The sequence below is a fragment of the Callorhinus ursinus genome, unplaced genomic scaffold, assembly GCF_003265705.2.
Source record: "Callorhinus ursinus isolate GAN/ISIS: 27379988/994484 unplaced genomic scaffold, GSC_fseal_2.0 scaffold55, whole genome shotgun sequence".
NCBI classification, from domain to species: domain Eukaryota; kingdom Metazoa; phylum Chordata; class Mammalia; order Carnivora; family Otariidae; genus Callorhinus; species Callorhinus ursinus.
Window position 1 is genome coordinate 3,223,523 of NW_027397117.1, and position 68,838 is coordinate 3,292,360.

Here is a 68,838-nt window from a genome sequence, read left to right on the forward strand (position 1 = left end):
CGGGCTCCCTGCTCAGCAGGGAGTCTGCTTCTCCCTCTGACCCTCCCCCCTCTCATGCTCTCTCTCTCTCTCTCTCTCAAATAAATGGATAAAATCTTTAAAAAAGAAAGAAAGAAAGAAAGCAAATCAAGCCAGAGGCGCCTGGTGGCTCCGTCGGTTAAGCATCCAGCTCTTGATCTCAGCTCAGGTCTTGATCTCAGGGTCGTGAGTTCAAGCCCTGTGTTGGGCTCCATGCTAAGTGGGGAGCCTACTTAAAAAAGGGGGGGAAAATCAAGTCAAAAAGCAAAGCCTCAGTGGGCACCTTCACCCTTCATCCCTGATTTAGATACACTGGACCCCAGGCATAGGTAGCACTGGACCCACCAGGTCTTCCCTCCACCCTGCCAGGCAGAACCTTCCCCCATAAAATTACTACAGAGCACAGTAGAAAAGACTAGTCCTGCGGGAGGAAAAACAAGGGAGAAGAGAGAGTACAGGAAAGTCTTCTAGCTGAAGTCCCTTCACATAGGAATATGAGCTGGAGGTGGTGGTGGAGACTCTCGCAGTGACTTCGCATGGGGTCGTAGTCAGCATGCCTGTGAGGCCCTCAGCCCAGTGCCCGACACACTGGTGCACAGTAAGTGCTGTTCTTATCACCAGTATGCATAGGATCCTGCTCTGTTTCATTCCTTCTCCTGTCTTGAATTTCTTAAAAAAAAAAAAAAAAAGTCCCCACGTATTTTTCCAGATGAAAATACGGTCCTTTGGTGATGTTCTAAGATAAAAGACTTTTCCTTAACACCTGGCCCACCCCCACCATTTCAATGACGTGCTGCATCAATGCGTCTATGATCCTGGGTAGGGGCGATTGGTTCAGGTAGAGGACTGAGGTGGGCAGTAGGGAGAGGAAGGGTGGGGGTAGTGGGGAGGTTAGTGGGTTTGGGGAACGTGAGGCCAGGTAGGGAGAGCCGGGTGGGCTACCAGGGCTGGTGATGTGAGCCCAGGAAGTGAAGGCCAAAGCCAAGGGACTTGTAACCTTCTGGGAGCCGAGAACATATCCCAAGGTCGAGGTCTTGGTCCTGGGTTCAGCTCTGCAACTGGCCACTGTGGGCCTCAGAGCTCCTTTATCAAATGAAGGCCCTCTCCATGCCATGGTGCTGCAAACGTATCTCCTGATTAAGGGGTGTCCCCCAGCCCCCCAACCTATTCTTTATCTCCCCAGACACCCAGGCCTGCTTCCCTTTCCCATTACCCCACTTGAGCCTTAATGTCTTCCTGGTCTCTGAGGGTCCTCTGGTCCTCTCTTTATCTCATTCATTCTAAAAATGGTTTGGAGGGACCACCCTGTGACTGGGCTCAGGAAAACCAGTGGGGGGCACCCAGACAGGGTCTCTGCTCCTGGGGGGGAGGCCTTCCAAATTTGAGGTCAGAGAGCCAGGAAATGAGAACTAACATGATCTGTGCTCCTCTGGTCCCCATGGCAGCCCAGCGGGGGGCCCCAGAGCAGCCCTGGGAAGGAGGGGAAGGCTTCCCGATGGAGGTGATGTTTGCACTGAGCTGATGGGACGAGGAGACATTAGCTGGTCATGCTGCCGGCTATAGGGAGACAAGGCAGAGAGGACTCCAGAGAGGGGGACACACAGTACCCCCGCGTCTATCCGGGATGACTGGTGCCGAGTTGGAACAAGAGAGCCCAAGGAGATCACTGCAGGGGAGTGGGTAGTTAGTGGTGGGGTGTAGGCAAGTGACACGGTAAGATTGGCATTTTTAACAGGTCAAGCTGTGTTGGAAGGGGCAGGAGTGGATGAAGGTAGAGTCGGAAAGCTATCCTTGGAGATGGGATAGAAATCAGATGGCAGCTTGGAGGGGGAAGAGAGGAGCGCAGGGGTAATGGGTGAGGGGTAGGGTGGTGGGGGGCGAGGAGGGTAGGGAGTGGGCGTGGGTGGGGGTAGCTGGGGTGCGGATAGGGTGGAAATCCAGACATGGGCGAGATGTCCTGGCGGGCAGGTGGGCGGGACCCGGGACGGCGGGGAAGAGAGACGTGTGGAAATGACTCGGTTTTGAGCAACAGGGATCGCTGAGCTGGAGCACTGCGGGGAGAGCAGTTTGTGGGGAAGAGGCGTCTGGGTTTGGACAGCAGAGACTGAGATGCTAAAGATGGACATCCAGGCAGAGATAACAGTGCCCATCCGGACCAAGGAGGGCAGAGTGGGGGTCCTAGGAGCCTGGAAGGACAGGGCTTTGCCGGTGGGGCTGGCTCCGTGGGGTCCCCGCTGACCTGGGTGGGGACCGCGTGGGCGCCCGGACGACGTGTGCCGGGGAGTGAGGGAGGTGAGGAGTGGGGACAACCGTGCAGACAGCTTTCTGGAGAGTGGCCGGGACAGGGAGGCGAGAGATGGGGCGGCCAGAGGCAGGAGTGGCGCTCTGGGAGGGTTCCCTTCTTCTTTTGACAGTGAGGTGTTTAAATGCCAATGATAGCCGGTGGTCGGGGGAGGAGAGGGGATGCCTGGCCAGAGGCCTGGAGATGCAAGGTTGATGACATCCCCTAGAATTAGTTCCAGGCTAGTTCTGAGGACGAGGGCTTAGAGTTTGGGGACAGAGAGGGAGGCATGGAGGGTTTCTGCAGGAAAGCTCAGTGACAGAAGAAAGCCCAGTTGGCCTGGGGCTCGGGTCAGAGGTCACTGGGCCAGGTCTGAGTCTGGAGTTAGGGTCAAGATTCAATTTGGGGTCAGAGGGTTCTGTCCAGAGTGGGAGAGTTGATGGTTAAAACAAGGTCGGAGCCTCACACCCCAAGCTCAGGGTGCCGCCTTAGAACCACTGAGGTCAAAGATGAGCTCTCCCAGGTGTTCAAATCCAGGTGTCTGACCTGGACCAGCTCCCATCCAAGAGCCCTCCACCCTGAACGACAATGCCAACTCGGACCCTACTCTTCCTTCGGGCCAGGAGGGCCCCCAGCTCAGCCCACCCTCCCCACAGCTGGGCACGAGCCGAGTGGTGCCCTGCCCAGTCCAGGGTGAGAATTCTGGCCACATGTCTCTGTGATGTGGTCACGTTGGAAAAATGTTAATCAAATATTCTCCTCCGTGTTTCCTTTTTTTCCCAGGCTGGATTCCTAGAAGACAGGAATTTATGGTGTGAGAGCTCCAGCCCCCACAAACCCACAGCCAAGGTCAACAGCACGAGGCGGGCAGCCCTGCCAAGCGAGGAGGGGAGCAGTGACTTTGGGAGCTGGTTGCACAGAAAACCAAAGTACATGCATTAACAACAACAAAAAAAGTCCCTTCTCTCCCTCATGTTCCCAAACCAGGGGCTTAAACAAAAGTCCCCCAGACTGGCCCAGACAAGACCCCTTGTCTGGGAAGAGCAAACCTACTTGGAGACAAACCTCTGAAGCTGAGGTTACATCCTCAGGGAGAGTTCCCAGAGGTCCGTGGAGGGCCTGAAAGGGGTCCCATTGCTGAGACGCAACGACACCAGCCCCCATCTGGCCTCAGGAGGGTGGGGAGTAGGCTACCCATGGTGCCCCCATCCTTCTAGCCGACCAAGGGCAGCTGAGATGGAAGGAAGAGCCCCGGGACCTTCACAAAGCACCCCCAACATGGGAGCTTGATTTGCCCAGTCTCCCCTCTGCCTTCTGGAGGCTTGGGTCTTGACGACCCACACACAGTGAATGCCCAGCACCCCAGAGGCCAGGGCTCCCTGTCACAAGCCCAGAACACTGAGTCTCTGGCAGTACAGAATAAGCTTACCCCAGCCTCCTGGGGAGGAGAGCAGGGGCCTGGAGACCACTTTGATTCAAACCCCAATGACTTGGTGCTGGGAAGACAGCCCCCACCCTGGCCATGAACACAGGCAGGTGAAACCAAACATCTACTGGTTATCCATGCATCTGACGTTTCTGAGCCCCATGGGGTGCCAGGCCCCTGGGAAAGTAAAACAAAGCAATCTCCTGCCCCGGAGAAATGCCTCCAAGTGGGGGTGGAGGGAGCACCGACGTGGGTTTCATCACGTGATCATCACGTGAGGGGCTGTGGGTCCCCCCAGGAGGGACTGAGCACCTTGGGGTGCAGGGAAGGACATGGGTCAGAGAAAGTTCCTGAAGGAGGTGCCCCCAGGGGTGGCTGAAGTTCACCAGGAGGACACCCAGTGGGAGGGGGCTTGAAGGGAACATTCCAGCTAAGTCCATAGCATGTGCAAAGGCCCAGAATGTTTATACCTTGGTAAGACTTTTCATATAAATAAATTCTCAAATCCAGAAAAACAAAGAGGCTTCTGGCAAACCTCATGTCTGGGTTTCTTGCTCAGAAAATGGAGCCTTGCTCTGCCTAGTCCAGGGATCAGCAGAGAGTGTCGGCCAAAACAGCCCTCAGGTTCCCACCCCTCGTACCCCAACAACACCACCCTGTGCACCTGCCAAGGGGTCCACCTCTCAGCCCCTGCCTGACAGTGCCTGCTTCCTCCCCACTATCCCCTTCCCAGGCCCAATTAATTACCACCTTCACCCTGGGCTCCTGCCGTGTGCCAGGAGTCGAGACGGGATGGGAGATGCTCCTTTGGGGTCCCAGGGTCTTTCCAGAGTCTCTGACCCCTGGGTGCCTGGAGGAGAGGAAATCCGACCTCCTGTGTATATGTTATTTTTAAATCTCTTTTTGGCCCTCAAAGCCCAGAGGATTGATTGATTGATGGATTGATTTAAATTTTTTTAAATTGAAGAATAATTGACATACGGTATTGTATTAGTTCAGGTGCACAATGATGGGTACGTGCATTACAGAATGAGCACCATGGTAAATTAGCACTCAACGTTGTTACTGTCCCATCAGCCATACTCCCTGTGCCCCGGGGGCTTCATGGACCTGTTCCTTTCAGCCCTGTTCCTGCCCCTTCCGGCAACGTTCTCATGCATGTGTTTTTATTCGTGTGTATTCTTGAAGATGAAACTGGCATGGGGTTTCCTCTTGGGGAATGGCACGTCTTGGACCTGGAAAGATCTGGTGGCTGCACCACATCGCAACCAGACCCAATGCCGCCAGGCTGAATGCTTTCCAACGGGGTCAATGTCATGCTGTGTGAATTTGACCTCATTTTTTTGTAAATGTGTATCGCCGTTTGGGAGGGGGCATTATTTATGTGAGTGGAATTGGGCTAGGGGCTTCATATTTCTTTCTTATTTTTTCCAGCCACGCTCTGTTTTTAGGATCCGACAACCTAGTCTTGTCTTCCACAAGGCTTGTGGCTTCGTGTGTGACTGCCACGTGGCGCCCTGGGGTGGGCGTGGCCAGGTTTTACACCCACACCCCAGTGATGGGCACCTGGGGAGGCGCTCCTGCCCACATCCTCCCAGTGCTGGCCAGTACCTACCTCTGTACTGCCTGGTGGCCTGATGGGTGATAAGCAGTATCTTATTATTGTTTTTTAATTTGCACTTCTCTGGTTTTAAGTGAGTTTGAGTCACTTCTGTACTCTGGTTGTTTCCATTTCCTCTTCTGCAAATTGCCAATTCATACCCTTAGCCCATTTTTTAATAGGGGCTGCTGTCTTTCTCTCCTTGCTCCATGGGCATCTCGTGTATATTCTAGAACTTCAGTCCCTTGTTGCTTAAAAGGCACAAATATCCTCCTCCTCCTGTCTGCCACATTGGAGTCCTGAATTCCAGCTGGATATTTTTGAGGAACTTGATAAGCTTACTCTAAAATATATAGAAGAATAAAGATTTGTAAATGGCTAGCCGACTTTGAAAAATAGAACCAAGAGGTGAGGCCTTGCCCGGCCTGCCGTGAGCACATGCCACGAAGCCGTGGGAAGGAAGGAAAGCAATAGGGTCTGGGTTCAGAAACAGCCAGGTGGGTGGCAGAGCAGATCACTAAGTTCGAAAAGAGTTGAACACACCACAGGTCCAAGGAGAAAGGATGGAGGGCTTAGTAGGGTTGAAGAAATGGGCTCACTCGATGGAGAAAAATTGCCACTGGATCTCTACTTACTATCTCCTAAAAAAATGTCTCCAAAGGGATTAAAGCCAGACCTAAATATGAAAAGCAAGACTCTGAATTTGCTAGAATAAACTGTTGGGAGAATATGTTTGTCACACAGGAGTGGCAGGACTTCTTGAAACAAAACCCCAAATGCACACACCATAAGGCAAAACCGGAGGGCCTGCAGCCTTATCCAGAGGAAGTGGCATTTCCTCCCGGATGCCGGCCTCAGCCCTGCCCACCTGGTGAGTCATGGGCGCTCTTGAGGCTGGCAGCCCGGCCCGCCCTTCCCGCCGGTCCTCAGGAGGGAGCAGCGTGCAACACCCGCCTTATCTCGCCCCCGCCCGCAGCCCTGCAGACGTGAGGTCAGGGCTGGGATGCAAAGTGGGTGGGAGGCAGGAGACAGTGGAGGGGTCGCGGAGGGGCAGGGAGAGGTCAGGGGTTGCTGGCAGAGTTGCCACCGCCCAAGCAGAGCAGGCCCCTGAAGGACCCCGGCCAGGTGCCAGGGCTGAGGGAGGTGAAAGGCTCAGGTCATCAGGAGGTGGCAGGGCACAGGGACACTTGCGCCACCCTAGTGGAACAGAGGGTCCTAACTTGAGACCTCCAGTGTGGGACTCTATCCGTACCCACCTAATAAGCTGCTCCTCCCAGAATCCTCTCTGGCTGTTCCAATAGTTCTTTGCAGCCAGACCTTCCAGCCAAGACACAGCCAGCCCGAGAAGCCACCGAGAACCAGACGGGATGCGTCTGCCCTCCCCAGGGTGTGTCTGTACTCCGCCCGGGGGTCTCCCTGGGATACACTGGGTATCTGCGCCTCAACCCTTTGGTCATCCAACAAAGGGCCCCCCAACACTGGCACCAGCCCTGTCCCCAAGGCTCCCCGAGTTAAGGTGGGATGAGTGCCCCTCAACAGCACGACAAGTGTGTGTCTGGATGTCTGGGGCCGAGCTGTGCACGTGTGTCCACGTGTATCTGTGTCCATGTGTGTGTGCAAATGTCCGACCATCTGTCCCCCTTTGCCTTGTCCCTGAGTCTACGCCAGCTGAACCAACTGCTCTTTTCCAGAAGGTCCCTGATAACTGGGACAACCGTCCTCCAGCCCGCCTCCAGGCAGCCCAACCAGCGCTGGGCAGCGCTCTGCAAGCCGGGCCACCGGCTTACTTAATTATCTGTTCGGGGGTGCACCGCTGGGCCCCGAGGGGCTTGCAGCCTGGTCTGCCTCCTTTGGCCAGCCGGCAACGATGAGAGGGGGCTACAGTCTGTGGGTCTCTGTCCAGGGTGAGCAGGGGCAGGGGCACCCACTGCGTAGTCCATACTTCCCTCCCTCCCCCCACCCAAGCACTGAACCCCACGGCACGGGAGAGAAGGCATTAGTCAGATTGTCCCGGATATACTGCTGTGACCAAAAGAGAAAGGTTTGTAGACACACACACACGTACATGCTCATACATGTGTATATCGTAAAACACTGCGACTCACTTTTGAACAAATGCGTTGTTTGTGAAGATTCACATTTGTGTTGAGAGCACGCAGTCGGCCCACAGAACTCGGCCAGGGCCCCCCCGCCGCCCGCCGAAAACTTCTTGAAACACCCTTTCCAGTCCCTGCTCTCCCAGCCACGAGAAGCCCTCTCTGGGGCTGATGCGGGCAACAGCCTGCCCCACCCTCCTTCTGCCCTGACCCCAGCTGCCGGTGCCACCGCTGGGAAGAAGAGCCTAGAAGGAGATTTTTCCAGAGAATAAATGCCTCAGGCCCACTGCAGCTGTGGTCCTCCCAGAGTCCGGGGTGGCCCTGGGGGCATTTGCTGAGCTCCAAGAGGGACACCTTCGACGCTGGGCAGCTTAAGAATCAGAGACCAGGGCCTTTTCCGCCCGCTCCGCCCTCCCCTCCCCCCCGAGTGCCGCTCCGGCTGCACCGCGCTCGCTCAGAGCTCCCGGCTTCTGCTAAGGTAGTGCCGCTGTCGTCTCTCTCCAGCCGTGGTCATGATCATCTACCGGGACCTCATCAGCCACGATGAGATGTTCTCCGACATCTACAAGATCCGGGAGATGGCCGACAGGCTGTGCCTGGAGGTGGAGGGGAAGGAAACCAGCTTCACAAAAGAAGCCTACAAGAAGTACATCAAAGATTACATGAAATCAATCAAAGGCAAACTTGAAGAACAGAGGCCAGAAAGAGTAAAGCCTTCTATGACAGGGGCTGCAGAACAAATCAAGCACATCCTTGCTAATTTCAAAAACTACCAGTTCTTTATTGGTGAAAACATGAATCCAGATGGCATGGTTGCTCTGCTGGACTACCGTGAGGATGGTGTGACCCCATATATGATTTTCTTTAAGGATGGTTTAGAAATGGAGAGATGTTAACGAATTGGGCCATGACTTTGGATGTGTCACCTGTTGCCGTAACGGGCTGCTCCTCTTCATCCACACGACACCAGGACTTAGACAGATGGGACTGATGGCATCTTGAGCTCTTCATTTGTTTTGACCCTGATTTATTTGGAGCGGAGGCATTGTTTTTAAGAAAAAAACATGTCATGTAGGTTGTCTAAAAATAAAATGCATTTAAACTCAAAAAAAAAAAAAAATCAGAGACCAGAGGGATGGGACCCAAGCCTTGCCCAGCCCTTTCTAGAAACGCCTGGTGGGAAAGCAAGGTAGGTGCAGGTGCTGGGGGCAAACAGTCGCCTTGGGGCCAGGAAGATGAGCCTCCTGAGCCGCGGCCCTGCAGGCCTTGGGCCAGCAGAGCCGGTGTGGATGGGGCATGGCCTAGGCACAGCGGGAGACCCAAACCGTCCATCTTTCCAAGAAGGGACACATCCCCCTCTGCCTGCTCCCTTCTCAAGCCCTGAGTCTGTGCCAGCCGTGGGGACACAGGTGTGGGCCGGATGCCACTGTGCAGAGTTCCTTCTCCTTGGAGGCCCAGATCGAGTGATGCCTCCTTGGCGAAACCACCTGGACCCCGAAGCCCCTTTCTCAGTACCACTGGTGTGACGTTCTGCACGGAGGAGACAAGGGCCCGAGGGTCAATCCAGGATGCAAATCTGATCATGCTGCCCCCGCTACGACCCTTGCATGGCTCCCAGTGACCTCCGTGAAGACGGTCAAACTCCTCAGTCTGGCATTCCATCCATGCCTGGCAGGATCCAGCACCCCCCCCCAGCTTGCAAGCTCCCCACCCCAAGCCTAGCCTGCTCCGTCTTGCTTCTGTGCTTTCTGAATGGTGGTCACCCCGATTGCAATGCCCCCTCTCTCCTTTTGAACTAGCAAACTTCTCTTTGTCCTTGAAGACGGGGCTAGAAGGTCTTCTCCTCCAGGAAGCCTTCTTGGATTGCCAAGTCAGGATCAGTGCCTCCTCCGGGCTCTCACTGCCCCATGCTCACCTCAGAGCACCCCATTCCTCCGCTGCAATAGTCTCCTTGCTGGACTAGGGCTGAGGCTCTGCTTGGTTTATCTCCATACCCAGGGCCTGGCACACAGTAAGTGTTTGTTGAATTAAGGAGTGAATGTACCCATTTTACAGACAGGGGACATGAGGCCCTAAAGAGCAGCGACGGGGGCTCTAATTCGTGTGGAGTATAGACAGTCCTAGGAGTTTCTAAGAAGGCTGGTTTCCAGCCTCCTGAGAGTGGCAAGTAGGATCTGCCTGCTCCTGACCCTACCCTGGGTCAGGCCCCCACAGGGAGTGACAGGCTTGACGACCACCACCCCCCAGGAGCCGGGAAGCAGGGCGGCCACGGGAACAGTCTTTGGAGATCTTTGGGAATGCTTCCTGAAAACCAGGTCACCCAGGACATCCTCCCTGCAAAGCAGGAGCTCCTGGGCAGGGCCGAGTCTTGCCTCTGGGCCCCTCTCTGCCTCCCCAGCTGGCTGGAACTCAGGGCGGCGCAGGCAGCACCAGGAGGGTGTGGTGGGAGCAGGGAGGTGTTGGAGAGAAACAGGCCTGATTTATGAGGCCGGCAGTGATGGGGCCACTTGGCAAGGTGGGCACGCACGACAGACCCTCGCAGATAAGAGCCCAGAAGTATGTGAGTGATGTAAACCATAGTGCGGGGGCACCCCAGTTTCCCTGTTCCAGCCAGAGACGCCCAGACTGGGGCAGGACGGGGCAGCCATCTTGGATGGGAGGAAACATCAGGACCTTCCAGGGCCTGGCCTTGCTTTCCCCACCAGACGGCCTGAACCCCTCGTCCTTCCCCATGCTGCCACCTCCACGCCACCACTCAGACCATCCCCATCCCTCCCACTTAGATTCTCCGGCATCATTGAACCCTGCCCAACTCTGCTTTCTCTCTCAAGGCAAACCTGCTCCAGAATTTTCCCTGACTCCAGGCTTTTCTTCATCACTGCCCCCAGACCACATTAGGCTCCCCTCCCTCGTGGCTCATCATGGCCCTTCTCAAGCTCAGCTTTCCCGACCTCCTGCATTTCTCAGGGTATGCCCACACTTCTTGACACCTTGGGGCCTTGGCACCCATGATGCCTTAGCTCTAAAATCCTCCACGCTAATCTGCTGGCAAACTCCTATTCAACCCTCAAAACCCATCTCATAAGGTCCGCTCTTTCCGAGTCATCACTGCAGCTCAAAGGTAGAGAAAGCACATCCCTCAGCTTCCCCAGCCCCCCAACGTCATCCCAGCCCTCTTGGTCAGAGTGTACCTCCTTTGACAGGGCTTCTCGACGGTAGATGCCTCCTGTGTGCCCTCTCTGGGTCCCCAACATCCACCTTGGGCTGTCCAGGACTCAGAATCTCTAAGGTCAAGGCCAGAGCCTCCCTCCTTTTGTGAAGAAGCCCCTGCCCTGGAACACAGAAAGGATGGGGTCTCCATCAAAACCCCCTCAACTGCCCACTCTCCATGGTCCCGCACAACCCAGTCCTGGCCCATTGCCCTCCATCCTGATCACAGTGGTCATGTGAAGGGAATGCCCAGGACTGCTGAGAGAGGGGGAGCCTGAGGCTAGAGGTGGGGGCAGGGGTACATAGCATCCAAGCCCAGCTCAAACAGTGGTCGAGCCCAAGCTGGTTGACTCCCTGGCCCTGTGTCCAGAACAGGTTGAGGACACACCCGGCCTCGGAATGGGCACAGGACCTACCAGCAGGGGCCCGGTCAGGACACAGGAACGAGGGAAAGTCAGTGTGGGCAAGGTCAAGGGCTGCACCTGCTACCTGCTCAGAGCCGAAGATACACATAGGCAGGGGCATACTAGTTGTCCACGTGGGGCAGGGCGATGTACAGCTGAGCGCCCCGGAGCAGAACCAGGCTGTCAGCCATACGCAGAAGGCCGGTGTCTGCTGACTGACAATGTAGACACCACAGGCTCATGCCGATGGCACGGCCGCCCGCCGCTGCGTCCAGCACAGATTCCCTTGGCCGTGGGCACAACAACCTGGGGACCCACGTCTGCAGACAGGACTGTGCGTGCTGAGGCAGGGCCCTCGCCCCTGCAGACAACCACGACCCCTCCTCACTGCCCTCCCACAGGAATGCATGACTTTGGATGGAGACTGTGTCATCCAAGAAACATTCCATGTTTTCCTTGGTGCGTGCTCTGGGAACGTGGCAGGAACACTGTCCACACTGCCGTCCACATACTTGGGCGGCTGCCGGGACGCTGAGCTGCCTGGGCCAGCCGTGTCCTCAGTCCAAAGGGCCCCCTCCGGGCCCTGGAAGGCCACCCATCTCCACCACCTGCCCGGATGGCTGGTGGGAATATCTCTGGGGTTGGGATCAGGTTTCCATAGGGGGCAGTTTGCTGAGAATGGAGGTCAACTGCCCCTACCCACACCCAGGCCCTGCTTGGCCAAGCACTGTCTTTGAGTCTGGGAGACAGAGACGTGGACGCTGGTTTCCCTACTAGCCACGCGCACTGACTTTGGGCAAGCCACGCAGCTCTGCAAGCCTCAGTCTTAGCTTCCATACAATGGGCTCCCTCAGGGCCTTCCAACTCCAAAGGGTCTAGAGTTAGAAACTTTGAGTCTTGGCCTAGACAGCTCATACCAACAGCACAGAAAGGGCCCCACCAGTATCCCCACGCCCACACCTCATGGCAGGGACACAGCCTGTGTTCCTGCTGGCCACTCGCCTGCAAGAGCTTCCTCCTTCCTCCTGCTTTGAGCCCAGAAGCCAGCTACAGGGCCTGGGATGCCCCCTCTGACCATTCCCCAGCTTCTTCTTCGCCTCCGGCCCTCTCTCATCTCACCTTGGTCCCTGGCCTTGTGCTGCAGGTGACCGATCAAGGTAAGGGGGGGGTGGGGAGCACTGCATTCTTCCCCTCTCCAGTGGGGAACCTGGGCCCAGCCCTCCGGTGGCTCTGGAACATTCCAGGGTGTGTGTGTGTGGGGGGGGTGCTTCCCTGGTTCCCCGGGGCGGCTGGAGCGTCAGTGACCCAGTAGCTCCGCAGTAGCCAACCCTCCCTCCAGAAGTCCTCCCGTCGAGGCAACAGGTCTTTGTGTCCCTGGGCCCAGGTGTGAGGTTGGCTGACACTGCGCACCCACCCGCCAACCGGTCCTGATCGTGCCAGCAATGGAGCCCCCAGAGCGGGCGGCCCCGAGGGCCACCTGGGCCCCCGGCCGCAGCCCTAGGCTGGTCACCTGCTCTGCGGGAGTTAACAGCCGAGTTCCAGGCTCTTCTGCTTTCAATTTGGACATGGTGGACAGAGCTCAAGGATTTTCATGTTTCCTTAGACATTTCCGGGCTAGGGCCCGGGGCAGGGGCTGAGGACGGATGACTTCAGGGAAAGAGGCACCAGCTGCGCCTGTCTGGAAGGCCACATCAGAACCGCAGACCTGGGGTTGTCCTGGCTCACCAATTAACCGGCTGCCAGGATCCAAAGGGTGGTGAAACCAACACCTCTTTCCACCGGCAAAAAAGCTGGGGCCTGCTGTGGGGAGGAGCTTGCCCAGGGCCCATGGGGCACCTGCCTCTTGGCTTTCATCTGAGCAGCTTCTCAGATCTGCTCAGATCCTCTAACCGGGGAGGGGCCCGGTCAGAGCCCCAGACTGGGATGGGCCACCGACCCCTACCATTGGCGCACAGGTGTATATCTATGTGAGGGGCGTCAAGGCCATGGCCTCTGAGGCCCGGCTGCTCTGACTCGCATCCTACTTTGGGGGATTCTGAGACCGTGACTCTACCAGACTACGACCTCTCAAGGACTGGCGCACCTGCCCCCCAGCCCAGGGCCTCGGCTGGAGCCCCTGGAGCTAAGAACAAGGTCTGAGGTGAGCAGGGCCTCATTGACCCTTTGGATCCCCTGACCTGCCAGGCCTGTCCTTCCTGCCTGACCCCTGCCCAGCCGGCATTTGCCTTGGCCTGACTCTCCCCCAGCGCTGTGGAGAACCGAGTGCCTGGAGTTGGTCACATCCGGCCCAGCCGTCTAAACAGGCCTGAGGCCCCAGAGCTTGCCGGGCCCAAGGGGAGCCCAAAATAACATCTGAGTCAGCGTCCCTGCAGACACCCCCACCCTCCTGAGCCCACAGGGAGGGGCCTAGAGGAGGCCCAGACAGAGGACCAGGCCAGGTCGGGCGGCCACCTGCTCTGGTGGGGCCCAGCCAGGGCCAGGCAGAGCCCAGAGGGCAATGAGAGCATTAAGGTCAAGAGAAGGAGGCTGGGGAGTGGAAGCAGGAGGGGTGGCCTCGAAGGGGCTCCTGTCTAAGGGAGACACAGATGTCTGCAGATGGTGGCCGTCCAGGTGATCGATGTCACTCCAGTAGGGCCATGGGGCACAGGAGGGAGACCTCAACCCAGCCCAAGGTCACAGAAGGCCCCCAGAGGCAAGCAAGTCCTGAAGGATGGGTTAGATCTGGACAGGACAGGAAATGGAGAAACGCACTCTAGATGGGAGTAAAGTTCACAGAAGCCCAGGCGAGGAGGAGAGCCTGAGCACTTGGACTCATGCCCAAGCAAGGTGGGTACCTCCCCAGCCCACGACAGGTGCTGGAGTCTCTGCCCCTTGCCCCACAGTCCGCAGCATGGCCAGCCCGTCGACCCCACACTACCCTGGCTCGGCCCAGAGGTGGCCCCAGCAGAAGGGACTGTCTGCTCAGGGCCATCCACTTCCTCCTCCCCATTCCTTTGGGTTGGCCCCCACCCCAGGAGACTCAGAGGAGCTGAGATCCCAAGTCTGGGGCAGGGCACAGCCTGGCCTCAGGGACAGGAGCTAGGCGGTTGTCACCCAGGGTCCAGTCTGGCCCTGGGCTGGTGGGGAGAGAGAGCGCTCCAGGCCCCGGGGGACCTAGGACTATTGGAGACAGGAGGCAGGAGGCACATGGCCTCGGCTTCTTCCTGAAGGTTGTCCTCGAGCAAGCTGGCCCAGGCAGTGCTGTGTCCCCACGTCCCCGGGTGGGTGGCTCGCGCCGGTCCCTTGACACCACAGCCCTGGGCTGGGGCAGGAGGGGGATACCTGATTCCCTGCTGGCCTGTGGCTTAATCCCCAGCTTTCCTGAGGACGGCTCTGCTGTTCTTGGCCAAGGGCCTCGCTGAGCCTGGCACGGCCCTGGCTTGGCCCTCACCAGCGAGTGAGGGCTTGGCCAGGGCCCAGCCAGGGCGGCGGACATGATGGAAGCACAGAACATGGGGCCCAGGAGGGCAACGGAGACCCGGCTGGGCTCTGGTCAGCGGCCATACAGCAGGTTGGGGCTCGCTTCCCGGGGCCCCTCGCATCCAGCGGAGGCCCCAGCGGCCTTCTCCCAGCTTAGCTGGTCCAGAAACAGACGGAATTTATGCCCCTTTATGCCTCTGAAACAGATTAAGGCTTTCCCAGAAGGAAAACCACCAGAAGATTGAGAGCAAAGTCCTGGCCCTCCCTCCTGTGACAGGCCTTGACTGAGTCTCCACCACATCCCTGGCTCAGTGCCGAGCTCTGGGCAGGGGGCACAGAGATGAATGTCCTGCGGAGCCCCAGGGGCCCCCGTTTCTTGCACTAGCCCTGAGCCAGTGACCTAAGCGGGGCCGCGGGCGGGGGGCAGGGGGGAGCTGCAGCGAGCGTGCTCCTTGGCTCCTCACCAACCCCCTCTGATCGGTGGGGAAGCTGAGGCTCGGGGTGGGCAGCTCACCCAGGGGCAAACAGCTCAAAGTGGGACAGTGGGGACTTGAACCTGAAATCCGTAAGCCCAGGCTTTTGACTACCCCATGGGTGGGGAAGAGAGAGAGAGAGAGAGACTGTGCCTGTCTGTGTTCACATCCCCGTGTGTGCGTGCGTGCGTGCGTGCGTGTGTGTGTGTGTCTACACGTGTATGTCACAGCTGGAGAAGGGTGGAAAACCCTGAGGCGGTGCAGCAGAGCAGGACCAGGGGGCTCGCCTTGGAACAGTGCCCAAGCAGTCCCCGAGGACTATTTTAGACACCCCAGAGCCCCCCTGGTCTGTTTAAAGGGTTTTCACACCCTTTGGCTCACAGGCCTTGCTTGTGGATCTCCTTCCTGAAAGTCACCTGCAGAGACATAGTTCAAGCGGGGGCGGGGGGGCAGTTAGCCACCAAGTTCCATTCTTGAGACATGCTGTGATCCCACCGCAAGGACCGGGGTTGGAGGGAGGAGGCGGTGAGCACACGGCCGTCACGTGAAGCCCCCGACGGGCTCGTTTTCTGTATCGAATATTGGCATCGAGAAAAGCACGTGGAACTAGGTCCACGCCAGAGTAGGTCTTACCCACCATTATGCTCTCCATGCCCAGCACAGGGGGTCTGGAATATAGCACGTGTTCTATCAGTATTTGCTGACGGAAGAGTAGGCACCCCTCTGCTGAGCGGATCATGCCAGCGCTTCCAAACCCGACCTCCTAATTAATCTCTGAGTGCCCTCGAGTGAGTCCTTGAAACTCTCCTTTGGATTAATCCTAATGGGGCCTCAGACTAGATCAGAGATATTAAAGGCACAACCCCCAGTGCCTGCCCCGAGGCAGACGTTACCAAGCCACTATATGGTTCTCACTAGCTAAATCGGGATCCTACTTAACACCCTTCCAGGCCACCGCCACCAGGCAGTCGTCATGGTTGGTGATGGAACCTATTTGCCATCCTGAGGGGGGACAAGCTCCTCTAGCTTTGAATCTATGATGAACCAGTGAAGTTTCCAGATGGTGGGGTGGGTTTAGGGAGGAGTGAGGAAATCTCAGGTAAGAAGCCTCCCTGGAGACTCAGTCTGGGGACCCTCGGAGCTGTGTGAATGGGTGAGCTTGTCCCACACCCGATGGGAAAAGCAGTGCATATGGAGAGGGGATGGGGGACCCCACTCGCTGCCTGAATCCTGACGGAGGTTGGAACAAGCGCTGATTCCAAGAACCACAGGCAGCTCAGAGCTTTTATTGATTCCAGGGCCTGGAGGAAGAGCTGGGGCCAGGGAAAGAGGCAGGGCAGCTGGTGACCCAGGAGGGAGGGAGTTTTCCCAGACGCTGGGGCCACCAGGCTTGGAGAGGGGGGCGTGCGGGCAGGCTGAAGCCTGGTCCTCTGAGATTTAAAATGCTCTTGGGTCAACGTTAAAAGTTACAAGTAAAACTATAAAGCTTCTAAAAAAAAAACCAAAACCCTAGGAGAATAACTTCATGTCCTTCGGGTAGGCAAAGATTTCCCCAACAGGACAGAAAAAGCACTAACCACTAGAGAAAAGACTGATAAATTTGACTTCATCAAAAGTCAAGAACGTCCGTTCACCAAAAGACCACATTAAAAGAAAGGCAAGCCACAGAGTGGGAGAAGGTCTTTCTGATACATATAACCAATGACGGAATCGTATCAGCATATATAAAGAATGTCTACAACTCAATGGGAAAATAATAAACAACCCGATTTTCAAAAATGGACAAGATTGAACAGGCACTTCACAAACAAGGATGTTCAAATGCCCAAGGGGCAAATGAAAAGTGTTCACGATCATTACTCATCAGGGAAATGAAAGCTAAAAAATCACAATGAGATACCCTTATACACCCAACAAGATGGCTAAAATTTAACGACTTGACAATTCTAAGTGTTGACAGGATAAAGACCAACTGGAGGTCTTTACGTGAGGCTCGAACTCACAGCCCTGAGATCAAGAGTCACACGCTCCTCCAACTGAGGCAGCCAGGCTCCCCCGTACAACCACTGTTTAGCTGTCTGGAAGTTCCTCAAAAAATTATCCATATAATTACCATAAAACTCAGCACTTACACTCCTACATCTATACCCATGAGAAATGAAGACATACATCCACAAAAGGCAGGAATGTCTCTGGCAACATTATTCATAATAGCAAAAAAGAAGAAAAGAAAGGAAACGACCCAACTGTACATGAACATGAGAATGGGTAAATAAATCGCGGTATATTCATAAGATGGAACACTACCAGCCAGCAATGAAAAAGAGTGCACTGTTGTTACACACAGGAACATGGATAAATCTCACAAGACATGATGTGAGAAAAGGAAATCAGACACCAAAGCACAGGCTGTGGAGTTCCATTCATACAAAGTTTGTATGAGTTTCCTGGGGCTGCTGTAACAAATCACCACAAATGGGGTGTCTTAGAACAACAGAAATGTATTCTCTCACAGTGCTGGGGCCAGAAGTCCAAAATCAAGGTGGTAGAAGGCTTACAACTCTCCTGAAGGCTCCAAGGAAGAACACTTCCTCGCCGCTTCCTAGCTTCTGGCGGTCAATGGCCATCGTTGGCATTCCTTGGCTCATAAGTGATTCACTCTAATCTCTGCCTCTGTCTTTACATGTCTGTCTTCCTCCCTGTGTCTCTATGTCCCTATGTCTTCAGAGGGCCTCCTAAAAGCACCAGTCACTGTATTTAGGACCCACACTAATCCAGTATGATCTCATCCTAATTTGATTATATCTGCAAAGACTGTATTTCCAAATAAGGTCACATTCGCAGGCACCAGGGATTAGGATGTGAACATATCTTTTGGGGGACACCACTCGACCCACTGCAAAGTCCAAGAACAGGCGAAGTTAATCTGTGGTGGTAGACATTAGCTGAGCGGTGATCTCCAGCGGGTACCACCTGGAAAGGGCACAGAGTCCCTGCTGGGCTGGAAATGTTCTAGATGTAGATGTGGGGGGTGGTGATACGGTATATAGACAGGTAAAAATCCTCAAGCTGCCCACCTAAGCTTTGTGCACTTCGCATGTGCTGTTCTCACTTGGAAATGCTCTTGTGGGGGGACGCCTGGGTGGCTCATTCGGTTGAGGGTCTGCCATCGGCTCGGGTCATGATCCTGGGGTCCTGGGGACGAGCCCCGCGTCGGGCTCTCTGCATAGGCTAAACTACTTAATGCAAACCTGGGGACTTAAAAGTCTCAGGCCCCACAGAAGTGAAGCCCCCGGAGGCAGAGAAAGACACAGGCAGGAACACTCAGAGACTGGAAGGAGAAACAGATAAGCACACGGAGAGACACAAAACGAGAGAGAGAGAGAGAAAGGGACAGAGTGCAGGAGACATCTATGCATTTATTTGCCCTCATCCAGGTATGTATTCTGGGTCTGGTCAAGATGGGTGCTGGGGACGCGGTGGGGTCCGGACATGGCCCCATCCCCCAAGGAGTTCCTGGCTGTGAAAGAAATTCTAGACATCCAGAGGGAGTGGGGCCGGGCTTTAAGGCAGGTCAGCCCCCTCTTCCCCAGGAGCTGGTGTTTCACCCTCCCCCCACCTCCCTCAAGAATCCAGAGATGAAACGCGATGGGCCAACCTGGAGAAAGCACGGACTGGGCAGGGGGTGGGGGAGCCCCCAGTGCAAAGGGCCAACTCCAGGACAGGTGCGCTGGGCCCCTCTCAAACACCACTCTCCCTCCCCGCTCCCTCCCGGGCTTCGCTCTATCTGAGGACAGGGACTGCAGAGAGATGCTGGGCTTGGGACGAGGTTCAAATCCCGTCTGCCACGACTAGCTGTAGGACCTGGGGCGAGTCACTTAACCTCTCTGGGCCTCAGTCTGCTCTTTCGAAAATGCGAGGAGGATGGTCCGAAATATAGGTCAGGTATGGTGAGTCCCACAGATCAGGAGACGACCCCATTGAAAAGATCGTTCTCCCAGATCCCAGGAGAAAGGGGCACGCCGTGCAGGGCCACACACGGGGAAGCATCAGGGCTAGTCAGGAGGCTGTGGGGAAGGAACGGGGGCCAGGAGGCTTTGCTGTGGTTGCCGTGGGAAGGAGCGGGTGAGGCTGGATGTGCAGGTGAGGCTGGATGAGCAGGCTCAGGATTGGCTACTTTGAATAACTCAAGTGGGCCTTTGGGTGTAGAAACCACCCCTAATTGTCTGATGCCTGGCCATGTGGTGATTAGGGCAGGTGGATAACGGCCTGGAGCAGGAGAGCCCCGTCAAGCTGGTGGTTGAGGTGCGGGCTCTGGATTGGTTAGTTTGTTCATGAAAAGCATGCCCCAGAGAAGTTGTTTGCTATCCGTAGGAATTAGCTAGCCCTGGGAGGGGTGGTCTCTCCAGGGTCAACAAGACGCCAAGATAGCAAGGCGTCAAAAATACAGAATTTAAAAAATACGGTTAATACTAGGGAATAACAGCACGTCTGCCATCTGTCTGGAGATTAAACCAGTTAGGGTCTGGTGGCAAGAGCTCAGTATAGAATCCGAAGCCATATGTCACCTCCTCTGGGAAGCCTTCCTGGGCTGGCCCCACCTGGCACCTCTTCTGCCTGACCCCTCCTGCCGGGCCTCCCGTGAACACTCTCAGATGCCTTTTTTCTATATCATGAGCTCTCACACAGTTCTGGGGGGCCAGAGGTCTCACTAGTCTGGGCTGATGGGAGAAGAGTGGGCAGCTCAGCCTGAATCAAAGAATTTTTTTTAAAAGATTTTATTTATTTATTTGAAAGAGAGAGAGAGAGAGCATGAGCGCTGGGGGGTGGGGGCAGGGGGGACGTCGTGAAGCAGAGGCAGAGGGAGAAGCCGACTCCCCACTGAGCAGGGGGCCCGATGCGTGGGCTCGATCCCAGGACCCTGGGATCATGACCTGAGCCGAAAGGCAGACGCTTAACAGACTGAACCGCCCAGACGCCCCCAAAGAAGATTTTTAAAGAAGTGAACAAAAACAATCATATACCCCTCCTGGATACTCAGCCCATCTGGTGGCACAATGTGACTGGGAAAGGTCCTTCAGAGAAGTCAGAGCAGGTGAGGGGTATTCTGTCTCTTATAGGGCATCTCGAATACTGTTTCAAGAAGGGCACACACCTCCTCAAACCCACCCCTCCAGCCCAGGCAAGAATCAGAACCAGAGGGTCTGCTTTCAGGAGAGGGTGCAATGAGCATCCTGGCCGTCAGAGCGTCCAGAGGGCTTAGTTCCAGAATATCCCCTCGCTGCACTTGGGGCCTGGAAAGAAGGAGACTAGGGTCTTTACAGAGGCAATTAGGTCAAAACGAAGTCATTAAGGTGAACCGGTGCCCTTATCAGAAGTGGCGATTAGGATGCAGACATACACAGAAGGGTGACCACGAGAGGACGCAGGGAGAAGGCGGCCGTCCCGTCTGCCAGCCAAGGAGAGGGGGCCTCGGGAGAAACCAACCATTTAAGACACAAGGCTGATCGGATCGCAAGGATGACACCGAAGGCATTCACCTCAGACTGCCAGCCTCCAGAACAACAAGACAATAACTTCCTATTATCTGAGCACCCCCGGTCTGGGGTCCTTTGCTGTGGCCGCCTGAGCTGACTAGTACATCCTCTGGAAACCTTTCCAGAAGCAGAAGCTGTGGTTGGAAGACACAGGTGACCTTCACACAGAGGGGCCTGATGGTCAAGGTCAGGTCAGTGGTTCTTAAGCTTGGCAGGCTCATTATAACACCAATCGCAGGTCCCAACCCCAGTGTCAGAGTCAGCCGATTTGGGGCGGGGCCTGGAAATCTGCATTGCTAACAGGTCTGTTCTCCTCTGGGGCTGATGCTGCTGGTCCAGGGACCACACTTTGAGAACCAATGTTTTCCATGCTCATTAAACTCTGAGAACCTTTGGCCCGACAGCTGGAGCCCCCGGTGGGAGAGTCACTAGCAAAGATGGCCCGTCTGGTTCAGGGTTTCTCAAGCTCTGCTGGCATCAGAAGCTCCTGGGAAGACCCCCACCCCTGGGCCCTACACCGGGGCCTCTGGTCTGGGATATGGCCCGGGCAGTGAGATTTTGAAACGCCCATGGGTTCTACGGCGCAGCTAGGGTTGACAAGAACTCATCACACTCCAGTGCGCGAGTATGACATTTGCAACCATTCTATTCCACGCTCTTCCCTCCATTTTCAAATGCTGTTCCTGACCCCACGAAATCAATTTCACACCCACCGATGGGTCACAGCCTGCAATTGGAAAAGTGCTGGGAGAGCGTGAAGGCTGAGTAGGAAGGGCCAGCATCCTCCCAGGGTCAGTTACTGGCGGGCTTCACACAGGGCGGGACAGCTGGGGTTGTGTTTCCGGAAGCTCCCCGGCAGGCCGGCGGGCAAGCAGGCAGTCTGTGGGTGGCCGAAGGGCAAAGGCCAGGGCCTTCAGTCTTCCTGCTTTTGCATCCACCGCCCGGAACGCATCTCCCTTTGAGAGAAGGGAACGGGTTCAAGTCTGGCCTCATCTCCTCCAGGAAGCCCTCCTGATTACATCCCCTTTCCCAGGATCGCAGGTGCTGGTGTCCTGTCGGTCCGCACTCCCAAGGCCAATGCCGAGCCAAAGCCGGCAGCTCAGGAATGTGGAGACCAGAAGGAACGAGGCTAGTAGATAACCCAGGCCCAGCGGGAGCCCCTGGCCTGGCCTCGCTCGCCTCCCACCCTGCATCCTGTCAGCTGCCCTGCCCGCCCCGTGGGACCTGCCTGGCGCCACAGGGGTCAGGCCCGCTGAGGGTTCCGGGCATGGGTGGAGGAGGTCTGCCCAAGGCAGGGAGTGGCCAAACGTGGTGTAGGGATGGAGACCGGCAAAACCCAGGAGGAAGAGAGCTCCCCGCCCAGCGGTGTTCCCAGCTCAGGCTCTTGGAAGGGCTCCTGGGCACGATGGGCTGGGGCAGGTGAGCCGATAAGGGTGTGCAGGAGGGAGCACTGTCGAGAGCCAGGCAGAGGGAGTACGGACTGGGCAAGAGGAGTGTGGGTAGCTCTGCCCACCAGCTCCCGGAGCCAGCATGGCGAACTACTGGGGTGCCCAGCCCCGGGAAGAGAGGCCCTTGCTTTGGGGAGTGTACCCCACAGCTAGGGCCATCACCCTATCAGAGAGTCAGGTGGCTGGGAGGGTGAAACGCCCCAGAGGCCTCCGCTCTGGGCCGAAATGCTGGTGGGTGAGCTTGCGCACCCCCAAAAGACTCAGTTTGCTCACCTGGGTAGCAGGATGGTTTAGGGAGCCATGAATACCTATGCGAGTCCATCCCGTATCCTGCCCCTCACAGCTCACCAGGCTGCAAGCCAAAGTAAGTTTGAGTGAGTATACTAGAGGGGCAGGAGGTCTGGAGGGAAGATTTCCCTGCCCCGGGGATGGGAGAGTTCCCCGTGGGTCCAGGAGCAGATTACCGCTGGGCAAGCATCCCCAGAGATGGCCCCGGCCCCGGGCTCCCCAGCCCCATCACAGTCCCGGGGTACACAAAGGCACAGAGGCTCCAATAAGGGCCGGCAAGGCCAGGGGCCACCTGGGTTTTGGTTAGGGACGGAGGGTGGGGACAGAGAGAGCCAGTGACTGGGTTGGAATTTACTGCCGCCCGCCCACATGACAGGGGCTCCAAGTTACAAGTACATAGATCCACAGGAGATCCAAAGAGTGCTCTTTCTGGCAGTCCGAGTTTGTAGACAGGGCTCCTGACCCCTGTGTTTATCCTTGGGATAATAATATCCCCAATCGCAAATGGAGATGTGCTTTGTAAACTGTCAAGTGTCAAACAAATGAAAGGCGTGTTCTGGATTCATCCGTCCTGGGTCCCTGGGGAGAGGGGGGCGTGCAGAGTCTGCCTGGCTAGCAATGTTCCCCCCCCCCCCCAGACGGCAGCAGACAGCTCAGGAGGCGATGTGGGAACAGCATGGAGCAGAACAGCACGGCCTGTCCGGGACACCCACCCCCTGGCTCGCACCGGCCAAGGACCCAGACTGACAAATGACTCAGACACACAAACACCCAGGCCTGGGCAGAGGCGAGGCGTTGCGCAGAGGTTGCTGGATCGGAGATGAGGAGCTCGAGAACTGCGGCCTGGAGGACGGGGTGGTGCTTGTGAGAAGGGGGCTTCCCCTGGGCCTCCCCCTTCTCTCCCTCCAGCCTCAGTCATCTGCTTTGGTCGCCTAAACAGTGTCACGGACCCCATCCTGCATTGGAGAATGGGCTGTCTACCTGATGCTTACAGATGCGGGTTTGCAATCTTAAAGGCTCATGGAGATCCCGTCTCCATTTTTCTGGGGGTTAATTACCGTTGATGTCACCATTATTGGGTATTACTAGGTGATCCGCCCAAGCTCATGATGACAGCCGGCCCCCTCTGTACCCCCAGCCTCCTCCTAGCACCCCAGCCTGGGAGATGCAGAAACACCCTGCGCTGGAATCCAGCCACCTTCCCAGCTCCCCAAAACCGCCTCTGAGTACCGCCTGTTCCTCCCTCAGGCCCAGACCCGCAGCTTCCCATCAATCGGCTTTTAACTACAGACCCTTTACCTCCAGCGAAGTCTGACATCTGTCCCCTTGGCAGCCTCCTTTCCTCTCCTGGCCCATGCTCAGAGAGGTCCCCAGCTGCCTCTGGGCAGGGACGAGCCACAGAAGGCCTTTCTCATTTTCCAGCCAAAGTGTTGGCTCTGGGTGCTGCCCAATATGCCCCCACCCTTCCCCCCCCCCCCCCCAAGCTCCCCCTGCGTGGGCAGTCACCTGCTCTGGTTGGGTCACCAGCATGAGGCAGGGCCTCTCCCTTGGGGCTGCCTGTCCTGGTTGTGCCCCAGGCCTTCCCCCGCCGACCCTCAAGGACGTCCCTTCTTCCCTGCCCCTCTCCCTCACCCTCATGCCCTGTCCTTCCTATAATCTTAATAGTGGGAGCCACCCTCAGGCTCATCCTCACCAGTCCCCTCATGATCTTCACCTGCGCTGTCCACCCCACGTGGCTACTGAGCTCTCGAAATGCAACCAGTCTAAATTGAGATGTGCTTTAAATGTAACTTCCGCCAGTTTTGTTTGTTCGTTCGTTCGTTTGTTTTAGTGTAATTGACATATAACATTGTTTTAGTTTCAGGGGCACAAGATGATAACTTGATATTTGTACATATTGTCGTCACCACAGTAAGTGGGATTAACGATCCATCACCGGCTACAGTGACAACCTTTTCTGTGGTGATGAGAACTTTTAAGATCTGCTCTCTTAGCAACTTCTAAATAGACCATATGGCATTGTTAACTGGGGTGACCGAGCCATACGTGACGTCACCGGGGCTCATTTATCTTAGAACTGGAAGTTTGTACCTTTTGACCCCCTTCCCCCATTTCACCCCACCTCTGTCCCCTGTATCTGTGAGCTTGGGTTTATTTATTTATTTAGATTTCACATGTAAGTGAGGTCATACAGTATTTGTCTTTCTCTGTCTGACTTATCTCACTAAGCATAACGGCCTCAAGGTCCATCCGTGTCATTGCAAATAGCAGGAATTCCTTTCTTTTTTATGGCTGAATAACATTCCATTGTGTGTGTGTGTGTGTGTGTTTATATATATATATAACATTTTCTTTGTCTGTTCCTCCTTGATGGCTACATAGGTTGCTTCTCTGTCATAGCAATTGTAAATAATGCTGCAAAGAACACGGGGTGCACTTTATTTGACAGAGACACAGCGAGAGAGGGAACTCAAGCAGGCGGAGTGGGAGAGGGAGAAGCAGGCTTCCCGCTGAGCGGGGAGCCCGATGTGGGGCTCGATCCCAGGACCCTGGGATCATGACCTGAGCCGAAGGCAGACACTTAATGACTGAGCCACCCAGGCGCCCCCAGATGTCTTTTCAAAGTAGCATTCTTGTTTCCTTCAGATCAATATCCAGAGGTGGTATTGCTGGGTCATATGATATTTGTTGCCCATGCCAATTTTAAGACTCGGTACAATAAAAGAAATGTAGAACATCTCCATAACTTTTATATCAATTACATGTTCAGATGATATTTTAGGTATAGTCAGTTAAATAGAGCATATGATCAGAATTAATTTTACTTACATTTTCTTTATTTTGTGAGGCTATTGGAAAATTTAAAATCAGAAGAGGGCAGGTTCTGGCCTTCATGTCTGCAGCTGGGTCTCTCCGATGAGCGAGGGTGGGTCGGGTCAGGGGAAGGGGTCCTTCACTTGGCCCTGCTGCTGATACCCTCCAGAAGTGTCTACACTTGGACCCACGCTCCCGACCGGCATTCCGTTCCTTCCCAAACCTCAGCTGGGTCCATCTGAAAAATTCATGCTCTCCCTAACAGTGTAACCTTGACTTTATTTCCTACGGGACTGGCTGAAAGGACCCTTACTCACACGGAGGTGGAGATGGCTGAAAGCAGACGGCCCCATGCGCTGGGAGGGAGCACAGCATGGGTCCCAGGTCCGATGGACACCAAGCTCTTCCCAGGCTAGCCCTAAGGCAAATGCTTGTCTCTCTCTTTCTCTCTCTCTGGTTCCAGGTCCCACGCAGACAGCCACATCCAGTACCGGACAGACAAAAGGACCATGTGTAGACAGGGGGGAAACAGAAACCACCCCCAGACTTCCGGGGATCGGTTCACATCAGCAGCTTCTGCCCCCCAGCTCCCGGAGGGCACAACTGTGCTATTATCCAACACTCTTGGACGACACGGGAGACAGAAATGGGTCCATCTTCAAAGTACCCTCAGTGACGGCCCGGCCAGAGGGGCCTAAGATGAAGCGCCAAGCCCAGCCACAAAGGCTCTCACCAACGCCCCTCAGAGGGGCTGGAGGCAGGGATGCCGAGGGCACAGACCTGCAGGGACAGAAGCTAAGACTAGGGAGCCTTGCCAATGTCCAGCCCTCCAGGACAAGTCTGGGAGCTAGGGAGCAGCTCCACCAGCCAGAAGGGAGGCCAGCCAAAAGGAAGGAGAGTGTCAGAGCCGTTGAACTGGGTCATAGAGGGCCTTGAAGGCCATACTCAGAAGTCCGGACTTTATCTGGAAGACAATTGAGGGTTTCCAGGCAAAGCAGTAAGATGCTCAGAGTCCTGCGGGGCTGACGGCTCTGTCCTTTCTAAACAGGTGCACCTAGAGGAGTTGGAAGACGGAGATGGCCTGTCAGTGACTCACCTGGATGCCTGGCAGCGAGTGGGCGGGGGAGGCTTGTCGCTGATAATTGGGAAGCCAGGTTCACCCAGCCCACGATGCATCACGCAGCCCTCCGTGGGCGGTTCTACCTTCACAACCTGATTTAACCTACACAGCTATGCAGGGAGATGGGCATAGAGCAGTTGAGGACTGCTGGGTTTCTGGAATGTCTGAGGGAATGAATGAACGAATGTTGGCTAAAAACTGTAACCCCCGGTCCTTAACATTACGTATTGAATGCACTGGGCTAAATTGCACTTGAAGACTCAGTTCAGTGGGTGGGTTCAGGACCGAAGTCTCTTTTGCGGTGTACAGAGTCTTGGATGCAAGTTATTGGAGCTGCTGCATCAAGCACAGGGTGCTAAGAAGAATGGGGGTCCCAGGTGGGGGTGGAGCACAGGGCCCTGGCCGTGCAGGGAGAGGTCTCGCCCAGCAGCCCCGAGTCTCTCTCTGCAAGCCCCCCTCTGCACCTCTCCTGGATCCCTGGGCAGCAAGAACTCTCCTTCTGGCTCTAGCCTCCTTCCCGGTCCTGGAATTAATAAAGACTCTGAGCAGACTGCGGTTTGCAAGTCTGAAAGCCAGTTCCTGCCTACGTCACTGCCCCAAGAGGAGTGGGGCCCAGCTCCTCCCCAGCACCCCCTCCATTCCCCCTTCCCAGGAGGGGGCAGGCACAGAGATGCACCCCCCCCAGCCTCCCCTCCCCACAGGCAGGCTCACCCTAAGCACTGAACCTCCAGACCCCAACCCTGAGCAGCCCCTACCCCCACCAACAAAGACCAGTTTGGGCGCATAACTTCTATCAGCTACCCCAAAGTCCCCCCAGATAACACACCCTGGAAGCAAGAGCTTACGTTTACTGGGCAATCAGCCTCCAGCCTGTTCTCTTTGTGTGCCCACCCCTCTTCCAAATTCCTGGAGTGGCCACTGCCCGAGACCAGAGGGAGAGGCAGGGATGACCCGGGGTCCCAAGGTGGCCCTGCAGAGGGTCAAACTTAGACTTACACTAAATACAGGAGTGGTCCTTGCAGGATGAGTGGTAGAAATAGTAGCGTGAATACTAGTACTAACACCAAATGAGAATGGAGCATTTTGGATCAGGCAGGCATGGTACAGAAATATATGGCCACATTTTATTTATCTCTGCAATCACCCTCCTAGGCAGGGATATTTATCGCCACCGGACGTGAGATGAAACTGAAGCTCTATAAAGAGCTTACCCCAGTAGAAAGCACTAGAGTTAGAATTTAATGCTAGGCTCACCTGAGTCCAGTGCATGGCCTGGCTGTTGAACTCGAGACAGCCGCGGGGCTCCTGGCTGGAGGGAGGGGTCCCTTAGCTCCCTTGCTCAGAACTGTGGTTGTGGCTCCCCCTCATTCTCCATCTGGGGGCAGGGAAAAGCTCAGAGAACTTGTGGCCTCGACTTTTTCCCCCTCAGAGACTCTGATGAAGGCAAGTATCCATTTCCCTCCCCGATCCTCTGGCTCCTGAATTTTTTCCCCCACTTTCAGGGGCTGGGGAGGCATGACCCTCTCTTACCCTACCCGACCCCAGAAAAATCCCCGGGGGTCCTCATCCTGTTTCAGGCAGTCTGGGACCACCGGAGTCCTGGAAATGCTGGTCCCAGCTGTTTCAGCACAGGGCCGCCCCCTCCTGGCCACCAGAGGAATGTCAGCGCCTTGGGTGTTCTAGGGCTGGGAGAGAATTAGCAGTCTGGGGACTCCCCCGAGTCTGGTCTGGGTGCTAGCAGTGCTCAGCATTGAGACAGATGGGGGCTGGGTGATAAAGGGGTGCTGGGCCACCTCTCAGTCCAGGTGAGGTCCCCAACCCCTCGGTCCCCCATAGAGTACCTGGGGATCCTGCCTGAACTTCACCAGACACTGTGGTCTTCACAGGCCTGTGTGTGGGACTGTGACCTTGATCCATGACAAATGGAATCCCTGCGGTGTGTCAGGGTCTCCCACATGTCCCCCAGATGCCCCAGGGGACAACACCAACACGGTCTTAATTCCCAGGTGATTCCCCTGGTGCAGCCCCTTGGCCTTTGCAGATACGGATCGCAGACCTGCCCAACACTTCCCCCCCCCAGCATCAGGCAGGAGACTACGACCTTAGCCCATAAAGAATGGAGCCCTCCAGTGTGTCAGGGTCCCCCTTCTTTTCCCCAGATGCCCCACGGGGCAGCGCCAACATGATCTCACCTTCCAGGCCACTCTGCTCACAGCTCCTCAACCTCTGCAGACGTTGGCCCCAGGCCCTGGACCCCAGACCTGCCCAGCACCCCACCTCCCCAGCTTCGGGCAGGGACCTTCTCTGGCCAGACCTGGGGGTGTTGGGGGGGTCTGGAGGGCCGGGGTGGGGGCAGAGGCGCGGGACAGCTGGCTGGTGTCCCCACGCTGGGCCCGGGGCCCAGCCAGAGGGGCGGGGGCCTGGCCACTCGGGCCTTGGCTGGGGCCAGATTTTTGGCCGGGCTGCAGGGCCCTCCCTCCTGCTTCCTCTCCCGAGGGCTGTCCTGGCAGAGGCCCCCCTCGCACTTTCTGGCGGGAACAGGGCCAGCAGTGAGAGAACAGCTACAGAGGGAAAGCGGGAGAGAGATGGGGGGGACTGTGTGTGTGTATGTGTGTGTGTGTGTGTGTGTGTGTGTGTGTGTGTGCGCGCGCGCGCGCGCGAGCACATGTGAGTGTGTTTTAAGGAAAAAAACCCACAGTCCCGTCCAGTCAGACCCAGCCTGGGAGGCTTGTGAGCCGGGCCTTTCGTAATTGCCCCCCTCCCCGCGGCCCCCTCCCCCCGGCCTCCCCCCTCTCCCGCCCTCCCGCCCGCCCTCTCTCCCTCCCTCCTTCCCTCTCCGCGCGCCGAGGCAGCAATTACGCTTTGGGGATAAAACGAGGCGCAGAGAGCCGGCTGGGGCATTTCTCCCCGAGATGGCGGGTCTGGGATCTGCAGCCCGGCGGCCCGGAGTCCTTCTGCTCCTGCTGTGTATCGCCCACCCCTCGCAGCCTGGAGGTAGGCCTCACCCTGTTCCCGGGGATGCCCGCAGCCTGAGGGCCTCCCAGCCAGGTGGCTGGACTGACAGGCCAGAGGGCGCCCTTCACCCGGCCGTGCTCCGGGGGGTCCCAGGCGGGAGCCCCTCAGCCACTGGATCCTTGGAACTGCCCCTCCCGGGAGCCAGGCCGTGCTGAGGAGGAACCTGTCACACAGCCCCCCCGAGACTCAAGATGGTCCCGACCCGGTCCAGGTTCTGCCACCCCCGACAGGGCTGAGGACCCCTGCTCTGTCCCGGGTGCTGTCCCAGTGGGGGGCTCCCGAGCACGCTGGGGACGGGCTGGTGGGGTCCCACTGAGTCGTTGGGCACTAGCAGTTTGCACACCTGTGGACCCAACGGGTGTGCACACGTGCCCTGGGGGCAGGGGACCTGGGCTGGAGGCCAGCTCCGCCGCGGTGAGCTGTGTGACCTCAACAGGTTCCTTGGCCCCCAGGGAAGTCAGGACACCCCTCTGAGGAAGGTCAGGGTTAAGTGGCTTACGGGGTTGTGGGTTGGAAAGCCGCTGCTGTGGTCTGTCCGTGGTGAGGAGGACTGGGGTATCCAAGCATGTGTGTGAGTGTGTGTGTGTGTGTGTGTGTGTGTGTGTGTGTGTGCGCGCGCACGTGCGCACCTGAACGAGTGTGTTGCATGCTATTGCACAGGTGGGCATGTGTGTATGCCCAAATGTGTCGTCAAACAGTAGAGGGGGAATGTCTGTTCACAGGCTCATCCCTGAGCAGGTGTGTGTGTGTGTGTGTGTGTGTGTGTTGGGGTGGGGAGTTTTAAGGTAGGTGAAAATGCTGTGAGCATGTGCAAAAGTCTGCCACCTGACAGGCATGTACACGTGGGAAATATGCGCTCCAAGTGTGGATTGTCACTGTGTGTGCGCACGCGTGTGTGCGTGTGTGTGCCGTATGGAACACAAATGAGGATCAGGGAACCTGGGGAAGGTAAAATCTCCTGGCAGAGAGATGGTGGCCAGGGCCAGAGGCTAAAGTGGACCTCGGGGCAGTCCTGGACCATTGGGCATGTCCTCTGCCACAGGCCATAAGGGTGACCCCCGTGGGGCTGCTACGTACCTCAAAGGCCCCTGGGAGTGGCCTCCCCGGGGCCCCCGAAAGGTGCCCCTGGCTATGGGAAGAGAGGAGTGCAGATACTTGAGCCATCTGGTGGGGTAGCCTGGGTGGGGGTCAGCTTTCTGGGGGCGTCCCCCTTGCCGTAAGAACCAGACCTTCAGTGGGGGGCCAGTGTGTGGGGGGGGACCGGGTGGGAGCAGGGCCAGGCCGGAGGGCTGGAGTACGGGGCTGGGCAGCAGTAACGGTTTCCATGTGACTGACTAGCTGGGCAGGGCTGCTGGGAGCTGAGGGTTCCTGAACGGAGGTCAGCTCCTGGACCTGGAGGAGGGGCAGGGGGACTGGTGCACCATCAGGTGGGGCCCAGCAGGGGGAGCGAGACAAATCCCCCAGGACGGGCCACCCCAGCACACACCCACCCCCAGAGCAGCAGCTCTGGGCCCTCCTGAACCTCCTCCCCGCTCCCCCAGGAGCGGCCCCTGAGCACCTGCCTCCCCAGACAGCGCTTCTACCCGGAGCATGGCAATTAACCCCCTCAAAAACCCTAAGAGTTGAGAACATTATCCTCTTTTGCAAATAGGGAAATGGAGGCTGAGACAGGCTAAGGCAGCCTCAGGGTGGGTGAGCACCAGCCAGCCAGTTCTCTGCCAAAGGATGAGGGGTGGGGGGCTGGGTACCAGGCTACCTCTGGGGAGGAGCACACCCGGGGATGAGTCCTCCAGAGTGGGCACACCCTCGAGCAGAAGATACCCTCTCCTTGTGCTCTCGGTGACACTGCGAGCCCTCAACTGCCCTTGTTCTTCTTTTGCAAACATAAATCTCAGCTGGGTCCCAGGTGGTAGAGCAACCGGGTCCTAGTAAGGGCTGTGTGAATCCATGACATCTGTTCGGGTTTTTGCCCAGAGCCTCCGAGAGAGGTCGGGGGGGGGGGGGGGGGGGGGGGGGGGGGTCGTATGCCTACACACACAGAGCCACCCCCCCCAGCTCTCCTGGGGAGCCCAGCTTCTGCCCCCCCACCCCGCCCTCCACCAAGAGGACATCACCCCCATGGGTTCCCCAGCTCCAAAGAACTATATTGCCAGTGGAGGGGGCTTCCTAGGAAGACTGTGATGGAAAGGGTTGTCTAAACCCATTTAGGATGGGTCCAAAGTAGCTTTGAGGACCAGCCGCCCCAAACCCCCACGCCATTTAAAAAGAGAGACAAAAAACAATTAAATCGGGTAGAATTCCGTCCCCCGTGCCCCAGAAATATTATCAGCCTGTTCTTTTCCTGATTCCGGAACTAAGGATGATTTGGAACAGGGATTGTCAACCCTGGCTGCATATTGGAGTTAACCCGGGAACTTGAAACAGCTCTGATACCAGGGTCCCACCCAAGAATTCCTGCTTTCTTTGGTCTGAGGAGGGAACTGGATTGTGGAGGTTTTGTAAATGCCGCCTGGGTCACTCCGATGAGCCTCCAGGGCGGAGGACCTGTGGTTGAAGGGCTAATCCCGCTCTCTGCTTTTGCTGAGGCCGAGGCAGGAGGGCAGACGTGCCCAGGGGAGGGAGGGGACAGAGTCACCCACTAGAGGACAGATTGTTTTTGAAAAGCCCTTGGCAGCCTTTCTCCAGGCAAACAATAAACAGCTTCGTGAGGTCTTATCTGCTCCCCTGCCAACCCCCTGGACTGGGGCTTGGCAAAGCCCCTTGCCAAGGCCTGCTGGCCCAATGCTCGTTCCCCAACAGCCTTCTCCATGTCTTTGAACCTGAAGCCCAGGGCCCAGGCAGAAGGCCCTGCGTGTGACTGGGGTCAGCTGTGGGTCCTGGGCCAGGCGCCCCGTCTCACTGGCCATCAAATGAGGAGAAACATCTCTGCCCTACTTATCTCCTAGGCCCAGGGGGAGGCTCCCGCCGTGTAACATCTGCCAAAGTCACATCAAATAAGGGGACTGTGGGAATGTGAATTCCTGAAACGATTCATCTTCTTATTCAGAATGTGTTTACTTGGACCGATTGACTCTTATAATTAGTGCACATTTTTAAGGTTTAACTTTCCGTCTTGCTACTCACGCCATGTTTTGTCTGCTGGGTGGAGCACGCAGGAGTGACGGAGGAAGCAGATTGGACTGGGGGCCCCGGCTGGGGCGGGGGGGAGGGCCCGGAAGGGTCCCGGGAAATCCAGGAAGGCTTCATAGCAGAAGCGACATTTGAGTTAGACCTTGAAAGAAAGGGCAATGCCTGAGAGGTCGTCTGTGGATGAGAGATGAGCCTGGGGCTCTGGGGCTCTGTGAGGCGGAACTGGGGAGATGGGAGGGCAGATTCTATCCCAGCAGAAAGAGGTAGAGCTGACAGCATCGGGAGGGGGTGACTTTCCCGTCACCGGAGGCATGCAAGCCAGAGCACAGGGGGATGTTTGCGGAAGGAGTTTCTGCCCACGCCAGAAGACTGTTATGATCTCTGAGAGTCTGGGATCAGGATTCTAAGAGGCAAGAGACAAGTTCCACCCTGGGCTAGCCCGCAAAACAAGCCAAACCCACATAAAACAAGACAAGCATGCTCCCAGCCAACTCCTTTGGACCAGCTGAGCAGTGAGAACCACAGGCTCAGAGAAGGCAGGAGAGGGAGAATTTGAGCTCAGTCTTGGAGGAAGGGCAGGGCTTGGGTAGCAGAGAGGCGCTCCTGGCAGGAGGCACGGCTCCGGCCAAGGAGGTGAGGAGGAAGACGACCCACTGGAGCGTGAAATCTGCCTTTCTGAAGGCCCTTGACCGACTACTGTCTTAATCTGTTCTCACCTCTCCTGCACTTGGCGAGAGGAGGCAGGGCCGGGATCCTTCGCACCCCCGATCCTTCTCCCTTCGCTCAGTGCAAAACGGGGATCAAAATCTCTAGCTCCCCAGGCCATCATGGCTCAGGCACGGAGTTTGGCAATCGCTGTTGGGATCTGAATCATGGGGTGGGTGTGAGGACAGCCGGGGCAGGCCAGGAGGGCTGCAGAGAGATGGGCAGGTGCTGGGGAGGGAGCAGGCAGAACCCCAGATGAGGTGCAGGGGAGCAGAACCTCGACAGGAAGTAGGGGTTCAGCTGTGCCCGAGGTGGGGAGCCCCTCAGGCTTGTTGGGGATGGAACAGTTTGGACCCAGACTCACAGGCAACATCCTTGTCTCCTTTCAACCTCATTCCCCTGTGGTTTATTGACTGTCCACTGGGTACCTGGCCCCAGGCCACGCACTGCGCAGCAAAGTGTAGATGGAGTCACCTTTTTTTTTTTTTTTTTGAGCAATCACTGGATGCTAGAGTCAGGGCAGGACCTTTTGACAGTTTGCAACAGCCTTGCAAGGCAGAGGTTATCAGTCCCACATTGCTTACAAGGAAACTGGGGCTCAGAGGGGCTAAGTGACTTGCCCAAGGTCATGCAGATGCTAAGAAGTGGCACGGCCAGGATTAGAGGCCAGACGGGTCTGTCCTGAGCAGCCTGCCCCGAAGCCAGAGAGCAGAGAGGTGGGGAGAGGGTACTGTCGGGAGGGAAAGAAAGGGGAGGAGCATAAGAGCCGAAGCAGAGAAAAACCCAGACTACAACGGGGAAAGGCACAGAAGAGACAGTGCTCAGAGCTGGAGGCCGGGGCCAAGGGAGGCATCAAAAACCCAAGGCAGGCTGTGTGCGTGCTTGGCAGCCGATGACAGGGCCCAAGCCCCAACCTCCTGGGGCCACCACTCTGCGTCCCCGAGGTTCTGACCTGATTGCTTGCAAACTCCAGGTCTGGATGACAGGCCCTGGGTGGGGGGGCTGCAGGCCCTGGGGAGCTGTGGCGCCGGGGCTTTGGCACGGGGTGGCTGTGACAGCTTGGCATTCCCCACCCCGCTGGGCTGTTGCTGAGGCTGACGGGGCCACAGTGGCCAGACATCTGCCGTGAGGCCTCCAGACACACCGCAGAGCTGCCTGACCCTGTCCCCCAACCCCACCCGCGCCCCTGTCAGTGGGGTGGTCCCGGGGCCCTGGCCAGAGCCCTGGCAAGTCCACTCATCAAGGCTGGGGCTGCTCCGTGGAGGCGGAGTCAGGGCCTGGGTCGCCCCGGGATCGTCTGTTGCCATGACCACGCGCAGGCCTGGTGTGGGGCCCGGCAGCACGGCGTTTCCCAGGGAGAGCTTCGCGGGTCCATGGGGAATGAACTTGTGATCTTGGCCGGGCAGACAGCCCCTGGCCTGGCCAGTGAATTAGCTTTTCCTTAGGAAACTATTCACTTTGCTCATTCATGGTGTCCCCCTCTGGGCCCCGGCACCTCCTAAGACAGCCCTGTGTCAGACGGCCAGAACCCCACCCAACCGTGGCTGCCCGGCGGCTGAGGACGCTGACCTCACGCCATCATATCAGTGTGGGGATGGCTGGCTTAGTGCTGGCAACGGTCACACTCCCTTACTGCTCGCAGTCACAGCCCAGCCTGCCGGCCCGCCCACAACTCCAGCCCCTGCTCATGCTGCCCAGGGCTGGGTAGCATCGGCTGCCCAGTGGAAGGGACCCGGCCGCAGCCCCACGCCGGGCCCTCTCCATGGGGAGAGGAGCAGGGAACACCGTGCCAACCATCCTGCTCAGAGGGGTGGCCTGGGTTTGAATCCAGACTCCATCTCTTTCCAGCTGTGTGTCCCTGGGCACCCGTCTTAACCTCTCTGAGCCCGATTTCACGTCTGTTAAAACGAAGATAGTCATCTCTGCCCTTCCAACCTCATAGCGCCATTATTATGGTCACCACCCTTTTATTAGTTCTGGCTGATGGAGGACTCTACTTACTTACTTCCAGGGGTCCCGGGGGCTGTTCCTGGTGGAGTTCCCGGAGGCGTCTATTACCCAGGTAACGTACACGAAACTTCCACACACCCAGGTAAGGCAGAGCGTGATCAGTTCGTAAGAGATGCACCCCGTGACAACGCAGACTGGAAGAACATTGGCGCGCCTCCCACAGCCGACCCGCGAGCCACTCCTACTTGAAGGCAGTTTGCGTGACACTTTTACAAGTACCCAGAGCGTGCATTTTCTGAAAGATGAAAGACAACGTTTGTTTGCTAGGCTGTACAGAAGTGGGTGCCATCAGGCCCCCCTGCCTCTCAAACCATGAACCCCACTCTTGGGAATCCATTCAAAGAAAATAATTGAAACGTAGAGAAAAAGAGAGATCCTGAACAAAGTTTATTGGGGGGTTATTTGCAAAGACATAAAACAAAAAGCCTACCTGACTGGAGGGTGTGATTGAGTCGACTCTGACATAATACACAGCTACTGAAAAAGAGGAGTGCGCTACCTGCCCAACCGGACAGCAGAGTGCTTTTCCGGGTGCTAACAATGTAAAAGCAACGACCACGTGCAGCTAGAGACTGGGAACACCCCCGAAAGATAAAGGGCAGAATGTTGCAGCTCTGGCATGGGGGGAGGGCACGTTTTCTTTTAATATGAAAAAAAAAAGCATCATGCTTTAAAGCAGATTGAAAAATCAAACGTAGCACTTTCAATACTTAGAAAGTATTGGAAAGGCGTTTCCAGAGAGGTGGACACCTGAATGTGCAGGAAGAGGCGCCCGGAGAGGGCGTGGAAGCCCTTGCCCCTTTTCCCAAACCTTGCCCCCACCCCCACCCCCATGCCTCTTCCCTCTGGCCATTCCTGAGTTATATCCTTTTATAATAACCCGATGATCTAGTAAGAAAAAAGAAAGAAAAAAGCATTTGAGGGTTCAGGCCCGATATGAAATGAAGGGCAGCTGCCGACACACTCCCAGACGCAAAGTGGCACTGGCCTGTTGGCCCAATGGGGAAAATGAGGCTCACAGAGTTTAAGGTTCACCGAAGGTCATGCAGCTAGGCAGTGAGGGACTTGACCGTGGGTCCATGGGCAGCTTTCTGGCAGAGACATTGATGGTTCTGTCTCTCTCTCTCTCTCTCTCTCTCAACACAGGTGCTGGTCTCGGAGGTCTGGGAGGAGGAGGTGAGCTCAGAAACCAAACTTGGTCCCTCACAGATGGGGTCTGGCTGTCACTCTGGTCCACCCAGGTCCCCAGGCCTCAGAACCCCCAGAAGGCCTAGGCATCCCTCAGTTTACAGACAGGGCGTCCAGTTGGGAGAGACTTGTTGGAACCCGCTGGCCTCCCAAGTCCCTCCCCTGCCTCCTTTCCCGTGGCTTTTTTTTTTTAATTTTATTTTTTTATTTGAGAGAGTGAGAGAGAGAGAGCACATGAGAGGGGGGAGGGTCAGAGGGAGAAGCAGACTCCCTGCCGAGCAGGGAGCCCGATGCGGGACTCGATTCGGGGACTCCGGGCTCATGACCTGAGCCAAAGGCAGTCGCTTAACCAACTGAGCCACCCAGGCGCCCTCCCGTGGCTTTTGATCCTCCACAACACCCCTGCAAGGCATGCTGAGTGGGTATCGTTTTCCCTTCTGGGGCTGAGAAACTGAAGCTGGGAGAGTAGAAACCATAAATCAGGGCTGGAGCTAGGCTTCCCACCCACACATCCAGACACTGGGCTCCCAGTGGCTCCCTGTCCAAAGGGGAGGACCATCCCCATCAGCCCTTCTAGGACCTGGGGAGTGAGACACGCCCCCTCCCACTGCCCCAGGGAGATAAATAGTAGAAAAATCGTGGCCTGGGGCTCCTCATTCACTCCCACCTCTTCCCTCTGCAGCTCTGGGACCTGGAGGCAAACCGCCCAAGCCAGGTAAGACCTGAGGCCCCAGGGGCAGGGGAGGGCAGGGCCCACAGAGTTATGAACCCAGGGAGGGAGGCAACAGGCCGGAGGAGGGAGGGAGGTGGTGAGCAACAGCTATAAGCAGGCTGGGGCCAAGCCCCAGGACTCCAAGAACCGTAGGCTGGAGTCAGCTTGATGTCTTCCCTGGGTGAGGAAGGTCTGGTGTCTACCCTGCAAATACCCGTGTGCCCAGCTGCCTGGAGCGGCCCCTTGACACAGGGTCTCAGAAACAGCCCCGATGCTGGGGGCGGTGGTGGTGGAAGGCAGGGACCGATGTTCTGGTGGCCACCAAGCCTATGAATGTCACTCTGGTGCTCAGACTCAGATGGTGGGCTCCAGACTCCACCTGGATGGTCCCCTGATCCCAAACCAAGTTTCTCCAGCCTCTAGGCCAAGACCCTAGACATCTCTGACCTCAATGACAATTGGAGCCTTTATCCTGACCCCGGGCTGAACCCTGACCCAAGACCGAGGCCTGGACTTAACCCCAGCCCGAACCCTGACCCTGGGCCCAGATGAGCTCCCCTCCTGACCAGGCCCCTTCCAGCTGTGTCTAGACCTTGGAGGTTTCCAGTAAGAAGATCTGGCTAGATCTGTCCAGGCTTCTGCCCATGGGGCCCAGATCTGCCACTGAGGTCCACTGTCAGCTCCAAAAACCACACCCCCAGGAAAGGGGGAGGGCGGGTCCCTCCGGGAAACACTGGTGGATAAGGAGCAGGTGAAGGAAATGGTCCAGATTTATGGCCCCATCGGCGTGAGATGCTCCACATGTGACCTTGGCACCCCCCCCACCCCACCCCCTGCTCCGCGTCTCCCCGGCTCTGAAACCAGAGGCTCCAGGACAGTTTGGATGTCCAATGGCTCTTACGAAATCCCAGCGTTCGATGATCCAAGTGCAAATGAATCTACAAGACCAAGATCCCCGCTTTCCTGCAAGCCCGTCTGGGTTGTGAAACTCCTGGGCCGGGCCGGGCGAGAAGGAGAGAGGCGAGAGAGCAGGAGCCCCGGGCAAGCGCTTTCCTGGGGTCTGTGGGGGGTCTGCGAGGCTGGGAGCCTTTGGGCTTCGCTGCTGATCCTGCCAAAAGCTGCATCCTAGTCTTCCCGGAGGGGCGAGCTGTCCTCACAGGGTCCCCGAGGGCAGGGAGGAGTCGAAGGCGCGGAAGTCGGACTCTGCTTAGCCGGGAAAGCCCACTGAGGACTTTGTTTCGTGGGGGTCATGACCGCAAAGCTAGGGGGGATGAGTGGACCCCACCGGCAGTAGGGGACCCGGGGCAATGGTGATAAAGCACCAGCGGGGAGACCAAGATGGCTGCCCACAGAGGTCCACAGGGGATGGGAGCTAAGCGAGGCGTTAATGAGTGCAAGACTTAGTGCAGACATCTGAAAGAACTTCGGGCTTGGGGTGAAGGAGTAGACCAAAAAGGGAAGTCAGGACATCCCCTTCTGACGGCAAGGGCCTGAGGTCACCCCCTTTCAGCCTCAGCACCCTGGGCCACAAAGGGTCACAGTACCCCCCCACTCCCACCCCGGAGCAGATCTACACAGCCTGGCCGCGGGGACGTCCGGGCCTGCCCAGGCAGGACGGAACGGGGCACAGGCGGCGCGTGTCAGGCTTGGGAACAATTAATCCCTTGACAAAGTAGAGGGTGGGTGGCCTGGCAGCCACTCCATGGGGGCCTCGGCGGGCTGGGCCTGCCCGAACTCTCAGTGGGGGCCCAGGCAGCGGGGAGCCAGCACCACCCACACCCCCCAGCACCAGCTGGAGGCCAGCCGCCGGCCAGGGAGAACAGGAAGGAGCTGGGGGGACACCCACTGGGTGCCCTGGCAGGTGGCACATACTAGTGCTTTCTACTCACCAGCCCACTGGTCCCGGGAAGGTCGGGGACGTGCTGGCCATTCTGTAGGTGGGGATACTGAGTCTCTGAGTGGTGAAGTGACTTGCTCCCCTCATACACAGAGTAGCTAGGGGCAGCAGGGTTTGGATCCAGGGCTCTGTGACTCTGGGAAGACAGAAGGTTAAGCTGGCCGGGCCCCTGGGCTTCCAGCTATGGGCAGCTCCTCACCTCTCTCCTCCTTTCCAGGGGCTGGACTCCTGGGGGCGTTCGGGGCAGGTGAGTCCCCAGGGAGGAGGGCGAGCAGGGGTGGGACTGGTCATGCTGGAGGTGGCCCTAGGATCAGACAGCTGGTGGGGGAGCATGGGAAAAGGGCAGAGCAGAAGGGTGGCCTGCCCACCCACCAGCCCCAGCTTTCTCTTCCCAGCCCTTCCGTGGTCAGGAAAGGCCTGAGCTTGTTCCCTGCCCTCTTGGAGCTCAGGAAATGGGCTTGGCTTGAGAGAAGCCCCTGACAGAACTGGGGAGGGGCAGGGCCTGAGGTGCTAAGGAAATGCACCCAGCACACCCCCAGGCCTGGCTGGACGCATACTGCACCTGCCTAGAAGGAAGAGGGGCCGGAGTTAGAGACCCACCTTGCAGAGGGGCCCACTGAGTTTCAGACGTGGTCAGCTCAGACAAGGAGGAGATGGGGTAGGAAGGGGGACCACACCCAGGGAAAGCCGGGTAGACCCTCTGGGGCTCAGCAGTCCCCTGCATCTGGGGTCTGTCTCCAGAGAGGCCTGCCCCTGGGCTCGGGACCCCGGCAGCCACGACTGGAGCTTGCAGGAAAGATTCTCACAGAATTGGAAACAAACCTGGCTCGGTTGTGAACTCCAACCTGATTGCCCATCGGTCCTGGCCAAAGCCGTGGAATGTCTCCTGGAGGGGGAGAAGGAGCAATTGGGCCCAGATGTGGGAAGGAGAGAGCCAAAGGGACCCATTTGGCTTCTCATAAACATTTTAGCATCTGTCTGCAAGGCAGGATGCCTGGACTGCAGGGCAGGCTGCATGGACAGACAGACAAATGGTGGGCGATGGAAGGGGCTCCAGATATAGGGGAGGAGGAGAGGGCTGAGCCAGGGGACCCCAGCAAGGAAGCAACACAGGCCTGGGGTGGATGCTGATGGAAAGAACAGAGCAGGGCCTGGCACAGAAAGCCCTGCTGGGCCCCCCTTTAGCTGACAGGCCTAGCAGAAGCAAGGCCTGGCCTAGGGGTGTTATGGGGGAGGTCAGTGCTATAATGCCTACATGGCACCTAGTTGCTGGTCACAGTCTTATCAGGATCGGCCCCTAAGTACCAACTGCTGGAGTTCAGCTTAGGGGCCTGAGTCCTGCACACGGCCCTACCCGGTTCCTGATCACCCTCCACGAGACCCTTCCCACCCTGGGCCCAGGAATGACACCCGCACACCAGCTTCTCTCCTCACCTGGCTCTGTCCCCTTCTCCCTGCAGGTGCTGGTGGGCTCGCAGGCGGTGGCCCTGGGGCAGGTTAGTGTTCACATCCAGGCAACCTGCCCATCGGGGGACCAGAACCAAGCCCAGGGTGTCTGTTCGGTGGGGAGGGCAGCTGGGGTACAGGGATGGCAGGCCAGGCATGTCCTGGGTGCTTGCATGGGGGTGATGTTGTAGCAGTTGCCCAGGGCCCGGGCAGGTAACGGCTGGATCCAGCGTGAGAGCTGGAGAGAAGCCCCAGGGGCCAATTTATTGCTCTCCAGTGCCAAACCTGGTACTGGGAGCAGGGCTCACTGCTTGGCATGGAAGCCACCTCAAATGCGCCTCCCAGGAGGGACAGGGCCCCATGGGCTGGGGCTCAGAGCCTCACTGGGTCCTCCCCTGGGCAGGGCTCGGGGCCTTTCCAGCAGGCACCTACCCAGGGGCTCTGGTGCCCGGTGGAGCGGCGGGTGCTGCCGCGGCCTATAAAGCTGCCAAGGCTGGTGAGTGTTACCCTTGGGGACATGCCGTAAGCCCTCTGGCCTCTGTGAGCTCACGACTTTGCAAAGACCCTTTCCCGGGAGGTGGGCGGGCGGGCAGAATTCTCATCCCCAATCCACCGGGACTCGGGGAGGCTGCCAGCCGTGCCCAAGTCTCAAAGCGAGGTGGCAGCGGGGCCAGACCTTAACGCGGGGCCTTCAACCCTGACCGCCCAGGGCCCTCCTGCCTCCCACCGTTCCTTGTGTGACCCCTGGCCTCTCCCACTCCCGGCTCTGTAGGGGCTGGGCTTGGCGGTGTCGGCGGCCTTGGTGGCGTCGGCGGCCTTGGTGGTGTCGGCGGCTTGGGAGTGTCTACAGGTACGGTGGGTAGAGCTGGGCTGCCCAGGGGAAGGCCGCAGGCCCGGGCAGAACCCACTCTGATGCGGGCCCCATCCCACACCAGGCGCGGTGGTGCCTCAGGCCGGAGCCGGAGTCGGAGTCGGAGCCGGAGCGAAGCCCGGGAAGGTGCCCGGTCAGTGTGCAGTCCCCGGGGGGGGGGGGGGGGGGGGGGGGACGGGGTGGGGAGAGGCCCCCCAGCCCCCCACACCAGAGGCCTGGCCCCACTCATGTAACATGGCAGAGATGCCGGAGAGGGGCCCCGGCCTACCTTCTGGGCCCTTCTTCCAGATCTGGGAGCAGAAAGGGACCTCAGAGACCGGCTCTCTGGCAAGCACTCAAGGGGCAGATGGGGCACAGGGGGCTCGGGAGGGACAGGCAGTCATGGCAGAGCTGGCCTGAGCCCCGGGGCGCACTGACTCCCCATCTGGTGCTTTGCACTCTGCACCCAAGCCCTTGAGGAAGTGACTTCAGGTTGAACAAAAGGCTGCCTGAGTCCGCACAGCAGGGAGGGAACATCTGGAAGCTGTTAGCCCAGAGGTGGGCTGAGCCAGCCATGTAAACAGGCTCCGGGAGACAAGACAAATCCACACACAGAAGGGTTGGCAGATGACTTCCGAAACTCGTGGGAGAGCTGTGGCCACCGCGCTTGGGTCTCTGGCGACATCCTCCGGGCCCCGGGTGGCTGGTCCGGGAGCCCAGGGCCGCTCCAGAGAGAAGGGCCCCGGGAGGGTCTCCTAAAGGCTGGGCTACGGCTCATGGCTCAAAGCTCTTCTCTCCGCCACAGGTGTGGGGCTGCCCGGTGTATACCCAGGTGGAGTGCTCCCAGGCACAGGTGAGGGCCAGGAGAAGGAGGGAACCCTAGGCAAGGAGAGCAGCCCCCGGCAGCCTCCCTGGTGGCCCGTGACGTCCCCAGCTGGGCCCTGTCCAGCCCTGGCCCCCTGAGCATCAAAGCTCAGGCCAACAGACAGAAGGCCCCGGTCATTTTCCCCGCAAGAGCCTAGTCAGCTTCACGGCGTGCCCCAAGCGCTGACCCTAGGCCCAAACCCAGACCATCGTCACAGCCCAAGGAGGCCCCCCCAGGGACACAGCAAGTGCCAGTGTGGCCAGCTCTTTCCCCAAAGCTCTGAGTCACCAGGGGGCCCGCCCGGCACCTCCGCCCTGCAGGAGACCCCCCTCCGAGCTGCCCTCTTGCCCTCCTTTTCCTGCCAGGGCCTGGCCTGGCCACCCCGCCCAGCATGTGACCTCCTGAATTCCCCCAAAAGCCCAGATTCAGCCCGCTCTGAGGGATTTGCTGACAGAGTGTCCCTCCCCACTCTCCCTCTGGCTGAGGTAGCCCAGCCCCAGTGGAGACAGGAGTGGGGCAAGTACCAGATGCTCTGCCTTGTCTGGGGACAGCAGTCAGGGTGGCTGCAAATTAACTCCAGTTTAGAGAGGAGGCCGACTGAGCCACAGGCTCGAGTGGCTAGGAAATGGAATTAACACTCAGGTCTTCTGACCTTGGGTCAGGCGGGGAAAGAGAATCATGGCCACACAGGCCCCCCCTGCCGGCCCGGGAGCCGTGCCTGGGGCCGATAGTCAGTACAGAAGGTCAACGCTGGGACCCCCGGAGGGGTGTGGGTGGTCTGCCTTCCCACACCTCACGGCCAGCTCCCCCTCGGCCCGCCAGGAGCTCGGTTCCCGGGTGTAGGGGTGCTCCCTGGGGTTCCCACCGGAACCGGAGTCAAGGCCAAGACCCCAGGTATGCGGCCAGTGGGCTGGGAGCCCAAAGAGGGAAGGAATCGCCACCCTCATCCAGGCCCCTGTGGCCCCCGGGAGGGTGGAGTGGGGATGGGGGCTCTGGGCTCAGGACCCTCCGGGTGGGTGGCCGAGATGGGCAGCACCCCTCTCAGAAACCCCTAAGTGTGAGCTGGGAGGTCCGGGTGGCCCGCCAGGGGTCCGTGGTGGCAGGGCTGCCATGATGGCTCCTGTCCTTGCAGGTGGAGGTGGAGCTTTTGCCGGAATCCCAGGTGAGGCACAGCTGGGTATCCCCCCCCCCCGTGCCCCCGGCCGGCTCTTGCCCTGGGAGGGGCTGGGCACCCCGAATCCCAGCAAGGTCTGTCCGGTTTCCCTCATGCCTATTGCTGCAGGCCTTGGACCAGCTTCCACACAATGTGGCCTCGATCACAGGCCGCTTCCCCAGCCCCAACCCCTCTGTCTGTGCGGCAGCCAAACGAGCCCAGAAATCCCACCCGTCTGTGCCAAATGCTGGGAGAGCTACAGGCCTCGACTGTGGCCCGAGCCCCAGCGCGGGGGAGAGAGTCCGGCAGTTTCCCGGAAGAAGTGACCCGGGGCACTGAGGAGGGCCGGGCTGACCAGGGACAAAGATGCAGGAAGACAGGATGGTTTCTGGAGCTCACTCTGAGCAGAGTAGAGCGGGAGGCCGACGGCCCTGCAGGGCTGCTGGCCCACGGGGCTGGGACCTGAGCTCACTCTCCTTGTTCCCACAGGAGTCGGACCCTTTGGGGGCCAGCAGCCTGGCGTCCCGCTGGGGTACCCCATCAAGGCACCCAAGTTGCCAGGTGAGTCAGAAGGAGGACTCAAGATGCACCACTCCCCGGGCCTCACCGCTGAGAAGCAGGCGTGTGGGGGACTTTTTTTGGCCACTGGTGTCTCGGCGGGGGGGGGGGGGGGGGGGGGGGGGGGTGGTTAGGACACCTGAGTATGGACGCCCCATGTCTGGTCGCCAGCAAGGGAAGCCATCCTGTAGGCATCGGCCTCCCTCACACGCACAGGTACACAGAGCCGTAGCCCCCATGGGGAACCATAGGTGTCGATGGTAAGAAACAGCCTTCAATGGCAAAACCCCTCTGATGTCACCCCCCCGCCCCCCAGCCATCAGCTCAGACAATGAGAGGTTTGCTGTTAGAGGATAATAAGGAAGAGACTCGGGGATTCTAGGGCCATGGCAGGTCCTGGATTTGTAGGGGGAGGGTCGTGCCATCAGCCCCTGGAGAAGGGGTGCCCTCTCCCTCCTCCACCCAGGGCCGCCTCTGTGAGCAGCTCGGGACCTTTGGTGCATGCGTGGAGGCCAGGTCTCAGGCCTCAGTACCTGTAGGGGTAGGGCTGTCTACCCAGGCAATGGGAGCCCAGCATAGGGTTGCCATGGAGCAGCCCCTGAGCCCACCCTGCCCTCCCTTCAGGTGGCTATGGACTGCCCTACAGCACTGGGAAACTGCCCTACGGTGAGTGCCCTCCTGAATGGATGGGCTTCTAGCTCTTTCCAGCTGCAGGGGCCTAGCAAGGAGAGCACCCAACCGGGGATGGGGTAGAGGCTTGGAATGGGAATCCCCTAAGAAAGGAACATAGAACTTGGACTCAGCCTGGTTCTCGATCCTGACCCTCGGGCTTAGCCCCAGGCCTTGAGCAAACCAGTTTCTTCACCTGTAAAATGGGAATAAGCATCCACACCCATTTGTATGTTTTCACTCTGGCTGGGAGTGAGAGTGTGGAGACTCGGGGCAGCCTGACCCCTGAGGGGCAGGGCAGGGGGGGCAGCCGCAGTAGGGTCTGCACAGATGCCCACTGAGCCTCTCTGTTTCACAGGCTATGGGCCCGGAGGAGTGGCTGGTGCCGGGGGCAAGGCTGGGTACCCGACGGGGACAGGTAAGGAGAACTTCAGCCAACTGTCAGCCAAAGGGGCCCCAATCACCCAGGTTCCAGAGCCCCGGGGGCCGGCCAGGGTCTCTCCAGGATGCAGGGCAGCCCACCCTGAATCTAGACCCCAGTCTGAGCCTGGAGAAGGATCTCGGGTGAGGGCAGCTCCCTCAGCTCTGCTTGCTATGAAGCCCCTCCCCCATGCCCTTTTGCCAAAGGGTTGGTTCTCGTGGGGCTGGAACAGGGGGGCTCTGGAAATGCAGGAGTACAGCTTTCAGAGTCTCTCTCCTTCCCCTCCCCCAGGAGTTGGCTCGCAGGCTGCAGCAGCAGCAGCAGCTAAAGCAGCAAAGTATGGTGAGTGCACCTGCCAGCGCCCAGCCCCCCAGCCTCTCCAGCCCTTTTATCCCTGAGAGCCTGCCTCATAGAGAACTAGCCAAGGCAGCCCCTCCCCACCTCCATTTATCCAATGTTTTCAATACCACCCACACCTCCGTCTGTCCATCTACTCATTCTTTCTTCCAGCCTTCTCTCCATCCATCCCTATTTATCCCTCATCCATCTTCCCATCCATCCACCCACCCATCCATCCATCCCTCCCTCCCTCCTTCATCAATCCCTCCTTCCACCCATCCATCCACCCATCCATCCATCCACCCACCCATCCATCCATCCATCCCTCATCCATCCATCCACCCACCCATCCATCCATCCATCCACCCACCCATCCATCCATCCCTCCCTCCCTCCTTCATCAATCCCTCCTTCCACCCATCCATCCATCCATCCATCCATCCATCCATCTACCCACCCATCCATCCATCCATCCACCCACCCATCCATCCATCCATCCCTCATCCATCCATCCACCCACCCATCCATCCATCCCTCATCCATCCATCCATCCACCCACCCATCCATCCATCCCTCATCCATCCATCCACCCACCCATCCACCCATCCATCCATCCATCCACCCATCCATCCATCCATCCACCCACCCACCCATCTCTCCATCTATTCATTCCTCCCTCCATTCATCCATCCTTCCATTTGTCCATTCCTCCCTCCAGCCGTCCACTCATCTATCCATCTCTTCTTCCATCCATCCATCCAGCTATTTCAGAGACCAGGGTCAAATAAGAGCCCTGCTGGAAAATGCAGGCACTGTGGTGGGAGTCAAAAAGAGGGAGACGTTATTTTTACATGGGGGAAATCAAGAAGGTTTCTCGGAGAAGATGACATTTGATTCTGGAGTTTGCCATGTGGTTAAAATAGGAAGGAGAAGCCCAGGCAGAGGGGATGGGTACTATGATGGTTAGAATGATCATTTTAGGTGGTACCTACATGAGTATTTAAACAATGTGATAGTTCAGTATCAATTTAATGTGTACTATACAACTTCTAACCTGCTCCTCAAGCCCATGATCCCTCGACCGGCAGATGTGGCACGGCCCTCCCCATGCCTGTGTGGTGGGCAAAGTGAGCCTCTCTGCCCCCGTCCCAGCTCGTCCCCCAGTTCAGAATCACATTACTGGGGCTGAGGTCCTTGTCTTCATCTGCAGTCCCAGGGAGCCCCTCCTGTACCCCAGTGAGATGGAGAGCATATCCCCACCAGCCCAAGGGGGCAAGGGTGGAGGGGAAGCAGCAAGCCAGAGGCCTGATCCATGGAGGCCCCACAGGCCCTCCCTCTAGGCCCCCAATGCTGTGGGGATGGCTGGAATGTGGGAGCAGGAGAGTGGGGTGACGAGGGGCTGCCAGAGCTGGGCAGCCAGGCGCTTGGATTACAAACTTGGCCGAGTGCTCGGAACACAGGGAGGGGAAGCCTTGAACATTCCTACAGGGGCCCCTCTGGCCCGGGGAGCGGCCGCTTGTGGTTTCTCAGTATGTGGCAGTGATTAGAATGGGATTTGTCTGAAAACATACAAGTCCCTTAATGAGCGTGTTGAAATGGACACTTTGGGGGTGAGTCAAGGAACAGTGGGGTGGGGGCCTCCTCGAGCAGGCCCAGCCGGAGATGCCTGGGCCGCATTCCCAGAGGACATGGTGCTGGTTAAAATTCCAGCATCCAAGCAGCCTTCCTGCACGGCCTCAGGAGGGGCCCTGGGAGCTACATCTTCAATGTGCCCTTCCCGGCAGGTGCGGGAGGAGCCGGGGTTCTCCCCGGTGTTGGAGGCGGCGGCATTCCCGGCGGGGCCGGCGCAATTCCTGGGATCGGAGGCATCGCAGGTAGCATCCGTCCAGCAGGGGCTGGGGGTGTTCTTGAGAGGCCCACCGGGGAAAGGGCCTCACGCTCTGTGGCCTTCTCTCCAGGGGCAGGGGCGCCGGCCGCTGCAGCAAAGGCTGCCGCGAAGGCAGCTAAGTTCGGTGAGTGCCCCGAGGGGTGGCCGGCCCGGACCCCGGCACCCTCAGCCCCCCATCCGCATGGGCCTTGGACAGCCCAGTCCTACAAGGCTGGGTGGACCTGGCCTTCATCCATCTACGGCAGCCTCTATCGCCCCACTCCCCAAACATGCAATGTTCCTACCTCCTTGCCTTTGCCCATTCTGGCCCCTCTTTCTGGAAGGCCATTGTTCTCCACTGGTCAGCTCAGCTGGGGGCGGGTGGGGGTGTCACACGGAGCACCTGGCTTCTCCCCTCCTCCCTTCAGGGCTGTCCCCCCACTGCTGCACCCACTCCCTGGGGGCCCAGCGGAGAGACCTGACTCAGCTTTAGACCTAGATCATGGTCTTCCCACCCACAGAGCCAAACCGTCCGAGCTCGGGGCAGGTTCCGGCAGCCCTCCCCATCTCCCAGGTGGGTGGGATCCATGCAGGCACAATGGCAGCCCACCTGGGAGCCTGCCCTCAGGACCTACCCCTCCCACAGCTCCCAGAGCTGTGCCCTTGGAGGCCCTCTGAGGTTCCCACAGGGTCCAGGCCAGAAGAATAATCCTTTCCTTCCACCAGGAGCTGCCGGAGGCTTGGTGCCCGGTGGACCAGGCTTTGGCGGCCCGGGAGTTGGGGTCCCAGGTGTTGGGGTCCCAGGTGTTGGGGTCCCAGGTGTTGGAATCCCAGGTGTCGGAATCCCAGGTGAGCTGGGCTGCGTGTGTGCGTGCGTGCGTGTGCATACACATGTAAGAGAGAAATGTTGAAGCCGTTGCTAAGACTTTTGGATTCCCTCTAATACCTCACCCATCTATCCTCGTCTCTTCATACCCTCGGCCATGCCTCGTCGTCTCTTCCTTGGGCTGTAACAATCTCCTGATTAGTCACGGCCAGCATCAGCTTCTCTAATTCATCTTCTGGCTCTCAGTGTATATTCCCAGCCCTTAGCTGAATAGGTGCTCAGTAAATGGTGAGTGGATGGATGGATGGGTGATGGATGGATAAGCACATGGTTGGATGAGCGAATGACGAGATGGGTGTGTAGAAGGCAAATGCAAAATGAACCATTGCATAGTTAGATGAATCTATAGGTGTAGGCAGAGGAGTGGATAAGTGGATGGACGGGTGGGTGCACGGATGGACAGAGAGGTACGTTGGTTGAGTGGGTGGATCGAAGTCCAAGGATAGACAAACAAATGGACAGACATATGGGTAGATCAATGGGTGGATGAATGGGTGGTTAAGGAGACAGCTGGACAGATGAGTAGATGGGGATATGGACAAGTAGGCCCTTGTGTCATTTGTGCCCCCTTGGTCTCTCCAGGAGCTGTGTCACCAGCTGCAGCTGCTAAAGCAGCCAAATACGGTGAGTGCTGTGCTGATGAGCTCTGCCCTGTCCTGTTCTGGCCACAGAAGGGGAGTGACTTGCCCAGGGTCACGCAGCAAGTCACTGGGAAGTCACTGGCAGAGCTGGGACTTGGAACTGCTGGGCCCTGGGACAATGTCTCCTCCACTTGTCTCCTACCATGAGGCCATGGGGCTGAGTGATGCGAGAGTCCCAGTATGGCATTCCCAGTGGAGACAGCGTCCCTGACCCTCCCTGCCCCAGCCGGGGCCCTCTCGGAGGAGCCCAAGCCTGGCTAGGGCTATGGGGCCTGCCCACAGTCTCTCCAAGGCCAACAACGGGGCCCTTCCCCAAGGGGTTAGAGAGCGCTGGCCGGGGGGGGTTGTTAGTAAAGGCTCCCTGGCGGAGGCTGGCCCGGGGCCCATGCATTCTATGGTCTCCGGTCCTTCATGGACCAGACTTGGGGGAGGCTTGCCTCCTCTTTCCCAGTTGACCAGCATCCCCCCCACCCCCCACCCCTCACCCCCTCCCCAGCCTCTCTTACTGAGATACTTTTCCACCTGATTCTCTTCTGTCTGCAGGGGCCAGAGCCGGAGTGGGTGTTGGAGGCATTCCCACTTTCGGGGTCGGGGTCGGTGCTGGGGGCTTTCCTGGTTACGGTATTGGAGCTGGAGCCGGAGGTGTTCCTGGAGCTGCCCTTTCCCGTGAGCCTAAGTTCCATGCGGCAAAAGCGGGAGAAGTCTTCTCTCTTGGAGGGCGATGGGGGGGGAGGGGTGCAGGGGAGCGTAGACCCGGCTTCAGAGTGCTCAGGGAGGAGCTGGGGTGGGGGGGTGCAGAGAGGGGCTCTAGCACTTTAGCGTAAGAGTGCTGTAGGAATAGCCCCCCCAGAGATCCAGGGGGGGTTCTGAAGGGCTCTCTCTCCCCACCCCCCAACAGCTGCAGCCCAGGCAGCAGCCGCGGCCAAGGCAGCCAAGTACGGTAAGTGCCCGGCCCTGCCTGTCCCAACGCCAAGGCCAGTGCCGTCCCCTCCTCCCTGGCCCTGCTCTCCCAGGGGGCCCAGGCTCCAAGGTCAGAGCGCTCCTCCAGTGTGAGGGTGGAGCTACCTCAAGCTCAGGCCTCTGTTTCCCTCTCTGTCCAGGTCAAGGTCGGGGGGTCCCTGGTCCCATCTTCCAAAGCCACTCTGAACCCTTCCGCCCTGTTCAGTCGCCCACCACTATGAATATTGGGGCCCTGCTTATCACCCCCAGCCCCAACCAGCAAGGTGGAGGTGGCCTTGCAACCATTCTGTTCCCCAAACCACCCCCACCCTTCGCTCTCCCAACGGGTGTGTGACTCTAGGGAGAGAGCTGACGCCCTTCACTCCTCCAGGTGCTGGAGGAGCAGGAGCCTTGGGAGGGCTGGTGCCAGGGGTCGGAGACGGAGTGGCAGGTGTCCCAGGCACAGGAGGGGTGCCAGGTGAGCGGTGTCTCCAACCCAGAGGCGGGTTTGGCTTGTCTCACGGAAGGAGCCCTGGCGTTGACCAGGTCAAGTGCATCATTTCGCGGATTGTCAAGACTTTACGGAGGCCAGAGATGGGGAGGAGGGAGGGCAAATTCCCCTACTCGGGAGGGAAGACCCTCCCCGGGATCCTAGCTTGCTGGGGAGGCTCGGGAAGTCAGGCGTCGTCCAGCTAGGTGATGGAACTCCTTTATTCCCGTGGCCTTTCTGGTTCCGGATCAGGGGGGAGGCCTGGGCCACCCTTTGGCCTTCCTGTGTTCATTCTCCCCCACCAGTCAGAGGCCAAAGAGAAGGGATGAAGTTACGGGGAGATTAAGTTATAGACCTCCTTGGTTGTTTTTCCCCATGCGATTTCTCTTCTGCATGCCTTCATTCTGGGAGAAAAATTTTCCTTTTGAGCTTCCCCACAAAACAAGCCGTTTCCTCAAGTTTGGGATACAAGCACTGTTGGGACTTTTTTTTTTTTTTTTAATTAACATCACCTTTGGCAGAAAGCTGCACAAGACTTCTAGAGACTTGGGAGAGGGTCTGGGCTCCTACCCATCAGCGCTGGTCTCCCCTCTGCCATAGCCAGAGCTAGAACACAGTCCCAGAACTGCTTCTCCGGGAAAGGACGCACCCAGGATGGCTAGTGGGCCATCCTCAGAGTAGGCCGGGAAGCCAGGCTGGCTGTCCGTGTTCCCCTCTGTGTCTGCAGGTTGAGGACACAGTGTGGGGAGGGTCTTCTGGGGGAGGAGACACTTCCCTACAGGTGGTCTTTCCAGAATAGGGGATGGGGCAGGGCGTGTGGAGAGGGGTGTCACGGACTGCCCCCTGATCCCTACTCTTCACCTCTCCAGGAGTAGGGACCCCAGCGGCTGCAGCCGCCAAAGCCGCCGCCAAAGCCGCCCAGTTTGGTAAGTGCCCCCTCCAGCACCCCCATTCTGCTCCCAGCCCCCATTCTGGAGCACTGTTCCCCTCATGTTCCCTGCTCTGGGGTCTGGCAGCTCAGCTCTCCCCGGGAGGCAAGCCCCCTCGGGCTGTCACATTCGGGACTTTCTCACCACCGTTGGCCCATCTGACCATTGTTAGGGCTGTGGGTGAAGGGCTGATCGGAAAAGCAAAGTGAGAACAGGCCCTGGCGAGCTCTCTAGGACCCGGCTCCCCAGCTTTCCCAAAGCCCTTGCTGTCTGTAGCCACAGCTGGGGCCTGCCCCCCTCTGGACCTCGGGCCAGGCTCACCGGACTCCCACCCTCCTAGAGTACTTCTTGCAGCCTGACGAAGCTCTCCGTCTCTTGCTCCCTCCGAAGCCCACCCTGGCAGCCCCAGGCACCCACACCTTCCTGAACAGGGCAAACCACAGCAGCCCCACTTTATAAATTCCAACTGTATGCCAGGCCCTGGGCCAGGGGAGGTCCCTATGCCTTGGCCTTAGGGACCTGCAGATATCAAGGTTCTGATCACAAAATTTAGCACTGTCTAGGCCAGAGAACATCTTGACCTCAGGTCTGCTGACCCCCAAACTCACGTATGGCAAACGACCCTTTTTTTGCCAAGCCACTATGTGCAGAGGTAATCCTGACACCAAGTCTATGGGGTTAGTACTACAATTCCCACTTTACAGATGTGGAAACTGAGGTTCTGAGAGCTTGAGTCACGCGCCCACACTTGCTCAGCTCAATAGCGGCTGAGCTGAGCTTTGAACCCAGGTCTACCCATCTTGCCGAGTTCCCTTTACTGTGTAACTGCCTCCATCACCCTCAGAAGCCCCAAAGGGGTCCTTGTCCTCCAAAGTTAAGAGCTCTTGATCCTGCACATGCCTCATTGTAGGGATGAGGAAGCTGAGGGCCCTCGAGGGAAAGCAACTTGTCCGACATCACACAGCAAGCCTGTGTCCGGGCTGGGACAAGATCCCAAGGCTCTTGCCTCCCAGCCCGCTGCTCTTTCCATCGGCTTCTGTCCTTGGTCAGGACTTGGTTAAGAATGAGCTCTTCTGGCTCTTGCAGGGTTAGGCCCCGGCATTGGCGTGGGCCCCGGCATTGGCATTGGCCTCGGTGGTGTTACAGGTGAGCTGCCTGAGTAAGTGGGCCTGAAGGGCCTCTGAATGCTCCCTGGGTGCCATCCCTGAACCCCCTCCCTCTCCCTGCAGGAGCAGGGGACGCCGCTGCGGCTAAAGCCGCCGCCAAAGCCCAGTACCGTGAGTACCCAAGCCTGAGCTGCACCCACACCCCCCCCCGCATGATATGCAGCCTCACTGGGTCCCAGAGCAGCCCCCAGAGGGGTCGGAAGCACAGATCGGGCATGAGGGGCACCTGGGTTCAGGTCCTGGGGCCCACCCTAGCAAAGTAACCTCTGAGATCCCCCCGTCCTCCTGTGTGACACGTGGGGTATCCACAGCCACCGTGTAGCCCTGAATGCCAACCTGGGAGGGGCTGGACTTGGCGGTCAGTGGGCGTTTTAGGAAGACCATTCTTGGTGGCACTATAGAGGGCAGGTTCAGCGGGAGGAAGCCCCTGCTTGCATCTGGACCCCCGCCCTGAGGGCTGACTCAGCTCCCTGGGAAGGACCCAAACGCCCCCCCCCCCCCGTGGGTGCATGCTTCCAGCCTGCTGCCCCCCCACCACCACTGCCCATCTCCCCCAGGGGCTGCAGCTGGGCTCCCTGTTGGCGTTCCCGGCTTTGGGGCTGGTGCTGGTGTTCCCGGATTCGGAGTTGGTGCCGGCATTCCTGGATTTGGAGCTGGTGTTGGTGTTCCTGGCTTTGGGGCAGGTGCAGGTGAGGGGCCTTGTAGGGCCTGGGCGGAAACTGCCCCCCTGAGCTCCGAGAAGGGAGACCCCTCTTCCTGCCCGCATATCCTCCAGCAGCCTCACTCAGGGGCTCATAGCGAATCCCCCATTAGGTTCTCCTGAGCAATCAGAGATGACTGGGGTAACAGATGGGTGGCAGGCCAGGCAAAAGGGGCCCCAGGCTGCTAGATTTCAGTTTCTGCCTGCTCAGTTAGAGGAGTGACAGGGTTCTAAACTGAAAAGTAGCCCACTACCCAGCAGAAGGAGGGTGGAGGTCCCTGGGGTCAGCGGGCATGAGTGGGCCAGTCTGGCTCCCCTTCAGCAGCACTATGGCAAGAGGGCCACTAGGACCTCCAGTTCTTCACCTAGTTAGTGCCTGCTCTACGTCCAGCCTCAGGCAGATCACGCTGTGCCTGGAGCAGAAGGAAGGGGCAGACAGGAGGAGGAGGCACAATTCAGCCTTCAACCAGCCCCAGACCAGACTGGCAGCGGCACGGTTAGATACTAGAGCTCTCTCCCTGGCAGGGTGAGCTCCTGGCTGGGGAGCCACGGCTTCAGAGCTTTGAGAGGAGTGATGAAGGCTGAGGAAGTCAGGGAGGGCTCCCTGGAGGAGGCAGAACTCCCGGGCACAGATCTCAGCTGCCGACCAGCCCCCTTTTCCTTTTTCTCTTTCCCCCCAGTACCTGGAACCCTGGCTGCAGCTAAAGCCGCCAAATATGGTGAGTGCACCCCACACACTGCCCCCTGGGGTTGCTTTGCTTGCTGCCCCACCGGCCCTGATAACACCTGGTCACCCATCTCCCCTCCATGGGGCCGGGGCCCAGTGCCCAGTGCCCAGAGCCTGCAGCACAAGGCTGGGAGGGTCAGGGTGGAAAAAGGCAGTTTCTGGGACACATCAAGGATGGTTTAGCAGCCCTGGCTCCTCCCGCTCCGGGACAACTCAAAACGCGTTTCCAACGCCCCTGGTGGCAGTTCCTTGATGAAGACCGTGGTCCCTAAGGCCCTTCTGGCCCTGACCCCTGACAGTTTCGTGGGACCCAAGGCCAGGGGCCAGGGCCCAGGCCTGCCTCATCAGCAGAGCCGGGACACCTCACCTAGGCTCCCGGCCTCCCGCCCGCCTTGCTGTCAGCACGACTGGGCCTGCCACGAGCCTGGAGGACGTGGCAGCCCTGCCTAGACAGACAGACCCACACTGTTTGTGGCCCCCGCATTCCTGGCCTCCTAGGAGCCGGACCAGGGCCCCTGCCAGAGAACCGCCAACCAGCCCTGGCCAGTCCACTTGGGGCCAGTTTCCACCTCGGAAAATCCCGGCTTCTCAGCCCCCCCCCCCACGGGCCTGGTGACCCACAGGCCCCTCTTCTGTTCCTGGCCGGCAGCTGGCCTGCCTGAGTCTAACAGACGTTGCCAGGGAAACAAAGCAGTTGAGGGCGCTGACTCCCAAGCCATGTGTTGCCTGTGGAAACTTGAGGACATCGCTTAACCTCTGCTGTGCCTCAATTTTCTCGTCTGCAAAATGGGGATGATAGTGGTCCCTACCTTCCCTGCTGCAGTGAATAATAAGCAGGCTACTCCGTGCGAAGCACAGAGAACCGTGAATGTTGCATCAAGTGTTAGCCGTGGCCGCACGCAGCGGCTCCACACTGAGCAGTGGTTCAGAGCTCAGAGTACGTGCACAGTGGGGGTGTCCCTTTGCTCCCCAAACACCTGCAGCGTGAGCAGGGTAAGGATCATCGGCTCTGGGGCTCAGAGAGGCAACAGCGATAATGAGTGGAGGAAGCAGAATTCGAACAGAGGGCTATCAGAACCAGAGTCTAGTCTTCTCTCCTCTGCAGCTCATAGCCACCACTGTGGCTACCTGTGGCTCCCAGCCCTAGCTGGCTGGGAAGAAGAAATGGGCAGGCCGTGGCTCAAGGGGACCTCCCCCTTGCCCGACTGGCCAGGACAGAGCCAGGACCCAGACCCAGGTGTCTGTCCGGTGCCCCTTCCATTGGGTCACGTGGCTTTGGCCACATGTCTGCTTGCCTAGCATCCCTAGGGCAGGGAGCCCCTGTCCTGAAGAAATTGGGGTATTGACTTTCCATCTTCTCTCCAGGAGCGGGAGGGCCCGGGGCTCTCGGAGGAGTGGGTGTCCCAGGTGGTGTGGCAGGTGAGTTGAAAGCCCAGAACAGGCTGGGCAGGGAGGAAGACTGACCAGTGGAGAGTCCCCCACCCCCCCCAACCCTGAGCTCCTTCTGTGTCCCCAGGAGCTGGACCTGCGGTCTCAGCCGCTGCTGCCAAAGCTGCCGCCAAAGCCGCCCAGTATGGTAAGCATTGGTTGGGGGTGGAACTTGGCTGGCGGGGGGCGCTCTGACCATGCACGGGGCCCTCAAGGGCATCGGCTCCCCAGAGCCCAGCCCACGCCCTGGCCCCACTACGCCCTGCAAGGCCCTGGGACCTCAGGCTCCACCTGGGCCCTGGGATGAGAACCCCACCGTCTGCAGACAGACCCCTGCCATTCCCACCAGCAATTTAACACACAGCTCTCTCCACAGGCCTCGGGGGAGCTGGACCCCTGGGAGTCGGGGGGCTCGGAGTCGGGGGGCTCGGAGTCGGAGGAGCCATCCCAGGGGTTGGGGGCTTTGGAGGTAAGGGACTGCTCTGGAATCAGAGGTTGCAGGGGGCATGTGTGTGTATGAGAGAGAGAGAGAGAGAGAGAGAGAGAGAGAGAGAGAGAGAGACTGAGCTTCCTTCCCACCTGCCACACCTGCCACACCTGCCCCAGGCTGGCTGGCAGCATTTGGAGGACCTTCAGCAAGTGCACGCTGGGGACCACCACGTGCAGCTGGGCACCCCCCCCCGTCCTGTGTCAGCCTACCCACCCACTTTAAGTGGGAGTTCATCGGGATGACGGTGGTTGTGCCCATTTTCCAGAGGAGAAGAGCAAAGTTGGGAGGGAAATTTTTTCCCCAAAGTCTCTGCCACCGTGGGGGGGTGGGGGTAGGGAGGGAGGAGGGGGCGGGCTTGCGTTGACACGTCACTGTGTCGTGGGCCATCACTGTGTCTCGTCCTGTGTGCTCCAGACTGGACACACGGTTAGAGCTCACTAAAGACTCGGGAAGATGGGAGGACGGTGGCAGGTGGTGAGTGGACGAGCAGGCCAGGAGGGAACAAGACTCTGGGAGGGCGGTGCTATTCCTGAGCCCTCTGGCCCCATGTCTCCCCAGGTGTGTCCCCGGCCGCAGCCGCTAAAGCAGCCAAATATGGTGAGTTGCTCCCTCTGTCCGGGCGGCAGGCTGTCTCTGCCCCCACCCAGGCCCCATCCCTGCTCCAGCTCCCACCTCAGTCCTGCTCATACTACCCCGGAAGGCCTGCCCAGGATGTCCCCGACCCCAGAACCCAGAGAGGGGGCTCAGGGCCCCTTCAGCTGTGCCTCGCCCAAACCCCGTCCACCCTCTCCTCAGGTGCCGCTGGTCTAGGAGGTGTCCTGGGAGTCACCAGGCCATTCCAAGTCGGAGGTAGGGGCCATCTCTCTGTGAGATCCTCTGCTCCGCCTGGGTCTAGAGGAGGCCTGTCTGGCTAGCAAGGGGGACGCCTGGAGCCACATCTAGCTCAAGGACACGAGAGAGAGAGAGAGAGAGAGAGAGAGAGAGAGGGTGGAGGGGGCAGTCCAGGAAAGGAAACATCCTGGGCAAAGGGGCAGGCCTCAGACCAGCGGGTACACCATGAGCGACAGACACCAGGCTGATGAGCTGGGGGTGCAGGGGCCCCTGCCAGGATGCCGGGCGGAGACAAGGCTTGTAAGGGAAACTGCTCCGCCAGCGAGTGGCACGCGGCGGGGAGGAAGTAGTCCTGGACAGACAGGCAGGAGGTGATGGGGCCGGAGCAGGGCCTGCCCCACGCCAACCCCAAACCCCTCCCACAGGAGTTGCAGCAAGACCTGGCTTCGGACTGTCCCCTATTTACCCAGGTACACCCAGGCTCCCTGTCCCCCGGCCCGGCCTGGCACTCTGGCCCCATCCTGCCCACCCCCCCGCTTCATCTGCTCAGAAGGGCGGAGCCAGGACCTGGGGGTAGACCCATGACGTCCCTTACATGAAGCCGGGCCTCCCCTCCTTCTCCTCCCCCTCCCCTGCAAGGCCAGGGAGCATCAGCTTTTCCAAAGCACCACGTTCCAGACGAGGCACACTGAGGTTCAGACAGTGCCAGGGACTTGCCCAAGGTCACACGGTGACTGAGGCCGACCTGAGGGCTCCTGACACCCAGGCCCAGAACTTGGCTGCCCCGGGCGGTGAGGGAGGCTTAGCGGGCTCCCCAGAGTGGACTCACTCACAGCCCCTCCCCTTATCCTGCAGGTGGTGCAGCCGGGGGCCTGGGCATTGGTGGTGAGTCAGGGCCCTGAGCTACTTTCGTGGAGTGGGGGTGGGGTGCTACCGTGGCAGTGGTGACCGAGGCCACGGCCCTGGGCTGGCCCTCCGATGCCAAAGAAATTCAGTCGTGGGATGTAGGGATGGGGTGGGGGGGCAAGGATCCCATTCCCGGGGCTCGCAGCCTGGCATTGACGGGAGACAGAGACCAGCCAGCCCCGGTCTCTGGTGTAACTGTAGAACCTGATGAGACCCCACGGAAAAGGAAAGGAAGTGTGTAAGGGGGAAACAAGGTCCATTCAAGCAGGTGGTCAGGGAGGCCAAAGCCTAGGGCTTTTTAGGTGGGGCAGTCTGCGTGGCCGGGGTCTGAATGGTGGGCGGGGGCATCCTCCGAGCTGCTCAGACCACCACAGGCAGGATACCGTTCATAAGGAACAGAGCAGGGGTCCAGCTGGGTGAGACCAAAGGCCAGGCTGGGGGCAGGAAGGTCTTCAGAACCTTCTGTGACAGGCTGGAGGCCTGGTACATGGTAGGGGTTCTGGGAGAGGCAGCAAAGCTTGGCCGCCTCCCCAACCCCCACCCTTCCCTCCACAGGCAAACCTCCCAAGCCCTTTGGAGGGGCCCTGGGAGCCCTGGGTTACCAAGGTGAGTACAGACTCAGCCCCTGGGAGAGGGCAGGGCGGGGAGGGGCGGACACAGGCAAAGGGCTGGGGTCCATCAGCCTGGGAACAGCGCGTTTGGAGCAGGCCTAGTGGGGAGGTTGGGGGGAGCTGGGCACCTCACCCCCATCCCTGCGTCCACCTCCGACACAGACTTCCAGAGCTAAGAGTGGGCCTGGGACCCTCCAGGCTCGCCCCAAGCCAGGACTGGGAGTTTCTCCCTCCCGGCTGCCCACCAGGAGGAGCCAAGGGAAAGGGAAAGGAGGAGGGTGAGGGAGGAACTTGGAGGAACAGAGGAAGAGAGAGTAAATGGGACAATGGACCCTAGAGTCAGGGAATTTGAGGGGTGGATGGGGGACCCAAGGTGCCCCTAGCCGGGCAGGGTGGGCAGAGGCTACCACCTGGCCCAGACAGAGCCACACCCTTGCTCAAAGATGCAGACATGCCTCTGGGAGTGTGTGTGTGGTGGGCGGGGGCAGGCAGTGGTCACCACCCCCCAAGGCACCTCCCTACCAGCACCCAGAGGAGACCCAAAGACGCCCAGCTCCACCGCTGTGTCTGCTCAGGCTGTGGAATCCCTTCCATCCCCACCTGCTTCCCACGACACATATAGGGCAGCTGGGGCCAGGGCTGGGAGAGGCAGAGGCAAGACCAGCCCGACCATGTCCAGGGTAACCCACTCTCAGTCAGGTACCACTTGATGCGTGTGGCCTGATCACACTCCTTTCCAAACACCCCGGATGAGTTTCACAGGGAGAAGCCTGTCCCTGCCCCACTCAGCTGCTCGCTGCCACCAGGTGGCGGTAAGGAGCCATGTTGCGCTCCAGCAGGGGTAGAAACTACACCAGGCCGTACTACCAGACAGTGGTGCCTTGATGGCTTAAAACAAGGCTTGCCAATTGGTGCACTCCGAGCTGCTCGCTGAAGGCTTCCCAAATGCAGTGGACTCAATATAGAGACCTTGTCCAGGCCAGGGCCCTTCCCCTCCCTGAGCCTTGATTAGGCCACCATTCCGTGGGCCCTGCTCCCACCCTCCTGCCTGGAAGGGGTTAGGGCAGTGCAATGGATCAGAGTTTGGCGGGAGGTTGTGGCCAGGCTTCTCATGGCTTTGGAGCCTCGGTTCCCCACTGTGTTGATGTGGGTGTGAGAAGACCTTGGAGCTGGTCCAAGCGGGCAGGGGCTTGAGCAGGACCCCGGAGGGGTCGGGCTGTCACTGGTGCCTCCTCCCACCCAGGTGGGGCCTGCCTGGGGAAATCCTGTGGCCGGAAGAGAAAGTGAGCTTCCCAGGACCCCTGACTCGCGACCTCATCAACGTTGGTGCTACTGCTTGGTGGAGAATGTAAACCCCTTGTGACCCCTCCCCCATCCCCCTTCCGCCCCCCCGCCCCGTCCCCACCCCGGGAGGGGACAGGCCAGGCTGGGTGGCCTTGGAAATTCACAAAGCAAGGACACAAGAGAGGTGGCCAAGTGGGCCCCAGGAGGCCCCCAACTTCAGAGGCCGGGGGTGGGTGGGCTTAGCCCCCCGCCCCCACCCCCTTCCCACCCAGGAGCTCCCCCTCCACACACTCTCCATCTCCAGGGGAACTTGGTGCTACGTGCTGGTGCTCTCATCTTCCTGGGGGGAGGGAGGAGGGAAGGGCGGCCCCTTGGGACCCCCCTCCTTGGGACTCCTCTGAAGATGGTGCGGACACTCCCTGGGCAGTCCCACCTCCCCCTGCCCACCAGAAACCCCACCCCCCACCCCGGCTGCGGTCCAGTTGGTACCTAAGCACCTAAAGCCTCAAGCTGGATTCGGTCATACCATCTCTCAGCCCCCCCCACCTATTCCCCACATCTGGGACACCTGCGGATGAGAAGACCCCCACTGGGAACAGCGCTCTCGCGCTTGTGGAATTCATCCAGCCATCTGTCCATCCGTCCATCCATCCTTGTCCCCAGCTGACCGCCCAGCACCGCTAGCTGGCTGGGTGCCCCCACCATCAACCTGGTTAACGTGTCCTGGCGACCTGTGCCCTGCCTCCACCCCGCCACACACACCCCTACGATGGGGCCTGAGCACCCAGGGTGTGAGGAGCTACACCAGCTGGGGAGGCAGGAATCTCCTCCCCGACCTGGGTCCCCCCCCATGCAGTACTGTATACCCCCCGTCCTTCCCTCGAACCACTGTACCCACTTCAGAGCATTTCCCACCCCTGCCCCGCCCGTTTCTTTGTGTCTCGCTGTGATAGATCAATAAATATTTTATTTTTTGTCCTGGATATTTGGGGATGATTTTGGATTGTTGATGTTCTCCTGGTTTTATTTTCGTGGTTAATTGAAAAAAAAATTTTTTTTCTTCCGATCTGGGAGCTATATTCCCCAGGAGAAGATTCATCTTAATCACTTTGGTATAACTCTGGATGAAAACACATACCTTTTTTTTTCCTTTTAAATATGAAAAGAGAATTAACTGCTTAAGAAAAGACTAATAAATGAAAACCTTTTGAAGGAAACTGGGTCAAGGCCTCCTTTGTCCTCTCTCCTCTGCCCCTGGGGCAGAAACAGGTGTATTTGGGGGCGCTATTTGCCAAAATCACCTGCTCTGGGTGTATCAACCCTTCTCCAAGGTCTGCTTGCCCTTTAGCAATGAAAGCCCCTTTGCAGGGGCAGCAGGGCCAGCCAGCCCCACGCATGCCCACCCACATGGGTCTCCCCTGAGGAGGTGGCTCACCCACCCAGCGATACCTTCCCCAGGCCTGCCCCTTGGGCCCAAGACCTTGGGCACAGGGCCTGGTAGGTGGCCTCCAGGTGTTGAGGGTAGAGCTGAACGGGTAGAGGAAACAAAATGACCCTCCTGTCCAAACCAAATCCTTGGCCTTGGTGAACAGCCATGCAGAGAGTGGAGAAATGGCCCCATCTAAGCAAACCAGAAGACGGGCTTCCCTCTGAGACATCCCCTTGAAGGAAGAGCCATTCACCCACACAGCACCGCTTCAGTTCTTGCTAAAACCCAACAAGTGAGGTCCTGCAGGTACCACTGGGAGCCTCAGTACCACCCTCGGAGGCCCCCAGCCCCAGGGCCATTCCCCTTCCCTCGGGGCCAGAAATCCACGGGGCCTGGGCATGTGCCCACCTAGAGCCCACAACTCCCCTTCAGACCACGCCCTGGGTGCCAGATTCTAAAATCCCCTCCCCATCACCACCAATTCCACTTCCGGGGCCCACATGGCCTCACGCCTGCATCCGACCCCACGGCCGCTGGGCACACCCATAAGGCAGCAGGGAGGCGAGGGAGCTGTTTGTCAGGAGCCTGGGTATCTGTGTGTTTGCCTGCAAAGCCAGGAGGGGGTGGGATGGAAGGAGAAGCAGGTGGGGTGATGCTCTGGGAGGATACCCACAGGGCACAGCAATTTACTGGGAAGACGGAGGAGGAGGGTCTGGACAGATGGAGCACCTGCAGGGAGGGGGCCGTGGGGAGGAAGGGGGGAGGGGCGGGTTCATGGAGACCCACAGGGGTGACACCCCTGTGACAATGTGACTCCTCTCTTCCCACTCCCCACAGCAGATTGCCCAGCAAATCCCGCAACACTACCTCCAGGAGACACCCAGAGTCCAGCCCCTTCTCACAACCTCCAGGGCTGGGTACCCTTGGTCCGCCAGGAGCCCCTGGCCGGATGACCACAGTAGCTTCCTCACTCCCCGATTCTCTCCCGGGCTCCCCATTAGCCTTCTCTCCACGTAGCAGCCAAAAAAAATCCCTTTAAAACCTAAGTCAAGGGCATCTGGGTGGCTCAGATGGTTAGGCGTCTGTCTTCGGCTCAGGTCATGATCCCGGGGTCCTGGGATCGAGTCCCACGTTGGGTGGAGAGTCTACATCTCCCTCTGCCTCTCTCTTTCTCTCTCTGTCTCTCATGAATAAATAAATAAAATCTTAAAAAAAAAAACAAAAACCCTAAGTCAAGTCAAGTCATGCATCCGCTCAAAATCCTGCCATGGCTCCTGTTTCTCTCAGGGCCAAAGCCAGAAAGGCCTTCTGATGGCCTCGGAGCCCCCACCTGAGTTGGACCAGCTGTTCTGACCCCACGTCCCGCTCCCCCGCCCTCCGCCAGGCCAGGCACTTCCACGGGCCCTCTCTCCTTTCCTTGCAGGGAGCAAGCCACCCCGCTGCGGGTCAGCATCTGCTGTCTCCCCTGCCTGCAGCGCTCTTCCCTCTGCTATCAACGTGCTTGGCTCCCGCACCGCCTTCAGTGACTCCAAGGTCACCTTCTCCATCTCCCTGTCTAAAATCACAAACTGTCTCCTCCTCCCTCACCTGTCCCCGCCTGCTTTCTCTCCAGAGCGCCTGCCACCACATGACCCGGGATATTTCACCTCTTTGTTCCTTATCTGACTCCCCACACCAGAATGTAAATTCCCCTGGGGCTAAACACTGTCTGAAGAACAAGTTGGTTAAGCGACTGCCTTCAGCTCAGGTCATGAGCCTGGAGTCCCAGAATCTAGTCCTTCATCTGGCTCCCTGCTCAGCAGGGAGTCCGCTTCTCCCTCTGACCCTCCCCCCTCTCATGTACTCTCTCTCTCTCTCATTCTCTAAATAAACAAATAAATAAATAAAATCTTTAAAATAAAATACATAAACACCCTGCTTTCCTTAGTTATGCACTACGGTAGGAAGATGGTAAGTGAATGTGTTAGGCTGGATAATAGCCCCAAGGATATCCGGGTCCTGAGCCTTGTGAATATTACCAACTAACCTTGTGACTATTAACTGCGTTAGTCTGGTCAGGTGGCCATAGCCAAGTACCCCAGACTCGGGGGCTTCAACAACAGAAATTTATTTTCTCACAGTTTTGGAGACTAGAAGGTCAAGATCAAGGTGTGGGCTGGGTTGGTTTCTTCTGAGACCCCTCTCCTCAGCTTGTTCTCCCTGTGTCTTCCCACAGTGGTCTCCGCTCTGTGCATATCTGTTCCTAATCTCCTCTTCTTATAAGGACACCAGTCGGATTGGACCAGAGCCCATTCTAATGACCATTTTAACCTAATTGCCTCGTTAAAGGCTCTCTCTCCAAACACAGTCGCATTCTGAGGTACTGGGGGTAGGACTTCAACATACGAATTTTGCAGAGATACAGTTCAGCCCATAACAGTTACCTTATATGGGAAAAGAGTCTTTGCAGATGTGATTCAGTTAAGAATCCTGAGATGGGGAGATTATCCTGGTTGGCGCTAAATGCCATCACAAGTATCCTTATAACAATCTGGACAGACTGTATGCCAACAAATTGGGACAACCCAGAAGAAATGGATAAATTCCTACAAACACACAACAAATCAAGACTGAATCATGAAGAAACAGAAAATCTGAAAAGACGACTAACAAGGAGATTGAATCAATAATCAAAATTCTCCCAACAAAGAAAAGCCCAGGACCAGATGGCTTCACTGGTAAATTCTTTTTTTTTTTTTTTAAGATTTTATTTATTTATTTATTTTTTTGCAAGAGAGAGAGCGCGAGAGCACAAGCCCAAGCGGAGGACGGGGGAGGGGGGCTGAGGGAGAAGCAGGGTCCCCGCTGAGCAGGGAGCCCGATGCAGGACTCGATCCCAGGGTCCTGGGGATCATGACCTGAGCCGAAGACAAACGCTTAACCCACTGAGCCACCCAGGCACCCATCACTGGTAAATTCTACCAAACACTGAAAGAATGAACACCTATCCTCCTGAAACTCTTCCCCCACCTCAAAAACAAGTGGAAGAGGAGGGAACATTTCCAAGTTTATTCTAAGAGGCCAGCATTACCCTGATACCAAAATCAGACAAAAACACGACAAGAAGAGAAAACTACCAGAAAAGGGACCGCAAGAGGGAAGAATACATCTCCAGCCCACACACCCTCACCGAAACAAATATTTGGCAGCCATTCATGGACAAAAATGCTTTTGTGGGAGCTTTAGGAGCTAGGTAGGAGGTGAAACCTCAGTGGTGCCCAAAACCCAGGATGCCCACTTTTATTTTTTTTTTTTAAGACTTACTTATAATTTAAGAGAGAGAGAGAGTGCGTTGGGGGAGAGGGGCAGAGGGAGGGAATCTTCAAGTAGACTCCGCGCTGAGGGCAGAGCCCAACACGGGGCTCTATCTCACGACCTTTGAGATCATGACCTGAGCTGAAACCAAGAGTTGGATGCTCCACTGACTGAGCCACCCAGGCACCCCAGAGGATGACCATTTTTAGAAGGTAGATCCACACACTGGTCGCAGGCCCATCAACTGTGGTCAGTAGACCAGTAGCTATGGACTTAGCACACCTTGCTTCTCCATGATCCTGGCACCCGCCCCTCCACCACAGGATCCAGGAGCAGGAATGCCCATCCAGCCCCCAGTAAACAGGCCTGCTGGCCTCAGACCCAACTATAGTCCCTAAAACAGCCCCATGACTTGGCTCCAGTCCCATTGTACCATGGCCTGGAAGCAGGCCCGCCCACACAAGGACCAGCCCAGTATTGCAACGAAAGCACATTCAAGGTCCCAGCAGAAGCCACGCCCACCCATGCCCTTGGGTGGGACCCCACTGTGGGCCCAACAAATGAGACCCAGCTCCAGCCCCACTATAACACAATCCCAGAGCCAGACCCATAAATCCAGGGAACTGGCAGGAAAAGGCCTTTAGCTATTAAAATGAGTCTGTAAAGACTGGAAGGGGCGTCAGTGTTCAGTGCTGAGAAATCCAGGCAAGGCTACACAGATCATGAAGAATCCAGTAAACATGACACCGCCAAAGGAAACTAATAAAGCTCCAGTAACCAACTCTAAAGAAATGTAGAGCCATGAGCTACCTGAGAATGCAAAATAATTGTCCTAAAGAAGTCCGGTGAGCTGTGACACAATGAGCTAAACAAAATCAGGAAAATAATACATGAACAAAAGTAGAAGTTTAACAAACAGGGGCGCCTGTTTGGCGCAGTTGGTTAAGCATCTGACTCTTGATTTCTGCTCAGGTCATGACCTTGGGGTCCTGGGATTGAGCCCCACGTTGGGCTCCACACTGGGCGTGGAGCCTGCTTAAGATTCTCTCTCTCCCTTTCCCTCTTCCCTGGTCATGTGCACGTGCGAACTAGTGCTCTCTCTCTCTCTCTCAAAAAAATAAAAATAAAAGGGTTAAGATGGGGGGGGTCTGGGTGGCTCACTTGGTTGGGTGTCTGGCTCTTGATCTCCACTCAGGTCTTTTTTTTTTTTTTTTTAAGATTTTATTTATTTGACAGAGAGAGACGCAGTGAGAGCAGGAACACAAGCAGGGGGAGTGGGAGAGGGAGAAGCAGGCTTCCCGCGGAGCAGGGAGCCCAATGTGGGGCTCGATCCCAGGACTCTGGGATCATGACCTGAGCCGAAGGCAGACGCCCAACGACTGGGCCACCCAGGCGCCCCTCTGCTCAGGTCTTGAGCTCAGGGTCGTGAGTTCGAGCCCCGCACTGGGCTCTGTGCTAGGTGTGGAGCCTCCTTAAAGCAAAAAATGGTTAAGGGGCGCCTGGGTGGCTCAGTTGTTAAGCGTCTGCCTTCGGTTCAGGTCATGATCTCAGGGTCCTGGGATCGAGCCCCGCATCGGGTTCCCTGCACCGCAGGAAGCCTGCTTCTCCCTCTCCCACTCCCCCTGCTTGTGTTCCCTCTCTCGCTGTGTATCTCTCTGTCAAATAAATAAATAAAATCTTTTTAAAAAAGGCAAAAAATGGTTAAGATGGTAAATTTATATCATGTGCTTTTTACTGCAATTGAAAAAAGAAGAAGCTAGGAGAAGAAAGGCACTGATTCTCCTCTAGAGCTTCCAGAAGGAGTGCAGCCTTTGATTTGGGCTCAAACTTGATTTCAGACTTCTGGTCTCCAGAACTGTGAGCAAGTTAATTTCTGTTGTTTGTGAATTTGCTCCCCATCACACACACGTACTCATATTCACTTAAGCCGAGTTTGTGGTGATTTGCTAGAGCAGCCCCCAGGAGACAGTCAGTAAAGGATTCACTCTAATATCAGAGGAATCAGAGACATGAGGATTAAAAGCCAGGATGGGGGCACCAGGCTGGCTTAGTAGGAAGAGCTGTGAGTTCAAGCTCCACATTGGGTGTAGAGAGTACTAAAAAAATAAATAAACTTTTGGGGCTCCTGGGTGGCTCAGTCAGTTAAGCGTCTGCCTTCGGCTCAGATCCCGATCTCAGGGTCCTGGGATCGAGCCCCACATGGGGATCCCTGCTCAGCAGGAAGTCTGCTTCTCCTCTCCCTTTGCTCTTCCCCCTGCTCGTGCTCAAATAAGTAGATAAAATCTTTTAAAAATAAATAAATAAACTGAAAAAAATATTTTTAAAAATTAAAAAGAAATAAAAGCCAGGAAAGAAGATAGGGAGTGACAAAGAATGGTACGTTATTGGGATGGGTGGGGATATCTGACCTCCCGTCAAAGATCCTGTGATGAGCACATGCTTGGGAAGTTAGAACAGCACAAGAGGTGCACCACGGTTAACAAAAGTGAGCAAGGAGAGAAGAAATAAAAGCAAAGAACTAGCCAGGGGCTAAGTCCTGTAAAGGTCAAAGTAAGGGCTTTGGGTTTAAAAGCAAGAAAATGTCACACTTTGACCCATGTGTTTGGAGGCTCCAAAGGGTAATAAAAGGACACGACCTGGGGACTACTGCCTTGTACACCCAGCTAGAGCAGGAAGGAGGGAGAAATGGTGGAATTCTGGATATATTTTGTACAAAAAAACCAACAGAATGTGCTGACAGATCAGATGCAAGAGGCAAGGGGAGAGGATGAGAGAAGTCAAGGGCACCTGAAAGTTTGGGCCTGAACCACTAGATGATGGTAGTGTCATTTACTGAGATAAGGAAGAACAGCTGTGGAAGAGCACCTCCAGACACCAATTAAGAGCTCTGGCCTGGACACATTACGTGTGAGATGCCCATTTGCCATCAAAGTGGAGGTGCCAAGGAGACATTTGGGTCCTTAGGTCTTGGAGTTCAAAGACGGGGCAGGGGAGTCACCAAGCAACACGTCTGGGTGAGGTCACCCAGAGTGGGCGAGAAGGGGGCAGACTGTGTCTGACTGCAGGGATCCCGTGATGCCATCTCTTTGTCCCGAGGCTAGGACAGCTCAGGCTCAGGCCCCTGCCCTGGGTGACAGTCTTGGGCTCATCCTCTGACAGTGTCCCCATCCCCCATGGAGCTTCTTGCTTGTCACCAGCTTGTATTTAGCCAGACATCAATTTAGCAAGTTTGGACAAATCCTAATCACTGACCTGGGGTAAACGAGCCTTTCCCCCCAGGGCTCTTGACCCCTCATCTAGAAAATTTTTATCGTGAACCCCATCAGTAAAATATTTTTGTGCAAACATCATATATATATATATATATATATATATATATATATATATATATATACACACACACACACATATACACATTTGCCACTTGGATGGCAAACAAGCACCCAAAACTTAATGCATCCAAGCCGGGGGCTCTTAATTTGCTCCCCACCACACACACATACTCATACTCACTTAAATCACAGACGTACTTGACTACGCAAACAAAATATGGTCATCCCATAACCGTGCAAAAGCAGAGTTTACGAAAAGTCCTCAAAAGATGAAAAACAATACTTGAACGATTATATTACGTAAAAGTACAAAATTCCTTTTTTGTCTTAAAAAAAAAAGATGTAATACCTTATATGAGCAATGTGACTGAACACGTCAGATTTGATGAGCCAGTCACTGGTTCCGCCGGGACGGGGGCTGACAAGCAGTTCCTACCAAGGATAGAAGCCCAGCTCCATCTTTTTGTTCGTCTTGCAGTATCAGCTTTGTCTTCGATCTCGGCTTTCTTTTCAGGAATCTTTAGCGCCACCAGTCCATTCTGTGAGTGTTGGTTTTGTTAAAACTTGACAATATCACTCAGCTAACTAGGCACAGGTGCATGGCCCCTCCAGGTCCACTCTGTGCCCCCCTCCAGCCTGCACGGTGGCCTGCTCCCAAAGCCATCTGACCGACAGACAGAGCAAGGACACTTGGACACTAACACCAATCTAAATATTAGGTATTTAAGAGCCCAGGTTCTTTCTCGTCAGAAATTAAAATTCTAGGGGCACCTAGGTGGCTCAGTCGTTAGGCGTCTGTCTGCCTTCGGCTCACGTCATGATCCCAGGGTCCTGGGATTGAGCCCAGCATCAGGCTCCCTCCTAGGCGGGAAGCCTGCTTCTCCCTCTCCCACTCCCCCTGCTTGTGTTCCCTCTCTCAGTCTCTCTCTGTCAAAAAATAAATAAAATCTTAAAAAAAATTAAAATTCTAATATTTTCTTCCCACCCCCAGTAACTTTTGCACCTAGGGGTGAGTGCCCTTGCTTTGCAGGCCATTGGCTGCGGGCCCTGGCTAGAGGAGTCTACACACACATGATTACGTAGAGCCCAAGTTGAGGCTGCTCTGCCCCTTGTTCACTGGGCATCCCTCGGTATGGTGCTCAACCTCTCCACTCACCACCTCTCTGCAATGGGATGAAGTGGGAGGGTGCGTCTAAAGGGTCGCCCCCTCCCCAGGTCCAGCATTCTAGGATTCTCCACTTCTAGGCAGGATGGTCCACCTCTTCAGTGCTAGACTAGGGACCTGTGCTTTGGGGACGGCCCAATTCCCCTGGCCATTTCACTCAGCCCAAACCCTGTTCAGCTGAGCCTCCTTCCGCACCCTGGGCAGGGTAGCGCCAGCTCCAGGTCTCCAGAATTGGGAAGAGCAGACCCCTGGGCACATCTGTCAAGGCCCGGGCAGAGGTTCACTCCTCCCCAGATCATCCTCCTTTAGCTCCCTGCCTAGGCGGTGAGGGCCTGAGACCTGGGCCATGGCCTTCCCCCGCCGGAGCCTGACCTCACTGCAGGCCTCAGAGACAGAGAGAGAGAGGACCTGACAGGCGCCCCTCCCAAGGCGACCACCAAGGTCCTCAGGGTCCACACCGCCTCCTCCAGCTCGGGTCTGGGTTCTTGGCCTCCAGCTGGTTTGGGTCACAGGGGCTCCCCGCGGGGAAAGTGAGGCCCCTTCTCCCAGCCTCTGCATCCCCCTAGGCCGCCGCACCGCAGCACGCTTCCCC

The 68,838-nt window shown here is 57.6% G+C and overlaps 2 protein-coding genes across 12 annotated transcripts; both read left to right on the forward strand.

Moving 5' to 3' along the window:
• The first annotated feature begins 7,858 nt into the window (after positions 1–7,858).
• On the forward strand, positions 7,859–8,473 carry LOC112817561 (translationally-controlled tumor protein-like). Its single transcript, XM_073884200.1, has one exon. It carries the CDS (start codon positions 7,934–7,936, stop codon positions 8,315–8,317), a length of 384 nt encoding a protein of 127 aa, XP_073740301.1. The 5' UTR covers positions 7,859–7,933; the 3' UTR covers positions 8,318–8,473.
• A 20,520-nt stretch (positions 8,474–28,993) lies between these two features.
• ELN (elastin) lies at positions 28,994–60,009 on the forward strand. 11 transcript variants are annotated; one of them, XM_073884158.1, is made up of 37 exons: positions 28,998–29,168; positions 35,035–35,085; positions 36,180–36,209; positions 36,904–36,936; positions 39,048–39,077; positions 40,291–40,326; positions 40,680–40,772; positions 41,049–41,126; positions 41,212–41,280; positions 41,932–41,979; positions 42,814–42,885; positions 43,124–43,153; positions 43,634–43,705; positions 44,327–44,368; positions 44,730–44,789; positions 45,084–45,134; positions 46,916–47,005; positions 47,090–47,143; positions 47,725–47,832; positions 48,467–48,508; positions 49,069–49,191; positions 49,424–49,465; positions 49,856–49,942; positions 50,824–50,880; positions 51,970–52,029; positions 52,113–52,160; positions 52,607–52,738; positions 53,430–53,468; positions 54,842–54,895; positions 54,993–55,052; positions 55,281–55,373; positions 55,953–55,991; positions 56,190–56,243; positions 56,651–56,695; positions 57,081–57,110; positions 57,687–57,737; positions 58,986–60,009. In XM_073884158.1, exons 1-37 carry the CDS (start codon positions 29,087–29,089, stop codon positions 59,027–59,029), a joined length of 2,229 nt encoding a protein of 742 aa, XP_073740259.1. In that variant the 5' UTR covers positions 28,998–29,086; the 3' UTR covers positions 59,030–60,009. The 11 variants fall into 11 exon arrangements, with proteins under 11 accessions (XP_073740263.1, XP_073740266.1, XP_073740260.1 ...); XM_073884157.1 differs by having other exon boundaries at positions 29,000–29,168; positions 47,725–47,847; XM_073884162.1 differs by lacking the exon at positions 54,842–54,895 and having other exon boundaries at positions 28,994–29,168; positions 47,725–47,847.
• The last annotated feature ends 8,829 nt before the right edge of the window (positions 60,010–68,838 follow it).

What these genes read in the sequence shown, in the direction of transcription:
- LOC112817561 (XM_073884200.1), top strand. Translation starts at nt 7,934, where the DNA reads ATGATCATCTACCGGGACCTCATCAGCCACGATGAGATGTTCTCCGAC.
- ELN (XM_073884157.1), top strand. Translation starts at nt 29,087, where the DNA reads ATGGCGGGTCTGGGATCTGCAGCCCGGCGGCCCGGAGTCCTTCTGCTC. An exon ending in AGCTTTTGCCGGAATCCCAG is followed by an intron (nt 43,154 to 43,633) that starts GTGAGGCACAGC and finishes TTGTTCCCACAG; the next exon opens with GAGTCGGACCCTTTGGGGGC. An exon ending in AGCTAAAGCCGCCAAATATG is followed by an intron (nt 53,469 to 54,841) that starts GTGAGTGCACCC and finishes TCTTCTCTCCAG; the next exon opens with GAGCGGGAGGGCCCGGGGCT.